Raw genomic sequence first — 72,089 nt, 5'->3', positions numbered from 1 at the left:
GTCGAGCTTGGACATGAATGTTGATTCAAGGGACAGCGTTGTTATCCTCAGGAACTCATCCATGATCTGAAAGACAAAACAATTACCTAAACATACAATACCATTTTATGAACTCCATTCATGCTGATAGCTAAATCATCTGACCGTACTGTCTGGTGTGGTCACATAAGCCTGAGTAGATGATAAAATGACAACCAAAAGATAAAGTGAAATATCCCTTTAACCTTTATCAAATGGCTACAAGAACTGTGTCAAGCCTGGCGCAAAACCAATAAGTTGAAGTGTAAATCTAGGACTCATAATGATGTACCGTATATGTTCAAACCACATATACCACATATTATTTTTTCAACAATAGCCAATTTAACATTATTTTAGATGGGGGTCTGCGGCCCAATGTACATTCATGTGGGGGTCTTTGACAGGAATGGTTTGAGAACCACTGAATTGCATGTACATTATACATACCTATTGATATGATATGATGATATGATTGATATGATTCATTTTTGAGGGGCGCTAGCCTTTAGTTAGTCTTTAGTTCAATGTTTGTTTTGCAAACGCCATTGACAATGAAGGGAAAATTTACATCATAATGTAACTCATTACATCATAATGTCTCTTCATTGATAATGGCATTTAATGTTTGTGTTGGCACCGTTTGTTTTACATCACCAAACCAAATCAACATGAGTTAGACTTTTATATATTAGCGCCCCTCACTTCACACAGGTGTGATTTTTGTTCTGCATTAGGTCGGAAGCCCCATACAGTAGCTCTAATCTAATGCAATGGCAGAAACGGCATTATAGGTCTATGGACCTATGGCTATAGGTAGGCTGCAACTTTAGTCTACAAATTGAAGAAATTAAATGCAGTCACATGTAATTCATAATTACTCACCTGAGTCATGTCCAAGAACAAGAATGTGAGCGGTGGGTGTAATCACAAGCAGAGTCCTGCAAAAATGAAAGTAGATTAGCATATGCCCATTAAAAGGCATCAGCCAGCCTATAATGTTACATGCAGTGTTAGGAAAGTTCACTTTCAAATAAATTAGTTCAGGTCACAGTTTTGCCTACTGTCAGCTGTCCAGATATTAAATTAAATTTCAGAAAGGTAGACCAAAATTATTGCCACAACCCATAGCCATAGAACCACAGAATAAAGTCCAAACCTTAAAGTAAGCCCAAATCACTTTGGGCTTATCCAAATTAATTCCTAATTATTATTATCATCATCATTATTAATTTTATGTTATATTTTTACATTTTGGAAAAAATAGCCAACACTGAGGTGCCCACAACATTTAGGTGCCCTGTGCCCAACCTTCCTGCACCCTTTTGCAATGTGAAATGCCACCGAATGTGTAATAGTTTTTATTTATTTAGTCTTTATATGGGAAAATGAACCCCCAACTTGTGAAAGCTCTCACTCACAGCCTGCATATTTCTGCTTGCTGAAAATAAGTGATCCACAAGCTCACAACGTGTCACGGACGTGACGGGTTGTAAGCTTGTAGATCAGCTCGCATTTTCAGCACGACAAGTTTAACTCAGTGTTTTTGGGTCGGGACACATGTTCTCATTTGTGCTGTATATCTGGCTGTGACTACAGTGACTGTCTGCGTGCATCACAGAGCCTCATCATCCAGTTGTGAGCTGCGAGCTCCCATATAGACTGTATGCGCGCTCCATAGATTGATTACATTAAATTCGTGACGGATTTGGGTTTATTGGTGGGTTTTATAACTTTAAACCAACCAATACACAGTCACATGCACACACTGGATAAATATTATACATGAAGTCACATCAATCATGACAGAGCAGACGGGTGACAGACGACATGTTTCAGTTTCAGCCAGGGCTAAACTAAACTTGCAGACAGTAACACAAAACAATGTTCAGCTGCTACAGCAACTTATAATAAACATCTTACCTTTCTTTGGGGAAAATGGTCCAAGTTTATATAGTTCCAGACGACAGAAAGAAAATACAAGCAGCAGGCCAGCAGCTAGAAGTTCCAACACCTGCACCGTGTTGAACTGATTGGGACAGTGATTAACATCTACATACAACCAATGAGTAAAAACTACTCATTTTCTACATCTATCGTTTTTAGTGACACATATAATTAAATTCTAGTCAGTTATGGAGAGCTGATTTTATTCAGACAACATTGTGTAAATGCAATTCATAAATAACTAAAATTGGTATGAAAACACCTTCTCCCATATGAATAAAACTTACATAATTCCTAAATAAATGCAATGACTCAACAATACAATTAAATTCTACTCAGTGATTCCTACCTGATTTTATGCAAAGAAAGTTGAGTAAAATACAGTGCATTATATCGTTTAATTCAGCTCAATTTCATTGTAAACGGCACACAGTCCTTTTTATAAGCAACATGAATACATATTTATTAATTAAATATTACTTCAGCCCAGTCTCACTTTTTAGGGTGAGGGCGTTCCACATTTTGGTCGCATAGGAGCGAAAAGAATTTAGTCCCTTGTTTGTGCCGAATCTGGGTTGTACATGGTTTGTTGCACTCCCTCTGGTGTTGTGGGTGTGGACTTCGTTTACATTAAGGAAGTATTTAGACAGGTACATGGGTATCTTGGTGGTGTATCTAATCTTGTGGACCAGACCCATTGCAAGATGCTGTACTCTGTCGTCGACCCTAAGCCATCCCAGCCTGTCAAAGTGGGCAGGGGTGAGGTGGGTTCGGGGGGTGAGGCCAAGTAGGAGCCTGACCAGTTTGTTTTGGGAGGTCTGGAGCCTTGTTTTAAGGGCCTTTGAGGTGCTGTGGTACCAGGAGGTGGATGCATAGTCAAAGAAACCTTGTACAAGGGCTCCTGTTAAGGTCTTCAAGGTGTTTTTGTCGACCAGTGAGGAGATCCTGTAGAGGAATCTTGTTCTTTGATTGACTTTTTTGATTACGTTGGTGGCCATCTTATCACCGGAAAGATTGGCCTCCAAGATGGAACCTAGGTAGGTAATTTGATCCTTCCGTGTGATAATATCATCACCAACTCTAACCAAGAAGCCATCTGCCTTTTTGAGATTACTATTTGATCCGAAGAGAATGGATTCAGTTTTTCCCAGGTGTAAGGATAGTTTGTTATCAGCGAGCCAGGTGCAGATTCTACCGAGTTCAGAGCTGAGGGTCTTTTCAACCTGCAGTTTGTTCCTGTCCGAGACCAGCAGTGCTGAGTCGTCTGCGAACAGGAACAAGTTGCAGTCACAAGCTGAAGTCATGTCGTTTACATATATTAGGAACAGTAAAGGCCCTAGTATGCTTCCTTGTGGGACGCCACAGCTCACTGGGAGGGGGGGGGACAGTGTTCCGTTCACTTCCACCATCTGTTCTCTCCCCTCCAGGTAGGATTGCATCCAGCTCACTGATGTGCTATCAAAACCAATAGCTTTAAGCTTGTTAACCAGTATGGAGTGGTTCACGGTGTCAAAAGCCTTTTGGAGGTCCAGCATGACCATGCCGCAGTATTTTCCAGCATCCACCTCGTGTTTGATGTGGTCGCTCAAATAGAGAAGGCATGTGTCAGTGGAGTTCTTAATCTAGAGCATTGGGTTGTTTGTTCTGGTCTTCCCTGATTAAATAAAGGTAAATGGAAATCACACATTATTAGAAAACAACATTCAAATCTAAGCTTTGCCTTTTGAAGCCAGTGTTGAAGGTGAAAATGACTTCCAGCAGGCCTTAAACATGATGTTGTACCCCTTCAGACTATAGAAAGACCAACGACACCCCTGACAGACCCCTGAAGAACGAGGTGATGAAGTCCATGGAGATGCATGATGGAGAGGTAATGTCGAGTGACTTTTGAGGAGGGGTACTTGGTCAGAAAAAACGTCGAAGACCCCTGTTCTATATAAACATTTTCATGTCAAGGACCCCCAAATTGACACTAATTAGCCCCCTGTTAGAAGAGATATGCCAGGGACCTCCATAAGAAGATTTCTACGGCCCTAGCAGAGATCCTCAACCCGTTTAATTTCAAGGACGCCTATGGACTCTCATCTAATGGCATTTCTATCTCTGATACCCCTAATTTATATTGTAAAATCAATGTTAATTTAAGTGCGTGTACAAAATGGAACCAAATGGCATTTGGTTCCATTTGTACACTCTGAGTTACAGACCCATAAGGGTGCATTTGGTTCCAAACTCTCATTTAGCTGGGTACCCCCTGCAACTCCCTCAAGGACCCCTGGGGGTCCCTGCACCCCACTTTGGGAACCACTGCTATACAGTGTAACTGTAAAGTAATGCACCTGTTGGTTCCTCACCAGGTGGTCAAAGAGTCCAGCCGGGAGAAGGAGATGGACCCATGAGACGTCACGAGAAGAGGGAATCACGGATTGCAGGATCACAACATGCTATACATAAAGTAAAAATGCAATAAAGCAGTGGCTTTCAACCCTTTTCATATCAAGGCCTATTATTGATTCAGCATTTGAGCCACGGACCACCATTTGATGAGATTTAGCCTCTCAGACCCAAAACTTATAGGGATATTTCACTTTCAAAAACACTTTTGGTAATTTTATCGTCTACACGGGCTTATGTGTGGACACCACAGACGGTTTTTAAGTTGCTCCATTCAATATTTAGATATTTGATATTAATTTGAGCTGTTGGCTGTAGTTTGAAGTTACAATGGGTTTGTATAGAAAGGGGGTGACCATTTCTATACAAACCCATTGTAACTTCAAACTCCATTTTAACCATGATAGTCTCATCAAACACTTTTTTCTGTTGACTGATATTGTCCTAATACATGAGGGGGCCGTGCTTTTTTTCTTTACTTTATTAATTTATTTATTTTTACAATTATTTTAGATGTTTTGGACAATGTGGAGTCGTGGACAGCAGCCTTTCCAGAAAAGAATATTTAATAGTAAGTAAGTAAAGTAACAGTAGGCTACTGCACTTTGAAAATACTTGTCTCCAGTATAGGACATGTACCTCTGTTTTGTAATAATAATCAAAATCTACAAAGTAACTAGTACTAGTAACTAATGGCTGTCCATACCTGTAGATGGCAGCAGGTTTCATGAAGAGCTGTCTACTATTTGCCCACTAGAGGCCCCCCTACACCCAACCAGACCAGGCGGTTTGAACTGATTGACAGAGTCTAGAGTGCTGCTTTGCTAGGAGGACCACAATGGAAACAAGCCCTTATGGATTTTTTGCGTCACTCTTTTAGCGCCACTGTATAATCGCACCACTTCATTGTTGTTAAAGTATTCAATCAAGCAATTATCTCACCATTGTTGCAGAAAGTTAATAATAATAAATAATAATCACACTCGTGTTAAGTGATGGGTGCCTGGTAATGTTTATTTAAAGTGCTCTAAACAAACATTTAAAAGTCCCGTGCCAAGTGCCATATTATGACAAAAATAAGCCAGACATTGGAGGTCAAAAAAAGGGAGGAGAGACAATTGAGTTCAGTGTTCAGTGGTGAAACTGCGCCATACAGCCTGATCTGCTTGTGAAATAGCAATCTTTACCAGTAAGACGCCATAAAGCGCGAGGTGACGGCAGACTGCTGGGCGAGCTCTGGCGCTTTGGCACGGGGGGTCAGATCAACATGGAATGAATTATGTAGGCTACTGGCCATATAAGGAGCATGTCTTGAGTGTAGGCTACAGTGTATCTGAAATGCGTGGATCTTCGGGGAAGTACCTTGAAGTACCGTGAAGTACCTATTTTAATTTGTGATGTGAATATACAGTAGCCGTACGCCATATCAATGCTTGTTGTGTATACTTGTACTCATTCATCATGTGATGTCCTGATTTGACTTATTTGCATTAGAACTATATTATTATAATAATAATTCAAACTTTAATTTGATTAGATAGCCTATGTTTGTAACTGAATTAAGCTGAATAAACATGATGGGGGATACCTTAGTATTGAACTGTACTTGAACCCTGTGCTTTCCCCCCCTCTGCAAACTGTTCATAATGTATTCAATCAAAACCAACCAGACAGCGAGCACTGCACCAACCAGAAGCAGTAGATGAGTAGCCTCGGTCCCATATCAAATTGCGGGAGTTTTGAAGTCCGAGGGATGTAACTTGTATGTACTTTTAGTAAAATAAAAAAAACTAATGCTATTTATGATCATTATGATCCTGTCTTTACAAATACTATACTTATTTATACAAATTTTATCATTAATTAATACAAAAATGGCTGGATATCACTAAAATGTCAACTAAGTTACTGTCCGAATGTAATAACAACCATCTTCTAATTAGTTAAACAGCAATAAAATGAGCTTAATCAAAAATTGTTTTGATAATTTTATTTTTATACGGCTAAGATAATCATTTCATATATAATGTTTTTGGCAATATATCAACTATTATATGGAAAATAACACATTTTATCCGTGTCCGAGAAGTCACTGTCAACTAAGTTACCCATTACAAAAGCACCTCTCAAGGGGGTGTGTCATTTCTAAATCACATGACCTACTACACATGATGTCATTAACTACTGATGAACAGACTGGCATGGCTCCAATGTATGTTCTTTCTCCTCTTTCTTCAATATTTAACATGAAGTAGTGTGTGAGTCATGTGTGGAATTATCGCATGTCAACAGTGTTACTACAATATTGTTATAAATAACTTTTAATTTCAACTTTTCTCAAACGTGGATCTAATATTTAGAAGAATCTTTCTGTAAAAATGCCATGTGGTGTTTGGTGATAGGCAGCCATGTTGATTTTTAGACCAGAAAACAGCAAATATGTCAACTATGTTACTGTCAACTATGTTACCCTTGTATAGGTAACTTAGTGGACTAAGAGTAACATAGTTGACACTCATGTCATGTTCTTATAGTTTTCAGCAGTTAATTTACTATTCTAACTGTACAGTAAATAAAAACACTGTTTTAAATATTAAATAAATAAATATAATAAAAGACAAACATGTTTTTCGGGAAAATGTCACGATTATCACCTGCAGAGAAGCAGCGTTGGTAATTTGTCCCCGGCGAGATGCCGACCCTGCAAAAAGGGAGGCATACCCAGGATGCAGACATGCCTCTATAGTAGAGTGTGCCCTCAGACCCTCTGGGGGCTATATTCCGCTCTATGGCTCCATAATCCATTTTGAAAGTCTTACCTTTGATATGGGTTTTCCCTTGACCATGCCACAAATAACTTATCACCCTTCCTGAAGGGAGCAGTTCTGTCCGCATACAGTTTAAATGCCCTAACCGGGTAGATTCAGTCTCCTGTCCTCCACCGAGGAGAACAAAGGCGGATGGAACGCCACTAGGTCGACTGGAGCACTCACAGAGGGGAAATTATTAGGCATGAAAACCAGGTTCGGCCTAATAGACACCCTGAGTTCCCACTAAATCTCATGCAGCTCGGGCTGACCAAGAGTGCATGCATGTCACTAGCACGCTTTGCAGTTGTCAGGGCAACCAATAGAGTGGAAGGAACTTCAGGTCCTGCACCTTCTCCAGCGGCTCAAAGGAATGATGTGATAGGGCCAGTACCAGAGTCAGATCCCAGGACGGGACCAGAGATCTGGAAACCGCACAGGCACGCTTGACGCCTCTCTTGAACTGTCGAACCACCATCTTGCTTTATGCCGACGTGGTATGCCGAAATGGCTGCCAAGTTGACCTTCCAGGCCTCTATCCAGGATCTCCTGCAGGAAGGTCAGAATGTGCAACACCGAGGCCTGGAACGGGACCACCCGATGAGGTCTAGCCGAGCACCAACGTTCAAACATGTTCCAAGCGATGCTGTACTGTTGTCTATAGTCGCCAGGGCCCTGGCGCCTAGAATCATTGCGACGACATTCGGGGGCAGGCCCTCTGCGTTCAGGTTTGACCCCTCACAGGCCAGACCCAGAGGCCCAGGTCCTGTGGATGTGGGTGGAAGATCTTGCGCCCTGCCTGCGTGAGCAGGTCCCTCCATAGGAGGAGCCACCAAGGCTGGTCGTAAAGGAGGGGAAATATTTCTTGCCTCCAGGCTGGAGTCCTCACACTGGCCAGAACGGGAGGAATCGGGTCCAATAGTGAATGCGTAGAGCAGACCCTTGGGCCAGTGCCTGTTCCATGGCATCCAGGCCTAGGGTTGGTGATCCTGCCAGGGAGATAAAGGAGTCAACACTTCTTGTTTTTCTCTGAGGCTAACAGGTCCACCTCGGGTGCCCCGAACCTGTCCCATATCTGGGCCGCCACCTCTGCAAAGGACCAGTTGTGGTAACGGAATGCACACCAGTCCCTGTATTCAGGAGTCCCGGACGTGACAGGCCGTGAGTGACAAGAGGTGTTTGTCGCACCACGTCAACAGCCTGTGTGCCAAACATGTGCAGGCGTAGAGACTTCAGTCCCCCTTTCCTGTTGATGTAGCACATGGTCGTAGTGTTCTCGATTCTTACCAGAACATGGCAAACTTGTATGAATGGTTTGAAAAGCTTAGGGAAAGAAAGAAATTCAGGAGTTGATGTGGGCAAGCCTCAGGGCTCCGTCCTACACACCCCTGGTCATCCTGTCACTGTGGGTGGGCCCCCACCCTGTCAGGCTGGTGACTTTCCTGGCTAGGGCCAATCCCAGGGGGACGCCCTCCATGAGGAATCATCTGTCTACAAGTGTGTAGTCTGCAGTCACTGTCCCTCGATGTGAAAGCATAGAATGAAAGTCATCTATAGTGGTAAGCTAAGAGTGTTTTTTTAGTGGTGCAACCACTCCTATAGACAGCTATGTGTGTCTCTGGCTGTGTCCGTCCCTGGCTGGCTGGCTAGCTGTCTGTGTCCGTCTGAGCACGAAAACCTCCGGGGACCCCCCCACGGAGTTGCACCACTCACTTCACACGGCGTTTTCTTTTTGCAGGTTAGGAGCACATTTTACAATGTCTGTAAAATCTGTGTTAATAAACTGGCAAGTGTTCCATGTTAACTATCTGTATTTGTTTGTCAATATATCAAATGGTCTTAATTCAATACACTAAGAGGTGGAATATGCAGTTTGCTAACATACAATAATAATCATGAATTCATTTTATTCATGATTAGGTTATTTGATAAATAAATCATTATACTTTTTCATGTCCAGTCAACTCTGTTACTTTAGTCAACTATGTTACCATGCTGTCAACTAAGTTACCATTAGGTTTTTAAAGAAAACATATATATAGTTGTTCCATAAACTCCAAGTAAATGACTTAGCAACTTAGTAGCAGTGAAATATGTAGCTCAGTATAATTTTTTCAATAAAATTATCATGAATTTCAGGAGTTTTAGGAGAAAACATCTGGACCGGTAACAGCATTCTGTGAAATTAGGAGGTTTAATGCAAAAAAAACACATTTCCGTTAATAATTGGAGATTATAATTGAAAATGAAGGTAAGCGGACGCATATTCTTCCAAGAACAATGATTTGTTTAAAAATCTGACATTTATCCATATACAGACAATTACAGTTTTTGTCCGTAACATAGTTGACCAAAAATGAGTTACCATCTCTGTTTTTTGATTAAATATCTAAAATCAGAACATGCCTGAGCTTGGCAATTACTGAAAACATAATCTCTAAGGAATACTCTGTAAGATAAAATAATAATATATTAGAAAATAATAACTTTTTTTCCAGAAAGTTTTAAACTCAAAAAGTCCCGCAATTTGATATTGACCATCTGCGAAAATAAAATGTTCTAAATTCTAATTAGTTCTATCTAGTTCTAAAATCTATTATTTGAAAAATGGTCTCAAGTGATGTAAAATACACACGATGTGAACATGCCATGTGGTGACGTGACGGTACATCATTATCAGACTTAATTTGATCCTTCAACTTCTTGTTTATGCCACAAAATGACTGGATAAAGCACCCGCTAAGCCTACATGTTACTATAAAATGACTGGATATAGGCCATAGCAGCTTTTCCATAGCTGCTCCCCACTGTAATACACTGTACCATTGCTCCCTCTAGTGACTGTTTATATTTAGTGCACCGTACGCTCCAGCAGCGCTAGTGCGCATGTGCACAATGATATGTGTGTTTTCCGGCGGCTCGCGCTCGGTATTAGTTTCGTCAGCTGCTGCTAAAATCTACAAACGGAACAACAATAAGAAGTTTGTTAAAACACCATTATGGCGTCTGACTGTTGACAGTTTAATATGCATAGCAAAGTGCAAACTAAAAGGCGGTTTGAAAACAGTGTGGTCGTTAAGCAGCAGGAGCACGTTTGTTTGTTAGCAGCTCAACTACTGAAAGAAACACAGCTACCCAGCTAGCAAGTTATGGCGCGCCGCCTGCGGGAGGCGGTCGCCGCGCGCCGCCGATCGTGTCCTCCGCCGGGCGCGTCGCACGATGTGGCCGCGTCGTTCTTGATCAGCGTGTGCCGTGCGCGCCGACGCGCGTGTAGCCGGCGCCCCGCTTCTCTGCCGCGACTCGAACGTCAGCTACGACGGCAGCAGCAGGACAGCGTGGAGCTGTCTTATGACACCCCCCCCCCCCCCCCCATATATCCTCGATCCTCCCCCATGCTCACCTCCCTCCCACATATTTATAGAAACATAATAAAGCAGCAAATGTATACTTAATTTTGTTTCTTTATTAGGAAAAAAAAAGGTTACAATGAAATCATTTAGGCACATAGAAAAAATATGTAAACAACCAAGTTTAGAATACAAGTGGTTGATTTTTATGTCATTTTGCTGAGAATGCACTTTAAGACCACTCTGAGAACCACTGGCTTCTAAAATCTATAAAACACCAACTTTCCTGAAACCACCAGAACATGTTGGATAAGATTGTGTCCACATTTCCACAGTTTTCTGAAAAACCTATGTTTCTATATTAGTGGTTCTCAAATTATGTTATGTCAAGGACCCCAGAAATATTATGAAATTGGCCGCAGACACCTACAGTATCTGAAAATATGTTGTTCCAGGGACTACCCAGAAGCAAAGATGAGTTTAAAAACGTTTGCTCTGAAACAATATATATTCAAAGATTTGCACATTTTCAGGATAAAACTAAATAGCAGACCTACAAGCTCGTAGCGCGGTCCCTGGAACAACATATTTTCAGATTGGAGTAAATCGTTTGAACACCAATGATACAGAAACATCTAGGCTTTTCAGAAAACAGTCATACCATTCAAACACTTTAACCATAATTTTAAAAGCTGTTAGATTGTTGGCAGATTTACAAGCTCACAAGCTTGTAGATTTGCTAATACTAAAATGTGGCCCAAACACAGTGAACGTTTTAACTAAAATCTGCGAGGATTTAGAAGACATTTTGTGGAATCAGTTCAAGTTTAATTTCTATAAAACACCAAGTCTATTCTGTGTGGAGTTAGTTATGTAGGCCCAGTAATGTTGCAATAACAGTTACACAGCAATAAACAGAACACACAATCGAGATTCACCTTTTGAGCAAGAAATCGTGCAGCATACATTCAAGAAATTCAATGAAACCCCTATAGCGGTGGGTTTGAACCCTTTTCATGCCAAAGTTATTCAGCATTTGAGCCACGGACCACCATTTGATGAGCTGCCTGCCGTGCCTGTCCGTTTCCTTCCTTTATGAAGCCTGACTGGTGGTGGCCGCCAGCAGAAGTTCCAAAATGCACCCTGTCCAACGTCTCCGGCTCTCAGACCCCAGGTCCCTGTCACTGAAGTCCAAGATCCCCTGGTTTTAGCCACTTTAACCATTATTTAAAAAGCTGTAAGCTGTTGAAAACGAGTTTGTAGATTTGCTAATTTTGAAACATCGTGAAAATGTGGCACAAATCTGTAAATATATATTATTTTGCAGCAAATGTTTTAACTAAAATCTGTGAGGATTTAGAAGACATCAGTTCTCAAGTGTAAGTGCTTAAGTCTTTAAAACACCAATTCTCTTCTGAGTGGAGTCAGGAGTTTCTGAGCGTAGCAATGTATGTATGTCCCCATGTCTGTATGTCCGAGCACGGAAAGCTGGGTGCGTTCCTTGAGGTCTGGATGTTGCGTATAGTAGAGGGTCAGGGAAACCCGACTGGTGGTAGCCTTTCCAGCAGAGGTTGCATTTGAAGTCGATAGGTCTTCCTCCAGCGAAAGTTCGTCTGAAATCACAGAATTAATTAAATAAATTATTTTCACCTTAATCATAGGCCTACCTACCATCACTTTTAAAAAGCTGTTATCTGTTGAAAAATAGCAGATCTACAAGCTCATAGTGTGGCACAGAGTGCCACAGTACTCATCATAATACACCTCAGTCATTTAAAATCTTATGATGGTAACAATGGTACACAGTTACACATTGTTGGGTGCCAATTTTCTGTCCTTGGTAAAATGAACAATTACCTTAAATTAAAGAACGATGTCTCAGCTCTGTACAGCATGTCACCTTGTCTGTAAAATGAAATCAAATTCAAGTCAAATTTCTTTCAAATGTAACAGCAAACTTGAGGCAAGAGAGCTTGTAGCATGCAACCTTAATTCAGTGGTAGAAATGTTCTTACCGTTTGTACGCCCAACAGATCCAAGTCCTGTGTCTGAAATCACAGTAACAACAAAATGGTAAACATTGTATGTACATAAAAATCAATTTGATGAAAACAGAAGATCTACAAGCACACAATGTGCTGCGAGCTTGTAGACCAGCTATATTCAGCATGCAACCAAGTGTAAAAATCAGGCTTAGAATAAAACAACAAAATGACAAAAATTAAATCAAAATGTGTTGTAATTAGACAAATCTTTATTTGCAATTGTGGCCTAGCAAAGTTCCTTTAGAGGAGACAACAGAGAGAAGAGTAAAAGAAATGGCTCAGAAGAACGTACCTGCATGGCAATGCTCATTTTGGTCACTGCATCTGCACCTATAATAGAATAACAAAAAAAGTCTGTTTTAAACATTAGCCTACTATGTGATATTTTTTACATTTGCAAGACAGACATTTGACGAAGATTTAGCCTTGCAGACCCCACATACACACAGACCCCATGCTGTATTGATGTGGTACCATAGGAGAAGTTCTAAAACAAAGAATGACAAAAAATGTGATTTACAGCTAAATGCTGTTTATGTAGTCTACACAAGCAACGTATCAAATCTTATCTAATTCGAATAATTGTGTTTAAGGACTTATCAACACAATAAGAAGTTACCTGTTAAAATAGCATGAGTTATACGTTTGCTAATGCTAACCTTATCCCCTCGTCCAAACAATAGATTGCCCAGGTAGCTAGGCTAGCTAGCTAGAGGGAAACATACACAGATAAAGATCGAAACGATTTTAACACGTGCAATTACACTACACACGGTAGATATCGGATATAAAAATACACTGACCTTTCAACTGAATTTCTCCGGAGAAAAACTGTGTAAGAACTAATATAAGCATTTGTTGGAGAGTCTTGTCTTCTGCGACTGCCTCCACCCCCGTACGTCGATTCAACAAAAACAACAACACTGCAATGCATGCCGGGTAAAGCCTCGGCTCCAGGCTAGGTAATAACAACAACAATAATAATAATAATAAATATAACCGCAAGAAGAAGAAGTAGAAGAAGAATCCACTTAATTATATTCAATAGTTAAAAAATTATGTATTTTATACATATAATGCACATCCTTGTCTGAGAGAGAGAGAGAGAGACGGGCGGGGGAGGCAAGCCTTACGTCAGCGTGAGGAGGGACTGTAAATCGCTGTAAATTCACGATCGCATTAAAAAGTAACTGATCGCGATCGTTTGACGCGCGGACAGCGGGGGGAAGGCCAAGCCAGCCCGGGCGTGCTACGCTGTGAAGGCGACAGCGGGAGGCGGTAGCTAGCGGGGAAATGTTAGCTGGGTACAGGTAAAAAGATGAAGAACTCACCACGTTGTGTTTTTACTACATTTATCTTTTAACTTATTGACTCATCTTTTAACATGGAACACGAGTCGAATGTCTCTTTGCTTGTTTGTTAAAATGTGATCATAATAAACAACCAGTGTAGTAGCAGCAGCAGCAGCAGCAGCAGCAGCAATAAATAATACAGTCTATACTAGGCCTAGGTACACTGTTTCAGGGAGTCAGGTACTCTGAAGAAACACCTTTGTGTCCATACTGGAGAAAAACCTTTCCAATGTAAACATTGTGACAAGTGTTTCAGTAGCTCATGTCACCTGAAGGCACACCAGCGTATACAAAGAACTTAAACGTGCATGTAGTTTCAAAACAGTGTTGTCGTTAAGTAGCAGGAGGAAATTTGTTAGCAGCTCAACCACTGAAACACAGCAGGTAAGATTAACTGATTCACGCTGTGTTTCATCTGTTTAGTCTTATATTTGACTCATCTTTTAAGACCATTTTGAAAAATAAAAAATAAATAAAAAAATAGACAATGTAAAATACCTTAATAGACCCAAATAGTAGCATAATGTAGAGGAATGAATAGACATGACACCGACAAATGAAGGAAAGATCATTTTATTTTTTGTGATTTTCAGTCAAATAAAATGTAAAGTAAAGAGTTACATATCCTATTGGCCAGTCAAGGGATGATGTGCTCATGACATCATGATGGTGCAACCAGAGTAGACTATACAGTAGACTATATGTGACTCCTTTTGATACAGAGACACAGTTAGTAGATCCTAGTGTGAGATGTAATTTATTGGGGTCTAGTAGGAAGGACTTTAGCAAATAATACAAAAAATATATAACTAACATTTTGTAAAAAGAAAAAAACATATTAACTGCCATGCTCGAATGCCCCAGCCCCATGTCAAAAACAGCTAGAATCCGTAAAACGAAAGAAAGCAGCAAATGAAAAAAGGAAATAACGCTCATCTTTAACTTTCTCTAATAACAACCTAAAACATGAACCTTGGTTGAAAAAAACTAAAGTTGTCCTTTAACAGGTTCCGTCCATCCGACGTGTCCACACGTCCTAGGGAATACAATCGATGTATGCAATGGACGTGTGTACACGTCCTACCGCATCCTCAATGATATCAGGCGAGACAATAATATTCTGAATTCTTTCCTTTTTTATTTTTGACTGAGACTCTAAACTGAACAACCAATATGTCAATTGGAAGCTGTGGTTCCCTGCTTTCACATGACATGACAATCTTTGGACAGATCAAATATGGTGTGGCCCGTTGTCGTGACTAGGACAAACGTGCAATGCTAATCTAAATCACATTGACCGAATGCACCATGACACCACAGTCTCATTGGCCGAATGCACCATGACGCCACAGTCTCATTGGCCGAATGCAGATCATGACCCTACGCGTGTCACTCACGACCACCACACCCCTGAATCCCTCCAAACAATTTATATGGGACGGCGTCTTCGCCTCTCTTCCTTTTTTTCATTCTACCAAGCCTGTTCTCCAATTCAAACACTTTCATCTTCTCCATGAAATCGCTCGCTTTCAACGCTACGTCCTTATGCTTTGACAGACGGGCTCCAGAGACACGGCCGACAGTTTTACCGTCACAACAGTAAGCCGTCCAGAAATAACTGGGCACGTTCAGTCCTTCTGCCACTGTCTGTGTTCCCCTTTTTATCGGCAGCCAGGTCGCTGATGGAACCACCCCAGTAACCATGTACGCTTTCCCTTTGCATTTGCTTTTTATCTCCAATTGCAGTGGCTCCTCAACCTGCGTTGCCCATTCTCCGTTATGACTGTTGAGCTGTGGTGCTGCGTTTGTGAGAGTGCAGGTGGACTCTTTGCCATCTTTGCCTCCTCCATAACTACACGGGTACAGGTGGCCTCTGGTGTAATCCTCTTTACCATGGCTGCCGATCTTAGTATGTGCTCTATAGTCTCGATCCAGAGCCTGGTGATCATTATCCATCTGAAAAATGGCGTAATCCGTTTGTCAACCAATTGAACATTGTATATTGTTTACATAGCCTAACTTTATACACTGTCAAATATCACATGCCAGTCCAAAACCATTAGGAAATGAAAACAAAACAATTAAAATAGCAGCTGTTCAATATTTATGAAACCCACAGACACTACTCTAGTCTCTAGACCACCTGGTAAACCTATTTTGTACAGTACATTTACTACTTTTTTACATGCGAGACTCACCTGAAGTTCAGTCTTCCATTCTCTGATCACCTTTCCTTCACTCTTAATATTGGGGTCAAAGGCGTATGCCGAGTACACAGGAATCCTGCGTCTCTTGTCATAGAGAGTGGCAAACCAGGGCGTGCCGCGAAACACCTGGCAGATGGTTGCGTAGTTGGTCGTATCCACGCCGAAGAGGACGCTGGGGATGATGCGTTGGTTCTGGTGCGCCGGGTTGGGGAAGAAGAATTGAGGACAGCCTTGATTGTTGTCGGTAAAGCTGTTGGCGACCCCTCCCTCAGCCGGCGTCCACAGCATCAGCAGGAGGACAGCCAACAGAGGCAGAGTCTTCATGATGATGAAGAGGAGGATGAAGAGTTTTCTGTGAGGAGGACACGGAGGAGACTTACTGGAGGAACTCACTGCAGCACATTGACCCATTTAGGCCTGTGGACGAATGTCTTCTAAATCGTCTTCTAAATGTTTCTGTGTCAGTGCCAAGTGCAGCGCTATGAGCTTTTAGATCTGCTATTTTTTCAATAGCTAAAGTGTAACGTATAATGCTTAAAACCCCAAAAGGGGTTCCCGCCCAGAATGGGTTAAATACTGCACACCTGACGAATACCTGCACAGAAGAACGCCTACCCAGTACCCACACCTGACCTGATATTATGGACTTGGACATGACAGGCCTGCGTGCGTGCCTGCATGCCAGTGCAGCAAATTTAGATGGTAGTTTTAGTCATAGTCTCTTGAATAGTTTTCATTTAGTTTTAGTCACATTTTAGTCACCTGGAATGTTTTATTTTAGTTTACTCTAGTTTTAGTCGACTAAATATCATAAGATTTTTGTCGACCAAATCTACAGTTGATTTAGTCGAACAAAATGTATTTTGGCGGGCCTTGATGGCGTTGTATAATGACAGTTTTTTCACTTGCTGAAAGTAGCTGCATGGGGGTGCATACTTAGTTTAGACTAGTCATTGGTTAGACATAAGGGTTGGGAGAGGTTTAGGTGTGCTGCCCCGTGGGAGGTGAGGGTTTGAGAGGTTGTAGTTGTAGGAGTAATGACTGGTCTAACCAATGACTAGTCTAAACTAGTCTAAAAGTGCTGATCTACAAGCACACACTGCGACGCGTTGTGAGCTTGTAGATCTGCTATTTTCAACATGCAACTAATTGTAAAATGACGTATACTGGATCTCTTGTCCACTAGTCCCTTCCTAACATTTTAGTCTAGTTTTAGTCGTCATAGCTTAAGTTTTCATTTAGTTTTTATTCCGGTTTCGCCAGTGGAAAAAGGTAGTTGACGAACATTTTTTGTCATAGTATTAGTCGACGAAAACAACACTGGTGCGTCAGATATGTATCTGATGGAACCGAGTCAAACTACATGTAATGCCTCAACTCTTATACAATTCAAAGTCCTTGACATAGTGGGAAGGGAGGTCCCTGCAGTTCACTGTATATTGGGAGGTTGCGTCCTGAAAAGGTTGAAATCTGTCAGATAAATAAATACAGTACAGTAGCTCGGTTCGTCTGAGACGCATGCGTGGCAAATTTGAAGTCGGGCGGTCGAGCAGTTCTGGAGATACGTGGATTTTACATACAGTACGTATACAGAGATGCATTTACTGTAAGATACGACATTTAGTTAGTAGCCCCCTCCCCTCCCCTCCCCCACACAACACAAGAGAGAGGCAGAATGTCAAATGTTTTCTGAAGAGGAACCAACAACCACAACAGCTCTGCAAGTCACAGCATCGCTGACCTCACACACACACACACACACACACACACACACAAACGGATCATCAGCTCGTCTAATGTGTATGCTAGTAGTGTCGAGATAAGGCCCAGGGGACACGTACACCCAGAATGCAACAGCACACAGGAAGTTTTGAAGCTGAACCCAACTTTACTTCAGTAAACACAGAGCCATCTAACAGAAGAGTTACGACATTGAGGGGGCAGAAACCGAGCGCTCGAGCGCTGTTCATGCAGCCTGGACTGAGACAAGCTGGAGTTGGAAATACGCCGCAAACAAGAGCTATTTTAAGCATGTGTGCAACATGACAACTGTTTTAAAGTATTGTACAGTAACGACTATCTCTTTAATGTTTATGTTGTACTATTACTACAAAACAATCTAAAATAAAGGGATTTAAGATCATTAAGGCTGGGCTGTTGCCCTGAGTCCAATGCATTTCTGCCTACTTCCGGTCCAAGACTTGGCCCAGTTGGTTGTCCCCACGCTCAATGAGTCTATGTAGGAGAGCCTCCATTGGACTGGTCCAATGAAGTGAACAGAGTTTGCGTAACTCTGTCTATATCTAAGGCTTTGAGTAAACCAGGGGGGGTGAGCACTGAGCACATGGACATTGAAAGGTAGACAGACGCCTCTTCTGGCTCTCAAGTCAGGGCAAGCTTCCGCGTTGGTGTCAAGGAACGTACTGTATCTCTCCTCAATTTGAATTCAGTCTTGATAAATATATTTGGAAATGAAAACGATTAAGGGAAATTATCAAATTAAATACATATTGGTATGTACAGCACCATACGAGTGAACACGAACACAAAAAGTGAAAACAAGGACAGGAAAAAACTATATACAATTTAAATTGTCTTTCCATATTATTTTATTGCTTTATAACAGATAATACAATGCATTGAGAAGGACCACATTGCAGTATTTCATGTTATGATTGGAAGCTTTCATTTGTGTTTCAAAAGTATAGCTTTACAAAATAAGACAAAGTTAGAAATGATTTACTTTTAGAATTTAAAATACCAACAAAAATGTGAACAGTTCATGGTTCTGGTTCATATGTTGAAGGTTTAAAATGCCTGTTTAGAATAGAGCTGATCTACAAGCTCTTGGATCAGCTATTTATCTAATTTCTTTATTCCAAGTGTTTAAATGGTTAATTTGAAATGTTTAATTAAAATGGTTCTTAAAATTACTTTGCTAAATTAGTTTAAAAGTTCTTTAAATAAGGCATTGGATTGCTTAAAATACATTCATTGTTTAAAATACTTTATTTCTTAAAAACAAGACTGGTTAAAAATAACTTATTGATTGGAAAAGTGTTTAAAAAGAATTATCATTTGTTGATTGGCATTGTTGTTAATCTTTGTCTCTCTGTTTTTCAAAGGTTTTCAACCTAACCGATAAGAAACCAACCAAATCAACTAATTAAGCCAACTGTGCACAGCATGAAAAAGTTGGAAAATAAAAGTTGAATGAGTTGGAAATCGTGGAGTTGTTTCCTTAATGTCCTTTGGAGTGGAAATAGAGTTTGACTTGACAGGTTCTGGTGCGCCGGGTTGGGGAAGAAGAATTGAGGACAGCCTTGATTGTTGTCGGTAAAGCTGTTGGCGAATTGAGGACAGCCTTGATTGTTGTCGGTAAAGCTGTTGGCGACCCCTCCCTCAGCCGGCGTCCACAGCATCAGCAGGAGGACAGCCAACAGAGGCAGAGTCTTCATGATGAAGAGGAGGATGAAGAGTTTTCTGTGAGGAGGACACGGAGGAGACTGACTGGAGGAACTCACTGCAGCACATTGACCCATTTAGACCTGTGGTACGTTATTCCAACCAGTTCCTTTCCCCTCCATCAGGCGCCCCGGCTGGCCAGGGGGAGGCAGTTTAGAGATGCAGGATTACTACCCTATGTTTCTGTGTCAGTCGCTCTCACATGTTTTCATGTCAAGGACCCGCACAAATATATGTAATTGGCCGCCGACCCCCATCTGACAATATGTTGTTCCAGGGACCCCCCAGAAACAAAGATTTTAGTTAAAAACGCTCACTCTGAAAGAATATATATTCAAATATTTGTGCCACATTTTCACGATTAAAAACAAATAGCAGACCTGTGCCACGCTATGAGTTTGTAGATCTGCTACTTTTCAATAGCTAAAGTGTAACGTAATGCTTAAAACCCCAAAAGTGTGTTGTTTTTGGCAGAAAATTTTGATTTTAGTTTTAATCATAGTCTCTTGAATAGTTTTCATTTAGTTTTAGTCACATTTTAGTCACCTGGAATGTTTTAGTGTTTACTCAAGTTTTAGTCGTCCAAATCTACTGATTTAGTCGAACAAAATGTATTTTGGTGGGCCTTGATGGCGTCGTATAATCTTTCACTTGCTGTAAGTAGCTGATCTACAAGCACACAACGTGACGCGTTGTGAGCTTGTAGATCGTCTATTTTCAACATTCAACACTAATTGTAAAATTAAATAGTTTTTGATAGCATAGCTTAGTTTTCATTTAGTTTTATTCCATTTTCGCCAGTGGAAAAAGGTAGTTGAGGAACATTTTTTGTCATAGTATTAGTCGACGAAAACAACACTGCGTGCACTGCGTACCTGCGATGGCTGATACTTCTGGATTGGTCTCAGGAGGAAGTGGTTCTCCAGTCCGCTGTGGATGGAAGCCGTGCAGGTGGGCACTGACTCGAGACTGGCACTTCTTTCTCTGCTGCCCTCCAGCTCAGGGGTGCATAGTATATATACACTGTGAAAAAGCTGAATTACACAATTTACACTGCTTCCTTGTTCCTTGTTAACGGCATGAGTCAACCTGCACTTCTGCAGAGTACGTGCGTATGGGTACACAACTGCACGTATGGGTGATTCTTGAGAAGTCATTGTGGCTTGCCGATTTTGCAACAGCGACCAATTCGAGCGCATTGGAGACTTCTCAAGAATCACCCATACGTGCACAGTTACGTACACACACATTTTAACCATTTGTTTATGTCCACACAAAGGACATGCATACAAGGATACATATTATAGGTGCATTAGAGTTACATCTGCAAAATCATGGCATGGTTTTCAGGCATGTCACTCAGTACTCTGTATGCAGCGTCTCCGCCATATATGAAGGCTGCCAATTATAGCAGAGACACCACAATAAACACCATAAAGACAAATAGTCTGCACCTATTATATAGTCCAGCTCTGAGATGTTATGTAGAAGTGGTTGTTATTTTATGACCGTGGTCATGAAGGCTTCCTCTAGGCTGTGGTCACAGTTCCAGGCTATCTCTAATACAGACACTTCTCTGGACTCAGACTCAGACTCAACCACAACAATATCTGGTGTATTAGCTGGGTTATCACAGAGTTGGAGCATGGATTGGCATGGATGGACACGTCTGACATGATGAACATGTCTGATTACGCTTCCAACTTCATAGTCGGGGGCAGTGGACACCTGTCAATCAGGTCCGGCCGGGATGTAAAATCAGACAAGCTGTTGTTGACCTGCTCCTTCCATTCTCCTGCGATGAAGCAGTGTCTTCATGCCATGTCAAAAGCAGAAACACAAAAAAAAAAAAGCAGATTGACACTTGATGCATTTGGAGATAAGGACACGCTTCCTTGTTAACTGTGTCACCCTGCACTTCTGCAGACACCTTCAGCCCAAACCACACCAAACGGTCGGTTCGAGACAAAACGTGTTTTTTAAGGTAAATAACACCAATGCAAGTGTGTGTGTGTGTGTGTGTGTGTGTGTGTGTGTGTGTGTGTGTGTGCGCGCGATTCGTGAGAAGTCAATGTGGCTTTTGCAACAGCGACCAACGCGCACGCACACACACACACATGACTTTGCTCACGTTCAGACATTATCAACATGGGCATACTGGAGGGGGTCAACTTCCTTCCCATCTCTGTCAGAGGTCAAAGGTCCCGATGTTGCATACAGGAAATCCAAAACCACAAAGTGCACCTCAGCAGTCATTTCAACCAGTTAACCCATTTAGACTGAGGTCGATTTTAAAAAAAGGCTTCTAAATACTAAATGTTTTCTGAAAAACATGTTGTAGTGAGTAATGAGTATATGAGCATATATGAGCTTTTCTTATATATGTATTTTCTTTTCTTCTTGAAACTTGCATATGATGCAAGTTTCACAAGAAGAAAAGAAAATACAACTTTGTTTTTATGTTTTCTTTTAATTTACATATGAATTGTCAAAGCAAACAAAAAGGTAGGCGCACACCAAAAGTGGGGATGGTACTGGCCACGGGAGACAAACTTTAAAATAGAAAGAAGAGGTCGCACAGCTCGTAGTCACAATGCCAAAAATACTTTTTTATTGTTACCAACGTTTCGGCAAACAAGTCACCTTCTTCAGGGTGTGACTATTAATTATCACACATAATTGTGTTTAAGATGTAACGCAGAAACCTGTGGCCTGTAAAAGGTAGAATGTGGCCTAGTCCTTAAAGGACCACTTCACCACTTAACCTATCTTCATATATGGTAATAGGTCCTCACTAATAATCATGATAAAATGGCACGATTTTTGTGTCTCATGGGAGGGCTGTGGGCAGTTTAGAAACCGTCCTCCAGTGACATAATCATTAGGCAGTTTTTTTTTAAAACAAGTTATTTTTACAAAAATGTTTAGATTTTCATTATTGTGAGAACGATGGGTTCCATTTTCGCATTGCAACTTCTCAGGACTAGAAAGCCTGCGGTTTCTATTAGCTTGTATTCCCCATCGATGATGTAACTGGAGGACGGTTTCTGAACTGCCCACAGCCCTCCTATGAGACACAGACTGTTTTCATGATTATTAGTGTGGACTTATTATAATATGAAGATAGGTTGAAAAGTGGTGAAATTGTCCTTTAATGGATTAAGGATGTCTGTATCTGTTATAGATTATTGCTCAAATAAACCGTACATTATCTATCAAACTGATCCATTTAAAGACTACATGCATGTGTACATAATAATTACATTAAAATAACCCCAAAACAAAATTGTTCAAATGACAATGACATACAGTACATAGCATGCTGAATATTGATGCATTGCTGCCACCTGCTGGACATTTTATATTAGAGCTATTACTTGTCAACTGTTTTAAAACATTGCAAAAATGAATGCAGTACTGTGATCCTGAATTGATTGTTGGAAGCCAAGACATCGATGGGCATATATATATATATATATATTTTTTAACTGGCCGATCTGTCATTGGCCCGTTGTGAGCTTGTAGATTTGCCATTTGAAATATTTAAACGTTTTATAAAAATAGTAATGGCAAATAAGTATATAGGGTATAGGCGTGTGATATCATCATCAAACCAGGAAGTTATGCAGGAACGCCTATACTGAGTGGCAAAAACTACTTTCTGGCCTTGACAGCCCATGCATTCAAAAAGAAAAGTCCTATCTGAATGGATTAAATGACGTTAAACAATGTTAAACTCACTTTGCCTGTCGCTTTGACACTCGTTTTGCCATTCACTTTATGCATGCGCATACCGTCTATAGGGATAAGGCCGGGCGGGGTATAAGGCAGCTCACAAAATAGGGCCCTATGATAGACTGCCATTAATAAAACGGTCGCAGTATACTATGAAAACCTGTCAGTCTGTCACGTCTCGTGTCGCACTCCATACATGGCCAATACAGAATAAATTCCATATGTTGATCTGACCTCATCAAACGCTGTACACTCAGGGCACTTAACCCCGCTGCCACCCTTAGATCTCCATGTATGGAGCTATGTTGATCTGACCTCATCAAACCCTGTACACTCAAGACACGTTCCATAATGGCTGGCCAGTACATAATTAATTCCATTTTGTTGATCTGTCCTCATCAAACCCTGTACACTCAGAGCACTTAACCCCCTGCTGCCACCCTTAGATCTCCAAATTATTTTTGTTTTATATTCAGCAGCACTTTATTTTACTTTATTAGTCTGCTTTGTTAATGTTTACGGAGAGAAATGTTATGTACTTGCTTTCTATTTAGCAGCACCTTGATTGATTCTGAAATGATCTCATATCAGATTCTGGGCATTTCACTTTTTTCTTGGAGCGCATTACCAGTGACAGTTAGCTATAGCCTATTGTATATCGTTCATGGGATGTTCTTTATATATGTGTTTACTTCAATCATGTTAGAATTTTTCCCAGTGAAATTAAATACAACTGTTGGAGTTATCAGTGCTCTGGTTGGCCAGAGATGGTGAAACAGGGACTTGAGACTTTTGACTGCCTGCCTCCTATGCATTGTTTTAATGTTGTTCCCCTACCCCTCTTATTCATTTGTAGCTGCTCATGCCAGAACAACCCTTTGGTGAATGGTTTGAAAGGTTCTTATTGCACTTTAAGTGCATTACCAGTGACTGACAGTTAGCTATATCGTTCATATGTTCTTATATATTTGTTTACTTCAATACATTTTCCCAGTGAAATGAAATCCAACTGTTGGAGTTATCAGTGCTCTGGTTGTTCTCCCCGACTCCCCTGGCCCCTCTTATTGTAGCTGCTCATGACCCCTGACCCCTCTTATTGTAGCTGCTCATGGTTTCAATGTTCTTATATTGCACTTTAAGAAACCAGAGGTTCAGCATCAAAACAGGTTTCAGGTTTGTTATGTAAGAAACGGGAACATTGTTGTGCAGCTTTAATAAACATCTTTTTGAAGGAAGTATTCATTTTCATTGTTTATATTGTATTGTTAGAACATGCCTATAAAGTTCACAGTACATTTTAAAGGTATTTGCAAAAAGGTGCCATTATCCGTGATTGGATGAAATGTGGTGACCCACCTGAGAGTGTAGTTGTTTAGTAGAGAGACCTTCTGAACAAGCACCCTTTAGCAATGATTACTATCACAATATTAACATTTGAACAAAACATTGATTGATTGATTGATTGCCTACTTTATTAACAGTTTGCAATTTGTACAAGCCCTTAATTGGGGCTTGTTTCCATTGTGACCCTGAACAATATACAAACTAATGAACAATGAACAAAAAAACACCTGTTGTACTACCTTTAATTTAACATGCAAAGTGTGTAACCTATTGTGGAGAATGTGGACTGACAAGTCTGACAGTGACTCCACCCAGTAGGCCGCCTATACCATCATCATCATCATCTGAAAATGATTTACTCCTCGCGATCAACGCGAGACTGGAATTAATCTATATCAAAGAGAGGGGAGGGGGGAGTTGTCTAATCGGATTAGGCAGCCAGCTAGGTCTCTCTCCCTCTCTCTCTCTCTCTCTCTCTCTCTCTCTCTCTCTCTCATTGGGACGGTGTGGCGTGTGTTTACGCACCGCACGTTATCACTTCCTATACCCGAACAGATCAGCAGCTCCACCCCCCCCCCCCTTTAGCTGGTCTTTTCAATCAAATGAAAACGCAAATGTTTGTGAGAGCGGATTTTAAGGATTATCGCCTTTTTTCTTCAGAAGTGAATACCTTTTTGCTTTTCGTCCGGCCGGGGGAAACAAGAAGAACGTAGGCGCTAGTATACACCGCGACGTTCATAAAAGTTTCGGGTTTGTATGAATGACTGACTGACAACACAACAACTCGCTCGTACCCCGCCGGTGCCGGCGGTAGGTTCGATGATGTTGGACCCGGTTTCACTCTGCCGAAAAGGCGGCTGCACTTCCAAGTTCTCTCGCCGCTACGGTTCTGGTTAAAGTTGGGAAGGAGAGAGAGAGAGAGATAGAGAGACGTAGGCTACAGACCACCACCAGAGGATGATGTCCCACTCTTATCTTCTGCGGCCCCGAGGTGGACGGCGGTGACCCCCGGCCCCCTATAGGGGGTTCGGACCGGACCGGGGGCGGGCTGGGTGCTTTAGGTTAGAATGATAAATTACGTTTAGATGTTATTTTTTATTTATTTTTTAGTTAAATGGTTCTAATCACGGACGACAGGCGCAGAAGTGGGGGGAGCAACGCTCAGGTCCACCCGGCCAGGACCTCTGAAAAGGACCATCAGGTAGGCTAGTCTATATTATATGGGCTTTTTTTCCCATGTCTATATAGGAGTAGTATAGGACCCCCATCTGAAGAAAGTAGTAAAAGTAGTAGTAAAAGTAGGCTACATTGTACAAACTTTCCCTTTATTTACTTTCCTGTTTTTATAGAAGTGTATGTGTAGCCTACGCCTCTAAATGTTCTAACTTCTGATGAATTGAAAATGCTGCACCCGCACCATGTTGTAAACAAGTGTGAGTGCTTCATCATGGTGTGTCCATGAAGTTGACCTGTGCTTTCGTTTGAAATGCACCCATTCTAAATACTGTGAAATGACAATGTCAATCAATCAAGTAAGCTCATTATTCAGAATGTCACCATTTCACAAGTTTTCAATACGCATCTTTAGAAAATGGCAGATGTACAAGCTCACAATGCATGTTTCAAGGCACTGTGAGCGTGTAGTGTAGATGGCCTATTTTCAAATGTCCGAAATGTATAGGCTATTAGGGCTGAAGTGAGTGTGTGAAAATAGTGTGTTTTATATAATATAAATAATAATAATAATAACATTAATACAAATCTACAAAGTATCTAACATTTTCAAATAATAACCTGAAAGCAGGTTAAACCGCCTCAAAGACCCCTGGGGGTCCCCGGACCCCACTTTGAGAACCACCTGCTCTAGTCTAGCTAACCAGTTGACCACGTGAGAAGGCTGGACACATTGATTTGTCATTGTCTCCACCAGGCCGAAGGCCTAGGGGGAGAGTATGTTTTGCACTCCGTCCGTGTGTCCTTCTGTGTGTGTCCTTCCGTCCGTGTGTGTGTGTGTGTGTGTGTCCTTCCGTCCGTCCGGTGCCCTCGCAGATATAGATATGCGACGCTCAATAGCTGACTCTAAAATAATTGCTCCAAAACCGGTCCGCTTTTTAAAGGTTTCATGACATTGATTTTCATTTATCTTTATCTTTTTTCCTTTTATGTTTCATGACTTCAACGTCACAATCCCATTTTAAGGACGAGGAGGACGACGACGAAGAAGATGAAGAGGGCGAGGAGCTGGAGGAGGTGGACTTCGATGGCGACTACGACATGCACAGCGTCATGTCGGACGACTCCTTCTACCCGCCAGACGACGTGCCCGACGACGTTTTGTCCAGTGACTTCGTCTACGACTACGGCTCCCGGCGGCGGTCCTCGTACTGCGTGGTCCCCACCGGGCCCGTGACCTTCTACCAGGCGTGCAGCCGCAACCACCCCGCCATGCTGCGCACCATGCTGCGAGAGGGAGTGGGCCAGGACGAGGTCATGGAGACCGACAGGAATGACAGGGTACGTGTTTAAAAGCTCATTTAAAGCAATTTATTGTTATAGTTACTGTACTGTACTGTGTGCTCTGTATTGTACTGTACTTCGATATTTGGAAAATACACTTGACAGAGTTACCGTGTGGGGGTCCCCGGAACATCCAGAGTACCCCCAGGACCGTGCCCAGGGGGCCGGCCCGGTTCCGGTGAGCCTTCCCGCGTCCGAAACGGTTTGAGAAATGACAGCGTTATCGTGTTGCGTCTTTCCGTGTTCTGACTGACACCTAGGGACACGCATACATACATACAGTCATACATACATACATACATACACTTAGGTATGCGGTCTAGTCTAACTTGGACTCAGGGGGGTGGACGCCTCTGCCTTGCATAGTCCCCAGTGAATAGGCAGTTTGCCCTTCACTGGTAACCCCATTTTTGAATTATCTTTTAAATATATGAAGGTATTGCGGGCAGGGATTTTTACAAAAAAGCCCCCCTTTTAAAATACATACACACATACATACCTACATACATACATTTCAGAAGTTTTAGCAGTTTTTAAGGACCCACTTTTAGGCCAGTGCACCAGAGCAAGCTCTTGCCTTTTTTTAAACCCTACCCATTTTAACCAAATACATAGGGACACACATAGCTGCATAATGGGGCGGAGGCACCGCTCAAAAAACACAACCGTAATAATGTGAAGTGGTGCCTTTTGGAGTCAATCCAATCCAACTTTATTTATAAAGCACATTTAAAAACAACAGAGATGACCAAAGTGCTGTACAGTAGGCATAGCAATGCGCGTGCGCGCTGACCCCCCTATCAGCATCAGTTGCCGGGGGCAATAGGTCGTACTCGGACATAGGGACATGCATACAGACAGACGCACTCCGGCACTTAAAGAAGCGCTCGGCACCGCTCAAAAACACTGATTGGTGCAGGCAGTGACACCTTAGATTACCCAGCGTTTTTCCGTGCTCAAGCGAACACTCATATACTGTACACGGAGACATACGGACAGACATTGCTGTTCATTTTAGGCAGTTAGGCAGTGCTAAAATATATATCTTGTTGTCGGGCAGAAACCTCCATATTGTAACTTTTTGTAGTTTGTTCGTACTGTACTACAGCGTCACACACAAGCATCAAAAGTAGCATATTTTTTTTATTTCAATCCTTGAAAACGTAACAACATATGAGGTTTCCCACCCAACGACATATTTGTTATTTTTCCTCCCAATGTGTTGGTCCTTATGCCAATTGATTCCGACCTCACACACATTTCTACTTCATGTTCTGATGAAGGCTCATAGCCGGAATGCGTAAGCGTTCCTTTTTGGTGTGTGCCAAGAAATGGAAATATAAGTACAGTATAGGCCTACTTTGTCCACCATCTATACATTTCTTGGATGTGCTACCTTTTTTTTATTTTGTAAATTCCTTTTTTTTCAATGTACTGAAAACCACATGGCTGATGTGCAACCTCCTTTTTCTCATTTACATTTCTGCATGCTGTGATGCTGTTGTATCCGTACTTCTTCACGTGTTCCGTATCCACCCGTATTACGGTACCGGGCCATTCGGAAACCCCACACTCAAGGACACTTTGAAGGCCGACTCACTGGTGTAGCACTGTGTTTCCAGCGAGCCGACATGCACAAAAAGCAGCACCCTGACTCTGTCTGACCGGAATGGAACAGAGCTTTAATTAGTATCATCGGTAGCACCTGTGAAGGAAGGAAGTAGGGAAGGGGCCCGGAAGTATAGGAAGAGTTCTTCTGTGTGTATACCCTTTTGTGTTCCTGTAGATGTACGCTTGACAAAGCCGGATGCAGCATGGTGGATTCAAACCCCTATAGGGCCCCCGGCTATCATGCACATCGCCTTACCCCTTATCAGAGTTATCCCTGAACACGTTCACGAACCCGTTTTGGGTGAACTTTCACTGAACGTATACTGTATTTCTGCGTTATTGTGAACGAGTTAATTCCTGGCGTGTGTCTGTGTGAACCTCATAGTTCACTTCGTTCAGGAGTGAGAGTCTTTCCAGGGCGAAAAGCCAGCTAAAACACACCCCTAAAACACCCACCAATACGCCCAAATCCGACACCAAATTAACGAATCTTTCTCAGCCCTGCAATTTCTCTGGAGCGCAGCAGACAGCATACACAGTCAGAACATGTCCCGACGCAAACACGGAGGTAAACTTGTTGCTGTTTGATTAAACATAAAATAGCTTCCAATAGCTTGTTGTTTTTGCGATCTACAAGATCACAATGCGCCTTGTCCGTGACACGTTGTAAGCTTGTAAATCAGCTATTTTCAGTACGCGAAGATATGCAGGCTGTGACTGAGAACGTTTAGAAACGTTTTGCCTTCACAATAAAAGCATACAGTTTCACAAGTTGGGGTTTTATTGTCACATGGCCCATGAATACAGAAGCCGTGTTGCTTTCGTCGACTAAAACTAAGACGAAACATGTTCGTCGACTACCTTTTTCCACTGACAAAAACTAAATGAAAACCAAGCTATGATGACTAAAACTAAGACTAAATATACTGTCGATTTAGTCAACAAATAAAAACGAAACTAAAAAGTCATTTTAGACTTGGTTGCATGCTGAAAAGGGCAGATCTACAAGCTCACAACTCAAAATGGGTTAATGGGTTAAATGCTATTGAACATACGGGTCCTTGGAAAAATAGCTTATACAGCTTATAGAACTGAAGTCAAGTTAAACCTCTTAAGAGTATCTCTCTCATTCAGAGAGAGTACCACAGACACCTATGCCATCATACAGTACATATAGGGGGTTGCATGTGACTAGTGTATTTAATTAAATTAAATTAAATTCAAAGGGCCAATAAAGCCTTTTTAATTGAATTGAATTGAATTGAATTGACTAGTCTTTGTTTGATGATCTCTGACTGGGAGTGGACCAGAAGGAAAACAACTAGCTTAAAGGCGCAGTGAAATGAAAAAGACGTTTTTCACACTTTTAGACCATATCCGTGGTCATCATATGGGCATACTGATTCCGATCTTTTGAAAATCATGTGATCGGAGCCGATTTCCGATCACCACGATCTGATCCGAACCCTAATTAAGACGGCATCGAGGCCTGCCAAAATACATTGTGTTCGACTAAATCAACTGTAGATTTAGTCGTCTAAAATCTTACGACATTTAGTCGACTAAAACTAGACTAACACTAAAACATTCTAGGTGACTGAAATGTGACTAAAACTAAATTAAAACTATTAAAACAAAAAATTTAAATGTACTGCCCAAAAACAACTTACTTCAAAAGGGGCGGTTTAATTGGCAGCCCCTCGATACGCGCCTTGGATAAAGGCGCTATATAAATGCACCATGTACCATTTACACCGCACCCAACAATATCTGCAGGGCTATTTTTCCAAGGATCCGTTTGTTCAATAGCATTTAAATGATGCCATTTACCCATCGTGTCCTGATCTGCACTGAATCGTGTTCAGCCCTTGTTCCCATGCTTCACTTTATGAGTCCAGCGAGGGCTCTTAAATGCTTGTAAAAAAAAAACATGATGTCTCTCCCAGTTATCAGAATGCACGCGCGCACGCGCACGCGCACGCACACACACACGCACCGCCACGCACACGAACAGACACACACACACACACACACACACACACACACACACACACACACACACACACACACACACACACACACACACACACACACACACACACACAGGCACACACACAGAAAAGCATAATTGTGTGGCACATTATTCAGCCTCTCCACCTTTTATCCTCTATTCCTCCAATCCTGTCTGTCTGTCTGTCTGTCTGTCTCTCTGTCTGTCTGTCTGTCTGTGAGTTATAGTTTTGGTTATTGTGTTCAGTACTATCTCTGTCTCTGTCTCTGTCTCTGTCTCTGTCTCTCTCTCTCTCTATCTCTCATCCTCGCTCACTTTTTGCCACTCTTTTCTTCCCCCTCACTTGTTCCTGCTCCACCCTGTGTGTGTGTGTGTGTGTGTGTGTGTGTGTCTATGCACATGTGTGTAATCAGTGAGGTCATATGGGCTCGAGGGAAGCAAGAGTAGAAATTGCATCATTAGAATGGCATGATTGTCTGTCTGTCTGTCTGTCTGTCTGTCTGTCTGTCTGTCTGTCTCCGCCTCTCTCTCTCTCTCTCTCTCTCTCTCTCTCTCTCTCTCTCTCCTCTCTCTCTATGTGTGTATGCACATGAACATTCCTGGGAAGACTAAATGCAGGGCATAAAGATCTGTGAGTGATTTACAGTAATTGTAATGTAGATGTCACTGCTCTCTCTCACACACACACACACACACACACACACACACACACACACACACACACACACACACAAATGGAACGGACCGGTGCACACGTGTGCACGCTAGAGCGCGTCCCCCTAGACTCAAGAGAAGACTAACCTCGGGTCACGAGACTTTCCAAGACGCAGCAAATGCCTTGCAGTGGTCTTGTGGCGCACGCACGCACGCACGCATGCACGCACACACTCACTCAGATGGGTGGGCCACATGCAATGAGAGATGGAGAGAGAGGGTCGTTGTGTGCATGCTTTTTACAATCAGCACCTTATACCAAGCAAGAGAACTCTGTGTGTGTGTGTGTGTGTGTGTGTGTGTGTGTGTGTGTGTGTGTGTGTCACGGGAAGTAACTCATGGCTACAAACATGGAAGCCAAGGGAAGTCACTTTTGAGACAATTAAATAATGCTGGACTCTTGGAAAAAAACAAACAAAAAAACATTGTTTTCTGGGGGATTGACATAGCGTCTGTTTTTTCAGTGCAGAACACATTGCTAGAAACAACTCGTGACCTTCCCTCCGAACGGGAACACAAACTCACAACGTTTGTTTTGTAAACCATATTTTTAGTCCATACTTCTTATCAAAATAAGCTTCCCTGTGACTCTGAATAGAGTCACATTCTGCGAAGCCCTCTCAATCAAGTAGTTGTTGGCTGTATAGTCACACAGCAGATTACATTTTAGCCATTAGAAGGTATAGCGTAGGCCACCACCCGAGTGTTATAATTTAGACCTGAGGCTTCTAAACAGTTTTCTGAAAAACCTCATGTTTTCTATGCCAGTGGGTGCTCAACTTTCTTCATGTCAAGGACCCCCAGAATTTTCCGTATTTGGCTGTGGACCTCCATCTGAAAATATGTAGTTCCAGCCTGGACTCTTCCCCCAGAAGCAAAGATTTTAGTTAAAAAAATGTTCGCTCTGAAAGAATATAATTTTCAAAGATTTGTACCACATTCCTCACGATTTTTCAAAAATGGCAGCGGCAGATCTGCTATTTTTCAGTTTTTAATGTATAATGTAATGCTTAAAACACCAAAATGGGTTCCCGCCTTGAATTGGTTAAAACAAAATGTTGTGATGTGTCTTTCTTACAGGGCTCCGGGCTATCTTAGTGACTTGCTATTCTAAATGACCTCTTCGCTCAGGCTTCTCTGCATATTGTGAACTCCTATAGGCCGAAGTGTTCTGTGTACAATTATGAGACATGTTGAGAGGCATAAGCTATCAAAATATACATCAGTTGTTTGTAAAGAAGTTAAAGCACTATATTCTGGTGGTGATCATTGTTTGTTCAGCAACAGGAGTCTCCCTGTCTCTCTAGCTCTAAACAGAACATTCGTTTTCTGGTGCGTTGCCAATTCAATTTTACGCCAATCTGGAGACAGTACCCATTTATCCCCATTTCTAGTGTCCCAGCTCAGCTTTTTATTTTTCTCGTCTCCTGCTCAATCTTTTGTGTAATCACTTCCAATTTCACTTGTTTACCCCTGTGTCCTGTGTGAGTTCTCTCTGCTGATTGGATGAAGTTGGTATCCTGACCTTCATTGTCCTATCGTGGAACTATTGTAATGGCTGTGCCTGGGGAGCGCCCACATATTTCAATTGTAATATAAACTCCTCACCATGGGGTCATTGCCATGCAGGCTTGTTTGTGGTGGGCATTTTTGTTAAAAAACATATTTTCTTTTGCCACAGACATACAAAATGAGTGGACAATAATATCCATAATACGAGAATAAGAGTTGGCCTACATAGGACCATGACGGGTCAGTAACTCTGAGAGTGTACAAATGGTTGTTGTTCCATTTTATACACTCAGAGTTAAACCATTCTGTAAGGGAACCCCTTTTGGTGTTTTAAGCATTATGTTATACTTTAGCTATTGAAAAATAGCAGATGAGTGCCGCGCCACGAGCTTGTACATCTGCTATTTTTGAAAAATCGTAAAAAAAATGTGCCGCAAATCTTTCAATATATATTCTTCATTCTGAGCGAACGTTTTACCTCAAATCTTTGCTTCTGGGGCCGGGGGTCCCTGGAACTACATATTTTCTACTACATATGGGGGGTCTGCAGCCAAATACATATAATTCTGGGGGTCCTTGACATGAAAAAGGTTGAGCACCACTGACATAGAAGACATTTGTGGAATCGTCCTCGGGTCTAACAAAAACAAAATAACTTGTCATTCATGAAAAGGAACCTGTGCAGTCCATTACAATTGGTGGACAAATAGTGGAGGTAGTAGACACTTTTAAATACTTAGGCACATATATTGACAGCAAACTCAATTTCAGTGAAAATACTGACCAGATTTTTAAAACTTGTAACCAACGCCTCCACCTACTACGCAAGCTCAACTCCTTTAGAGTGAGCAAGCATATTATGGAAACAGTCTATAAAAACCTGATAGAGGGAATCTTGACTTTTAACATGGCAATGTGGTTTGGCAATCTAAATGTTAAAGGAAGAAGCAAGCTGCAGCGAATAGTAAACCTAGCCTCAAAAATAATTGGGAAGAGACGGCAACAATTAGGCTGTATCTACAAGGAGGTACTTCGTAAAAAAGCTATCAAGATAGCAAACGACCCCTCTCATCCACTCTGCAGGGAGTTTGAACTACTTCCCTCTGGTAGACGGTACAAAGTACCAAGAGCTAACCGTAACCTTTTTAAAAATTATTTCATACCAAATGCCATTAAGGCACTAAATGATACCATGTCTCGCTAGATTTGTTTGTTTTCCAATGTATCTGCCACTGTTGTCCTGCACTTTTTTGCCATGAGAAAATAATTGTGTTAAGTGTTGTTGCCGTTGTTGTAACCGTTTGTTTTTTACTGTTTGAGACCGAAGACGAATTTCCACACGTGGACAATAAATTAAACTAACTAACTAACTAAATGGGTTAAGGGGTCCTTGCAAAGTTGCAAGTAAGACACTAGTAATATTTGGACTCTCAATATGCAATAGTTTCATAGTAAATAAGTGTCATATACATATTGTGAAGAAAACCTGGAGACTGACATTCAGTATATGGGTCACTTATTTTAAACGTATTGGTCACCTATTGCCCACCTCTAATAGTACCAATTGGTATTTTATTTTATATTTTATCGATCACTAGATCCCTTTACAATGGAGATTGGAGACTGTTGTAAAGACAGTCTTGTAGGATGAAGTAGGACAGTCAGAAATAAAGAAAGTCTTTTAGTACCTTTTGGTTGTGGACACGGTCATTCATTTACACAAGAATAAAACATTTTAAACATGGATATGTTGCCTGACACCTGATTGGTGATCTAATGGAAATATTATTTTATTTGACCATATAATATAATATAATATCTACATTGGATTAATTTCTGAACTTCTGTCCGACAAACGCCGGTATTGTGTGTGTGTGTGTGTGTGTGTCCTTCACTTGCTCCACTCGATAAACTGCCTGTCATTTTCACACAAACTCAATAACATATAGCGCACGCTACACACACACACACACACACACACACACAGTTACATCAGCTGAAAATAGGCCATACCATCCCTGTTACTGTCTCTCTCTATCTCTCTCTCTCTCTCTCTCTCTCTCTCCCCTCTCCAGCAAATACCCAATGATTAGTTGTCCTGATAATCTGATTTCTCCTTAATCAGAACATCAGCTTAAGGTACACAACACACAACCCATTTGCTGACAGACTGAGTCTGTTATACAAAGCTATACACTGCAACGCAGACCTGTGCAGTTGAATACACTATAGGCATTAGCCTCGCATTATACAACACACAATATACACAGCAAGCTAGACATGAGAGACTTAGGGCAGATTCATACTGAATCCGTTTGATTAAAACTCTTCCCCAATATGATTGCCTGGTCCACACTGGCCATGATTCACAGTGACCTTGATTCTTCCGCACCCAAGGACACTTCATTCGACTGTACTCAACGCTTTCACGTTGCAACAATCCGTATCCGAGTGCACTTCATTCGACTGTACTCAACGCTTTCACGTTGCAACGATCCGTATATCCGAGTACGGATCAATCAATCGGTCCTGAGACTTCCTCCATGTGGTCCCGCGGGGGAAAGGTTTGGTGATCCACTCCCGGGAACGGTATACGCAGCATTCATTCATACCATCTGCCCCGTGGTCCCGAGTGCGCACCCGGGATCACGGTGTTTGAATCTGCCCTAAATTAGCCTGGCCCGCAGCCTGTCAAGGTCAACTTTATTGTCCACAAGGGACATTTGTCTTGGACTTTCACTCCAGCTATATACAGCCACACATTTCAGAGCCTCGTTCAACATCTTAGCTGAAACTCTTTGTATAATTCTCCCAGAAGGCACAAACTTGCCGTTTTTAAAACATGGGTAACATCACTGACATCACTTTTATTTGAGCCTGTTTTTAGTGTAGCCTGCTCACAAATAGACCGCAGAGAGAGGGGAGTTGTCTTATCCCTAATGGTCCTGTCACTGTGTGGGTTCTGGTCTAGAGGGGGCAGCGGGTGCCGGTCGAATAAACTGACGGTGGATCCTATAGGTTCACCGATCTGAGCACCTGCGCCCCGTTGGATTGACGGTGTACTTCATGGGGTTTAGTTTGTACATCAAGCTGCCTCACGCTACAGAATCGGGAGATAGGCTCCCGCCCCCCCTATAGGCCTCATGGCTCGGCAAGGCTTACTTGCGTACGTACTTACCGGGGATAGACCGTATAAGTACACGGAGGCGTATCGGCGGATGAACGAATAGCACAGCAACAACACTCAGATTCTCCTACCTACGCTATAGAAGAACAGACAGACAGACAGTTGGACGGACAGACCAACAGTCAGGAGACCGACGGGCGGGCGGGCAGACAGACGGACAGACCAACAGTCAGGAGACCGACGGGCAGACAGACAGACAGTTGGACGGACAGACCAACAGTCAGGAGACCCATTGGCAGAGAGACAGTGTAGGTTTAGACGAATAACAGATGCCACATAGATAGAACTTCATTGAAGTTCAGAATATGTATTGATTGATGCCAGCAAACACATGAAATCAATGGAAGCTTCTCAGTAATGCATTAAATTGGATGACTGACTGACAGAGAGAGAGGGAGAGAGAGTCAAACAGACAGGCTATTGACAGGAACAGAAATATTCTGTTTGCATGTTTGCTTGCTTGCTGCTACAGCGTGTGTTTCTACTAACTTGTACTTGGCCTGGTTCCCAGCCTGGTTAAAACCCATTTAGACCTCAAGACGATTCTACAAATTAGTCTAGTAGCCAGAATGTGAACCCGGGCATGTTGAGTACTTTTATGTTAGAAATGTTGAGTATGGGTCCCCAGCATGTAGAAACTGCCGGATGCTAACTTGCATATGTTGAGCAATTTTCATAATTGGCATAATACCTGACCATACCATTAACAACCTATAAGGAAATCATGGTTTATGTAGCATGTGACATGTCAACCTAGCGGGTTTTCATGATGCTGAATCCATTCCAAGCATTAGTTTTGCACAAAATACACTACTTAGGCTAAAACGGCCATAGCTGTAATCACAAATGTGATGATGTCAGTAAGTAGCCCAAGGAGTGTTTTTTTTTGCTAAACTAATGCTTGGAATGGATTCAGCATCATGAAAACCTCCTAGTTTGACACATCAGATGCTACATGAAGCATGATGAAATTTGGACATTTTTGCCTTCTATAGGTAGTTAATGGTAAAGTCACATTATGAAAATTGCTCATTATGTAAGTTAGCATCCGGCAGTTTCTACATGCTGGGGACACATGCTGGGGACCCATACTAAACATTTCTAACATCAAACTTTGGTGTACTCAACATGTCCGGGTTCACAATGGGGCAACTAGACTAAATGTCTTCTAAATCATGTCAGTTTTCTGAAAACCCTATGTTTCTATGTCAGTGGTTCTCAAACATTTTGATGTCAAGGAGCCCCACAAATATATGTGATTTCCGCCGACCCCCATCTGAAAATATGTTGTCCCAGGGACCCCCCAAAAGCAAATATTTGAGTTGAAAACGTTCGCTCTGAAAGAATATATATATTCAAAGATTTGTGCCACATTTTCACGTTTCTTTTCCAAAAAACCTACAAGTGCCGCGCTATGAGCTTGTATATCTGCTATTTTTCAACAGCTAAAGCATAACATAATGAAACTTTAAACATTTCTCGCCCATGATGTGTTAACTATGCTCCATGGATTTGTTTTGGGTCATTTCGAAAATCCATGAAACGTGTAGTGAATCAGGCTGGAAAATCATGAAGGCTAACTTTTATTTGCAGTAAAGAAATCACACCCGTGTGAACTGAGTGGTGCAACTCCCCCCCCACCTCTCTCTCATTAGCAGGCAACAGTGCAGCACTATCCCTCTCTCTGTTTCTGGCGGCCCAACTGGTACTCGGTCATATACTGGTGCTCATTAACGTCACATGGACACATAGGTGAACGCGGACATTGCTGTTCCTTGGAGTGGTTGCACCACTCAAAAAAACAAGAAATGACTCTAGTCATTATATATATATATCGGCTTGCATTCCATATTTCTCTTGCATATTGCGCCTTAGTGGGGCTTTCTGTAGCAGTCTCTATAGTCATGGTGCGGCGGGGGAGAGGAGAGCAGGCTTACTGTCCCATTGGCCGTGGGGGCTTAGTGACCCATTGGCCGTGGGGGGCTTAGTGTCCCATTGGCCGTGGGGCTTAGTGTCCCATTGGCTGTATAGGGCTAGTCGTCTCCCATTGGCTTAGCATACTGGCTTGTTTTGTTTGTTTAGAGGAGTGTGCGCGCTCGCAGGAGCTAACCCATTAGAACCAAGAAGCCTAATCAAGGCAATCAGATGGTTTCTTCACTTAGAGGAGTGACTAGGACTGATTGATCTGAGCATTGGAGACGGTGTCACCATGACTTTGGGCGTATATGTTCTTCTCTGCTGTATTCTGTAAAGTGACTTGTAAATATTGGTAGTTGCATTTTTGTTGTTTTTCATAGACCGGACCACGACCCCATAATGGGGTTTGGACACAACCTTGGAGAGAGAGAGAGAGAGAGAGAGAGAGAGAGAGAGAGAGATCAATACCTCTCTCTTTCTTTCATTCATTCATTCAGCCATAGGTGACTGATAAGGCTAAGCCTTTCTATTCCTGGCCCTAGATATTGCCCCATGGCTTACTGTGTGTGTGTGTGTGTGTGTGTGTGTGTGTGTGTGTGTGTGTGTGTGTGTGTGTGTGTGTGTGTGTGTGTGTGTGTGTGTGTGTGTGTGTGTGTGTGTGTGTGTGTGTGTGTGTGTGTGTGTGTGTGTGTGTGTGTGTGTGTGTGTGTGTGTGTGTGTGTGTGTGTGTGTGTGTGTGTGTGTGTGTGTGTGTGTGTTCAATCCAAGCATTTATCCAATCGAACAACAACAACCACCGCTGTCGTTCCGCCATTAACCGCCAAAGTTGTCTCCATTTCTCCAGCAATAATTAGGCGGTTGGCTTTATTGGTTCTTGTCGTGGAAACGAGCAGTGTTGATTTTGACAGCAGATTTAGATAAAAAAAAATATATATATAGTCATAGTCTCTTGAATAGTTTTCATTTAGTTTTAGTCACCTGGAATGTTTTAGGGTTAGTCTAGTTCGACTAAATAATCATAAGATTTTAGTCGACTAAATCTACAGTTGATTTAGTCGACTAAAATGTATTTCGGCGTGCCTTGATGTCGTCGTAATGGCCGATTTCTTACGCTCGCAAATAGCCGATCTACAAGGCGTCACGTTGCGACGCGTTTTGAGCTTGTAGATCGGCTATTTTACGTGCGGCCCATGGAAATGGGTCCTCCGGAGTCGCTTGGGGTCAGGAAAGGACAGGACACTGGTGTACGCTGTCTTGGTTTGTTTCTCTCTGCCTCTACACACACACACACACACACACACACACACACACACACAGAGTACTACACCCACCTCTGGAAGTGCCTCTCCTGTTGATTGTGCTGTCAGGAAAGAGGTGTTATTTTTAGCCTGGAGTACAGTTGACGGGTGGGCTATATTGTACTGTTAGCCATGCATAGTGTGTGCTTCTGCACGTACTATACTGTACTGTACTCTACTGTACTCTACTGTGTGTGAACGTGTGACATTTCAACCTTTATGCAGAGATTAAATGCCTACACAGAGCCACCGACAGTGCCAGAGGTTAAGGATGAAAATGGAAAAAAAAGACCATTACGGCATCACAAGTAATCGTTGTTTGTGAGCGTGCAGATGTCTCTGTCTCGGTCTATACTGTACTGTTAGCCATGCATCGTGTGTGCTTCTGCACGTACTCTACTGTACTCTACTGTGTGTGAACGTGTGACATTTCAACCTTTATGCAGAGATTAAATGCCTACACAGAGCCACCGACAGTGCCAGAGGTTAAGGATGAAAATGAAAAACAAAAAAGACCATTACGGCATCACAAGTAATCGTTGTTTGTGAGCGTGCAGATCGGCTATTTTCCACAATATTTATCTGTGGAATGGAGCCAAACAAAATGTAATGTCTAGAGTAGAGACCGACCGATATGGAATTTTGTGACCGATACGATAGAGGGGTAACAATCACCGATAACCGTTATGCAACCGATAGTGATTTTTTTTTTAATGGAATAAAAACACGCCTTTTCTGTGAGGATTGTGCAAAGACTTTGCACCGATATGATTATGCAAAAGGTACAAAGTGACAGTAGTACAGACAGCCCTGCTTTCTTAAACCAATGACTTTTCAAGGCTTATAATTTGTTTTTACTTCTCACTCAAAGAGTAAATAAATACTGTAGCAGCTAAATAAGAGGGGCCTATAGCATATACAACACAGTTTACACACTAGTAGCCTGTAGTATGCATTAGGCCACAGACCCCCATTTGATACCATTCTCTGGGAGTACACTATCATCAGTGTTAATTTAACTCTGAAAATCAGGGTCTATTTGGTTCCATTTGTATGCTCTTGGAGTATAATTATATATAATATATTGCCAAGTCTGATCATTATAATCATTATATGGACTTGTTTATCTGTAAAGTTGCTTTAAAACATTGGCCAACACAGTTTGACAGTCAGCCCTAGTATAGTTGGTTATTCTAGACTAATTTTCTGATTTTAGTGGGGCCTTTGATCTGGCCTATTAACATTTTTATAGACCTGGTTGCTTGTTTCTCACATTCAAGAAATGTGGCAACCCTGGTCAACAGTTTGTTTTGGTTAGCATTTGGATATCTAGTTAGCTTGCAGTTAGCTTGCTAGTTGGCTAGCATGCAGAGGCTGCAGCTGCTACCGTCATGAATAACAGTATTTAGTGCAATTTTCTATCCCAGAACTTATCATGGATATGCGTGGCTGCTCCTCCTTCTTTTCTAGTAAGTACAACAAACGAAGTACTTTTAACGTGTTGTGACTGTGACTATTTTCTGTCAGCACGGAGTAAAGCGCAGTGCTCTCTCTCTCTCTCTCTCTTCCACAGTCCACACACACACACACACACACACACACACACACACACACACACACACACACACACACACAATTCTATTCTATTCTATTCAAAGGGCTTTATTGGCATGAGAAAACATACGTTTACATTGCCAAAGCAGAAAGAACAATACAACAATACAGCAATACAATCAAAACAAAAATGATGTACTTTGAAGGTCAGAATCTTCAATAGATCAACGTCTATGTACCAAGATCAGTCGATGTAGGTATAGTGCAGGAATATACACAATGATTAGTCTTTAGGGCGGTTGTGTTCCTTTTGATATCCTTCTCCTATCACAGCAACTAACACATCTTGCTGCTGTGTTTGCACATTGTTGTACTTCGCCCAGCAGATATGGGAGTTTTTTGTCATTGGTCATGTTTTCAAAATCTCCGTGTGTGGTTGTAATCTGTGGGAAGTATACATGTGTCTCTGAGGTCTTGGTACAATGGACAGATGGTTAGGAAGTGTAGCTCGGTTTCCACTTCATTTTGTGTGCAGTGTCTGTCTTCTCTCGGGATACAGGTCTGCCTATGACGGCCTTTCTCGATCGCGAGACTGTGCTCACTGAGTCTGTACCTAGTTAAGATTTGTCTTTGTTTTGGGTCGGTCACGGTGCTCAGGTATTCTGCCACTGTTTATTCTCTGTTTAGGGCCAGATAGCAATCTAGTTTACTCTGCTTTTGTGCTTTTGTGTTGCTTCTTTCCAATGTGTCAGATAGGCTCAATGTACATGATCTGGAGGAACCAATCTTTTTATACCATTTAACCCATTCTGGACGGGAACCCCTTTTGGTGTTTTAACTAAGCATTATGTTATACTTTAGCTATTGAAAAACAGCAGATCTAGCTTGTAGGTCTGCTATTTTAGAAAAGTCGTGAAAATGCTTTCGTGGAAATCTTTGAATATAATATAATCTTTCAGAAGACTTTGTGTCAAGGGGTATGAAAGTCAATCAGATATACTGTATACTGGTATAATATTATTTTGCATCTTTGCGGGGGGGGGGGCTAAATGTCTCCAGGATTGTATTAGAATGTGAGACACAGACATTGTGAGGACAATGTGTGGCGTGCATTTGGCTGGGTACAGTGCAGGCTTCTGAAAGCCACGACAAGGCCCCTGTGCGTGCGTGAACTAATCAGGCATGCCGTTCTTAGAAAACTTATCCTATTATATTCCGCTGTGTGTCTGTGTGCTTCACACCTTTCTCTCTCTCTCTCTCTCTCTCTCTCTCTCTCTCTCTGTCTCTCTCTCTGTCTCTCTCTGTCTCTCTTGCTCTGTCTGTCTGTCTGTCTGTCTGTCTGTCTGTCTGTGTCTCTGTTTCTGTCTCTCTCTCTTTCTCTGGCTGCATGTCTCTGTATATCATGCTACGTGTGCAGTAGCGGTTAGAATGTCCCGCGAGATTGACAACCCGGGCCTCCATTACTACTACTTTTTACCTAATTTAACTGCAACGTATACTGTACATACTCTGAAGTAAAAGTCTAGAATTCTAAATTTACTTCAGTGGACGTACACAAAACCAACAAACAAACAAAAGTACAAAAGTATTAACTCTTATTAAGGTGGTTGCACACTGGACGCGTTTTTCGGAAAACCGATGGAGAAACGCAGCTAGAAATCTGAAAATCGCGCCCGGTGTGTGGGGACCTTTAGACCACTATAGCATTAATTGATAAAGTATGATATAATTCATGCCAGCGTTTGTCCCTGTTGAGCTCTTTTTTTGAAGAGCCAAAAATCTAGACCGGATGTTGTGAACTTATGTTGGGGGTGTGTGCCAATGCAACACCGTTCCATGTTTGCCACGGGTGCTGCTTTAACATGATGCAGAAGGATCACATCGCCGGCTCTGGGCCGTGGAATAAACCTGGTTTTGACCAAAAATGCCATCTGGGACAAGGAATAGGAGATATGGACGAAATCGTGAAAATGTGGCATAAATCTTTGAATTATATATTCTTTCAGAGCGAACGTTTTTTTTTATTTCAACGTCGGGGCCCATTAAAAGCCTTGGTTCCCCCCCCTGTCAGGTGTAAAAGAGCAACTTGGACACTCAGGCATGAAGGAGTTCAAGTCCGTTGCTCTCCCCGTGTCCCCCATATAATGGGGACTAGGTTGGCGGAGGGTGTGTAAAGCCCAGGATCACATTAGATAATTGACACAGGGGTGAAAAATGGGTTACAAAATCGTGGGATAAAAACCATATAAAAAAGAAAAGCCTTGGTTCCATATTGCCATTTGCAGCAAAAGGCTGCCTCATCCCAGCTGCATGCGCTATAGCGTAGTGAAGTGAAGTTTTCCGCTGACCATGGGTAAGCTGTGCAGAGTGCACGGTGCAGCATCACAGGTCACACTACAGTGTTGTCACGGCAGAACGGATTTGTACAAGTTGTGACTGAGCTCATTAAAGAGAGACTCTCCCTCGCCGTGCTTCTCTCACTCTGCTTCTGTCTGCTTCTGTCCCAACCCTCAGTGTGTGTGTGCGTGCGTATGTACGTGTGCGCGTGGGTGCGTGCGTGCGTGTGTGTGTTGGTGGAAGGTGGGGGGGCTGGGATTTCCTGTTGATTTTACTTATCCGGACCTGCGGATCCAGATTCCAGTCCTTCCTTCTTCTTCCGCTTGACTAAATCAACATGATTTATCAACGGCGTCCGCAGTGAAGACGTCGTTATGTCAAGTGTTGATTTTGACACCAAACTTAGATTTTAGTCTTAGTCAGTCTCTTGAATCGTTTTATTGGTATTTTTTTAGTCTACGGACATTTTTCGGGAAAAACGGACTTAGAATATATATACATGTTTAACGATGTTCTACTAGTTATCCCTTACCACCATTTAATAATACTAAAATTAATATTATTATGAAAGCACACCCCTTTGGAAATAACGCCAGTATGTCACGTTGGTGCCAAGCAGAGAGGCACTGGGTCCCGTTTTTATCGTCTTTGATTAGTTTGATATGGTCTGGCCGGGGAACCGAACCCTGACCTCCCAAATGTCCGCGCGGACACTCTCACCCAGTTGTTTTCAACGACTTAAAACTAAGACAAAAAATGTTCGTCGACTACCTTTTTTCCACTGACGAAAACTAAATGGTAACGAAATGAAAACGTAAGCTATGATGACTAAAACTAAGACTAAATATAGTCAACAAATAAAAACAACTAGACTAAAATGTTAGGAAGGGAGTAAGGGACTAGTGGACAAGAGATCCATGCATGTTGACTTCCACAAAGTGAGTGAATTAACGGTAGTTTTGGGGCTGATTTTGTTACTTTTCATGGACTTTGAGGATTGAGATGGTCACAGGGCTGTGTGTGTGTGTGTGTGTGTGTGTGTGCGTGCGTGCGCTTGTGTGTGTGTGTGTGTGTGTGTGTGTTTTGGCTGATGGAGGCTTCGTCTTCCGGGAAAACACCCAACTTTTAGGACTTTCCAGACCCTGTGTACACATCACAGCCCATATATGAATGCCCACCTAGGCACCTACACACACGCACACGCACACACACACACACACGCACGCACGCGCGCGCGCGCACGCACGCACGCACGCACGCACGCACGCGCGTGCACACACGCACAAGCACACACATAAAAGAGCAACTATGCTGCCATGAATGAACACAGGTCGACACAGAAATGCTCCCATAAAAAAAAAACACTAGTCGGCATGGGGAGGGGTGAGGGGGTTCTGAATACTTCCAACGGGGTCAGGACAGTTCACTAAGCTCCTTGAAGACAGAACACATGTCTTATTGTTGCTGTCGGGGGCAGAAACCTCCTATCTCCATATGCCATTGTTTATTCCCCCACATGGTGGCATTATGGTGCATGTGTATAGCCGATCTACAAGCTCACGAGGCACCACTTTGCGGCGCGCCGTGAGCTTGTAGCTCGGCTGCTTTAGCTATTTTTCCTTTTTTTTTTTTTAATGTTGGGAAGTTTTTTACCCATTTTGGATTGAGACCAGATTCTACAAATGTCGTCAAGTGTTTCTATATCAGTCGGTTTCAAACTATTTCATGTCAAGGACCCCAACAATTATAATTATGTAATTGGCCGCCGGCCCCCCATCTGAAAATATGTTGTTCCAGGGACTTCCCCAGAAGCAAAGATATGAGTTAAAAACCTTTTTTTTGCACCACATTTTCATTTTAAAAAATTGCAGATCTTCAAGCTCGTTGCGCGGCACTCTGTGCAGCTAAAGAATAACATAATGCTTAAAACACCATTCCCGTCCTGTATGGGTTAGGTATGGTATGCCTGTGTTTTTTTTAATAAATATTCAACCAATGAAAAGTATTGACAAGAGCATGTGACTAAATAAGGGTCTGCATTGGATCTATTTGGACAAGTTTCACATCCCCACGGTCCTGAAATGTGACATTATTGCATGCTTTCCATATTGTTCAGTGTTGTTTTTGTCGACTAAAACTGTCGACTACCTTTTTGCACTGACGAACACTAAATCAGATCTACAAGCACATTACGCTGCAACGCATTGTGAGCTTGTATATCTGCTATTGTCACCAAGTGTAAAATAAGTCATTACGACGGCATCAACGCCCACCAAAATACATTTTTAGCCGACTAAATCAAATGTAGATTTAGTCGACATTTAGAAGACCAACAATACAACATTCTGGGTGACTAAAAATGTGATTAAAACTAAATGAAAACTATTCAAGAGACTATGACTAAAGCTATGCCAAAAACAACACTGTGTTCCACTGATCTCCTGGAAGGCACATAGACGACATGCATGGTTGTGACACTGGACTGATTATGATACATGTGTTTATGCATGCCTCGCCATCTGGTGACACTGCTTTCATCTCACCAGGATTCATGTGGTTGAGACTCCCGGTATTCAGATTTACATGTAGAAGTTACTGTATTCAGAATTGTACTGAAGCAGTGTTGATTAAAACCTAGATCAGTATAGGCCAGTAAGGAGGGAGTTACAATAGTAGTACTACTAAAAGTACTGAGTAAACCATCACGGCCCTGTGTGAAGTGAGGGGCGCTAATATATTAAAGTCTAACTCATGTTGATTAGGTGATGTCATGGTGATGTAAAACAAACGGTGCAAATTTATCTTTATTGTTAATGGCCCGGTTTCCCGAAGGACAAACTCTTACACCGTGGTGTAAGAAGTGGTGTTGCAGTCCTCTAGTCCGCACACAGAATATTTAATTCCAAATGTTCCAAATATTGTTAAATACATTTTCGGAATGTCTGTGTCCACAGGCTTCTGTGTGTGGCCTAGAGGAGCAACTGAGCATATGCAACACCTTTTGGGGAAACCGGGCCAATGGCATCTAATGTTTGTGTTGGCGACGAGATGAAATGTTCCCTTCATTGTCGATGGCATTTTTTAAAACAAACATTGAACTAAAAACAAACATTAAACCTGTATATTATATATAGGCCCCCTCAGTCACCTTGTGGTTGATTCCTCTGTTTTTCATGCTACACTAAAACCTATTCTTACTTTTCTCCCCCCCCCCCCGTCTGTCTGTCTGTCTGTCTGTCTGTCTGTCTGTCTGTCTGTCTGTCTGTCTGTCTGTCTGTCTGTCTGTCTGTCCGTCCCTCAGACAGGGCTGATGGTGGCGTGCTACCTGGGCTACGTTGACGTGGTCATGCTGCTGTCTCAGTGTCCACACCTGGACGTCAACTGGCAGGACCTCGAGGGCAACACGGCTCTCATCACCGCTTCACAGGCAGGTGAGCTATGTGCACACACACACACGCACGCACAAACACACACACGCACGGCTCTCGTCACTGCTGCACAGCTGGCAGGTGAGCTATATGCACACGCACGTACAAACACATGCACGCACGCACGCACTGTTTTTCCTTGTTATTTAGAGCAGTGAGGTCCGGGAACCTCCCGTGGCCGTTGAGAGGGCGGTTCCAAGGGGACCCCACATTGGGAACCACCTTTCCTTAACCCATTCTGACCTGAGATCAGATTCATACGAGGTTTTCACTGGACACACACTGGTCTGATTAACCCATTCTGACCTGAGATCAGATTCTAAAAATGTCAGTCGTTCTTCGATTTAAAAAAAATAGCAGACCTACAAGCTCGTAGCGCGCCACTCGGTGGCGCGCTATGAGCTTGTAGATCTGCTATTTTTCAATAGCTAAAGCATAACATGATGCTAACACCAAAACGGGTTCCACTTCCCGGTCAGAATGGGTTAAACCAATTAAGACCTTAAGACCTTACGCACCTTAGCTTTTAAATAACCACTGTAACCAACTTATTCTACTTTTGTGTCGCTTTTGTGTGTTCTACTGTGTCCTCCTGCGTCGGACTAAATCTGAGACGAAAACCGCCACGAAAGTCCCATTTTTACCGCTTTCCTTGCAACAACAAAGCTACTGGTCTCCCAAATCTGGCTGTGACAGGCCGTCTGCCACCACACTGAATACTAGCGCCATTTTATTTCACTGTGTCAACTAAATCCTCATTAAATGCAAACTAGATTCAACATACTCAACCCTGCACACATTCTAAATATGCCCCCGGAATATTGTACTGAGCAAATGGAAAATTGAAACCACCTTCAATAATAATGATAATAATAGTCTTTATAGAGGGTATCATCATCAAACCCGGAAGTTATGCAGGAATGCCTGCTGAGTGGCAAAAAACTACTTTCTGGCCTTGACAGCCCATACATCCACACAGAAAGGTACTATCTGATTGCATTAAATAACATTAAACAATGTTAAACTCACTTTGCATGTTGCTTTGCCACTCGATGTGCCATTCACTTTAAGCATGCGCATACCCTCTATTGTCTCCACATCATATATTTTTCTTTGTCATGGACACAAGTTTGTACTGTACAGAACATTAATAATTCTACTCGAGTTGGAAGCATTAACCTCAATGGCTTCCTTTCTGAAAAATAACGTCATTGTAAACAGATAGCATATTTTCAAATGGGGGTCCGCGGCCAATTACATATATGTGGGGCTCTTTGACATGAAATAGTTTGAGCACCACTGACATAGAAACATGGGTTTTTATTTCCAGAAAACTGTCTGATTTACTTTTACTTTACTTCTGATTTAGAAGGCATTTCGTAGAATCATCCTCGGGTCTAAATGGGAGGTGTGAGAGGGAGGATGACTAATTTAAGCAGTCACACCTGGCCTGAGTCAAACTAGAACTGGACTCAGAGCTGGGTGTGGCTGCGCACCTGTTGTGCATCATGGACTTGATCAAGGCACAACAGGTGCGCAGCCACACCCAGCTCTGAGTCCAGTTCTAGTTTGACTCAGGCCAGGTGTGACTGCTTAAATCAGTCATCCTCCCTCTCACAGGGGGTAATGGGAACACGTACGTACAGTAATGTAAAAAAACGTTGTGGTTAATAATTGCCTCCACCATGCAGGCCACGTGCTGATCACCAACTATCTGCTGAACTACTTCACGGGTCTGGACCTGGAGAAGAAGAACGTCCATGGCTTCACGGCCCTGATGAAGGCCGCCATGCAGGGGCGCGTCGAGTGTGTGCGCTCGCTCATGACCGCAGGTAGGCTGGGATAGAGCCACCCTTTTGGTGTTTTTAAAGCATTATGTTATACTTTAGCTATTGAAAAATAGCTTTTTTTTTTTAAGCGTGAAAATGTGGCGCAAATCTCTGAATATATTCTTTCAGAGCGAACGTTTTTTAACTCAAATCTTTGCTTCTGGAGGGGTCCCTGGAACAACATATTTTTTTAGATGGGGGTTCAGCGGCCAATTACAGATAATTCATTCATTGACATGAAAAGGGTTGAGCACCTGCACCGACGTAGAAACACAGGTTTTTCAGAAAACGGTCAGGATTTAGAAGACATTTTGTAGAATCGAGCGCAGGTCTAAATGGGTTAATATATTAGCGCCCCTCGCTTCACACGGGAGTGATTTATTTTATTTAAGACCCCCTGGGTCCCCTGGAAAAACATATTTTCAGTTGGCAGCCAATTTTTGGGGATGACATGAAACACTTTGAGAAACCACTGACATACAGTAGAAACATGTTTTTTTTTCTGAAAAGTGTACTGACAAGGACCCCCAAATTGACACAAATTATCCCCGCGGACCCCCATTAGAAAATATATGCCAAAGACCCCCAATAAGAGCATTTGTACGGCTCTTAGCAGTGATTCTCAACCTGTTTAATTTCAAGGAACGGGAGGTTTGACATACAGACCCCCATTTAATGGCATTTCTATCTCTGAGACCCCAATTATATTGTAAAATGTTAATTTAACTGAGTGTACAAATGTGTATTTGTACACTCTCAGAGTTACAGACCCAAAAGAGTCCATTTGGTTCCAAACTATCATCTAGCTAGGGAACTCCCTCAAAGAGCCCTGAGGGGTCCCCGCCGGAGCCCACTTTGGGAACCACTGGGTCGATCCGTTCCAGTGGTGAAGAACCAACATACCAAACGAACCACTGACCATGTGTCTGTTGTTATGCCCCACCAGGGAGCGACCTGGACGCCAGGGACCACGGACGCAAGCTGACGGCCCGGGAGTGGGCGTGGTTCACGGGCCGCTACGAGGTGCAATGGGTGATGGCTCGCCTGGCGTGTCGGCCCTGCCCCCGGCAGATGTCTGACGCCTTCAGGTATACTATATAACCACATGGCCTGTGGTCACCAATACTCTTGTGGTCAAAAACACCATCTCCTGTGTCTTCTTAACATTAAGAATAAGGTGGTTGTCGTCACACCACTTTACAAAGTTCTGGACCTCTGAAAAGTATAGTCAGCTAAATCCCTATCCTTATCCAGAAGGGCTAAGATGGCAGTATCATCCGAGAATTTCATGATGTAATTGTTCGGGTTGCCACTTCTACACTCATTTGTGTACAGAGTAAAAAGGACAGGTGAGCTAAGGACATGTGTGTCGAATTAGAAGTCGTGGGGCAAACGGTTCCCGAGTTACATGCAGTACAATCGTACACACACACACACACACACACACACACACACACACACACACACACACACACACACACACACACACACACACACACACAGAGATACATGGCACATTTATAGTAAGATGTGGCGTGTCAAACTAGGGGTTTTTTTTATGATTCTGAATCTGAACCCATTCCAAGCGTTAGTTTTACAATTGTCTCACGTTGCCAGACTGTTGCCTCTCACAATTACCAAATGCTTCCATCATACTACTATACAGTCTGGACCAATGGAAGGGCTAGCTGTCACGAGTCAAATATAAAGCAGAAGTGGAGCCTCCTCCCTCCCCACTTCCGTTTCGTCTTTACAGTCGCACAAATGTACCCTGATATACAGTAAATAGAAAACATCTAAGCATCTATAGCTTGTTGCTTAGCAGAAAAGGAAATGAAATAATAAAATGTAAAGATATTTTACTCTATATAGCATTCAGAGATTGTGGAATAGTTGTCTGGCTATGCGAGACTAATGAAAACTACTTTTAATATGTTATTTGGATGACCCTAAGGGTCATAAAAGAACCTTGAACGATTACTATTGCAATTTATTTTGGTTCAAACCTTAGATTGACTGGCGTAAAAGTGTCCTTTTTTAGGATCCCACCCATTAGCACTATATAGGGCTGCTAATGGGCACGCACACACACACACACACACACACACACACACACAAACCTGCCTGCCGTTACACGTGTGGTTCTAATTTAGTACCTCGTTAATTAAATGAGCACCCACTGAGCACAAAACTTGGCTAAATGTGCTTGTCAGCGACTAACTTCTCAGCGAGCCATCTGTCTCGCTGCCTAGTAAAAGCCCTCGTTATGCTAGCTCCTTGGTTTTTAAACAGGCCTCGTTATGCTAGCTCCTACATTTTCGTTCTACTACAACCTGTATTCGACATACACATCGAGTGCGGTCGGTTGAAACTCAAGACACATACGTGGCTGGTTAAGACACTATGTGGCCGGTTAAGACATACGTGAGACACATACGTGGCTGGTTAAGATACATACGTGGCTGGTTAAGACACACACGTGGCTGTTTAAGATGTTAAAATGTGAACATTTTGGAATAAGTGTGAAACATTTTATCAACACACTAAACACATTTTCAGATAGATAGATACTTTATTTGTCCTTTCGGAAATTTGTCTTGTGCACAGCAATCATCAGGATACAGAAAACATACAGCCTACAAACAAACAGATCACACACAGTAGGCCTACATTGGCAATAAAGAAGCAATGCCAACAGAAGGCCAACAGTCATAGTTCCAAGAGGCATCACGTCACACTTTATGCACAGAACTGAGATGGAGGTCGTTCCGCGGCCAAACACAATGTTAATAATAATAACCTCTGTTGTCCCGAAGGAAATTTGTCTTCACAGTCTGTTCAAACAAACTCCCACATCAAAAACAACACAGAGCACATAACACCAAGACAATACAAAAACATGAGGTCCCCACTGTGTACAGAACCATCCTATCGGCGGGGCAGTTTGTTTAATGCCGCGATGGCTGAGCGGACAAAAACTGACCTTTTTTCGATGGCAAGGTTCTGTATGTCCAGATGCAGATGGCATGAGGTTAACCCTGTAAGACCCAGCGATGCTATTTAGCAACAATTATATTTTATAAAGAAAAGAGTTTAAATAATACATTTTTCTGTTATTTTTTTTTACCTCTAAATGCCTCATTGGGTCCTATTGTTTAGTCTTATTGGCCTATAAATAAATACCCCCCCACAGAGCCAGGAATCATCACAACTTGAAAAAATCTCTGTTGGAACAACATCTCTTTTTTTCTCTGGAAGATATTCCTCTCAACAATGAAAGCGATACACAGGATGATCAGTGTCATTTGATGTTGAAAGTGCTAGCCGTGTGATGGCCTTATTGTTCATTTCAGACAGTGTGGGTGTGGGAAGTCCGACGATCATTGTGCTTGACGTGAGAATGTATGAGAACCCAACGTGATGAGAGGTGCTCTATGTAGAATTTTAATTGTCTTCTCGTCTGGGCGTTTGAAAAAGCATTTCTTTGTTTAAAAAAAAAATGAAAGACAGTCTTGGCACAGGTTCCTTTTTTATGGCGGAAGAAGTTAATTTGTGGAGATTAAACCATTCTGGGCGGGAACTCCTTGGTGTTTTAAGCATTATGTTATACTTTAGCTGTTGGCAAAATAGCAAGCTTGGTGCCGCGCTACGAGCTTGTAGATCAGCTATTTTTTTTTTATCGTGAAAATTTATCTTTGAATATATATTCTTTCAAAGCCAACGTTTTTAACTCAAATCTTTGCTTCGGGGGGGGGGGGGGTCCCTGTATCATCATATTTTCGGATGGGGGTCGGGGGTTTTTCAGAAAACTGTCAGGATTTAGAAAACATTAATTTAGTAGAATCGTTCCCAGGTCTAAATGGGTTCGTAGCCTGCCAGACAGACTGCTTCACACGTCTATGTGGTGCATAAAGGATAGTCTAGTATAGGCAGCCTGCCTGCAGCAACACATCAACAAGGCTTAAACATAACCTGTCAGATCATAATAATATGCATGCGTGGAAATGATAAAAACCCTTCATAAATGCTGTCAGTAAAAAATGGAGAAGACATAATATCTTTGCTGTCTGAAGCCCATCACACACCGTCTGCGACGCGTTGCCGCGTGGCGCCGCCTGGAAAATAGAACTGTGTTCTATCGGCGCGCCAGGCGACGCGGCACGACGCGGCGGACGGAGCCGGTGTGCGATAGCTTCATTGAAAATAATGGAGGTGGCTGTGTCCGCCGCGCGGCGGACGCAGCCGGTGTGTGGTGGGCTTGACCGAAACCTTGTATCAATAGTCAACTATTTTTGGTACCTCACCTGGTATGGTACCTCACATGGTACCTTACCTGGTACCTCACCTGGTACCTCACCTGTTAATACTCTCACATGGTACCTCACCTGGTACTGTACCTCACATGGTACCTTACCTGGTACCTCACCTGGTACCTCACCTGTTAATACTCTCACATGGTACCTCACCTGGTACGGTACCTCACATGGTACCTTACCTGGTACCTCACCTGGTACCTCACCTGTTAATACTCTCACATGGTACCTCACCTAGTAATACTCCCACCTGGTAATACTCTCACCTGGTAATACTCTCACCTGGTAATACTCCCACCTGGTAATACTCCCACCTGGTAATAATCTCACCTGGTACCTCACCTGTTAATACTCCCACCTGGTACCTCACCTGGTAATACTCCCACTCCATTGGATCAATTGAACCACATGTTATGGGCCTATTTTCATATTCGTTTCATACAGAGTAACCGTTTTTAGGACCAGTGTTGATTTTGTAAGTATGTATCAGCCATTACACATTTTAGTCGACTAAATCAACTGTATAGTCGACTAAAATCGTATGATATTTAGTTGACTTGGAATAGACTAACACCAAAACATTACAGGCGACTAAAATTGAAAACTATTCAAGAGACTATAACTAAAACTGAAATCAAAAGCCGTCAAAATCAACGCTGCTTAGGACACCACAAGGTTTCCATCTGACGGCGACAATGCACTAATCACACTGCCGTATGCAGCAGACTCTGTGTGTTTCCATGCACACTAATGCACCAATGAGTCAATAGACTGGGAATAATCCTTAACCCATTTTGACTTGACATCGAAATTAAAAAAATCTGAAAAACCTCATGTTTCTATTTCAGTCGTTCTCAAACATTTTCATGCCAAGGACCCCCAAGATTATGTGTAATTGGCCGACCCCCATCTGAAAATATGTTGTTCCAGGGACCCCCCCCCCTGAAGCAAAGATTTGAGTTAAAAACGTTCGTTCTGAAAAGATATATATTTTTCTAAAATAGCAGACCTACAAGCTTGTACATCTGCTTTTTTTTCAATAGCTAAAGCATAACATGATGCTTTAAAACACCAAAAGGGGTTCCCGTCCAAAATGAGTTAATCGACACCCTTTGGGTGCTCGGGTGGCACAGTGGTTAAAGTGCCTGCCCATCACCGGCGTGGAGGTTGTGGGTTCGAATCCACTGCACGGTGCAACACAATGAGGGCCTTTCTCGGGTCCACACCCTTCTCCCATTGTTCACTGTGACGCGTTGTGAGCTTGTCTGCTATTTTCACCATGCAAGCAAGTGTAAAATGACTTATACTGGATCTCTTATTTTAGTCTAGTCTAGTTTTTATTTGTTGACGAAATTGTCAATATATTTAGTCTTGGTTTTAGTCACCATAGCTTAGTTTTAATTTAGTTTCCATTTAGTTTTCGTCAGTGAAAAAAGGTAGTCGACAAATATTTCCTTTCTTAGTCAACACGGCTGTAAATTGTAAATTGAACACCGCTCAAAAAATGATAAACGACACTCTCTTTTTGCAGTCTGGAGTGGCCTCAGCTGCGCTCCCTGGTGGACAAGGCCCAGGAGCGCCAGGGCCTCATCAAGCGCGCCATGGACCATGTGAAGAGCGCCTTCAGCTTCGCCAACGTCACCAACCCCGTGGACCACGGCGCCATCGACCACCTGGTGGTCGCCACCACCTCCCTCAGGAGCCCCTTCATCGCCATGGCCTGCCGCACGGTAAGGACGGAGTTCACAGACCTACAAGTTCATGAACTTGTAGGTCTGCCATTTTTGAAAAACCGTGAAAATGTGCCTCAAATCTTTGAATATATATTCTTTCAGAGTTTCAGTTTTAAACTCAAATCTTTGCTTCTGGAGGGTCCCTGGAACAACATATTTTCAGATGGGGGGTCATATTACATATAGTTCTTGGGGTCCTTGACATGAAATATTGAGAACCACTGATATAGAAACATGAGGTTTTTCAGGAAAAAATGTGTTTAATTTCGACGTCAGGCCTAAATGGGTTAAGTTTGACCTTTAAAACGGTTTTGTCCCAGGGAGTCCATACCAGCGTTGCGCTGTGACGCGTTGTGAGCTTGTAGATCGGCTATTTTCAGCATGCAGCAAATTGTAAAATGACTTCTGCTGGATCTATTGTCCACTAGTAGTCACCTTCCTGACATTTTAGTCGATTTTATATTTGTTGACGAAATTGTCAGTATCATTTAGTCTTAGTTTTAGTCATCATAGCTTAGTGTTCATTTAGTTTCCATTTAGTTTTCGTCAGTGGAAAACTAGTAGTCTACGGACATTTTTCGTCTTCGTTTTAGCAGGCTATTATTTCATATTTATAGTCCGAGGCTTACAGTAAGTCTGTGTTCTAGGATGATATGGGCCCAGACAAAAGGCCCAATGAAATGGTTTTCATATCGCTTTGCAGCCAAGAAGAGCTCACGGCTCAAGAAGCGGCCTACAGCGATAACTCCCTCCCTCTGGGGAGAGTCTCTATCTCTCATAGAACAAATGTCAGGGAAAGCCAAAGGGTTTTTGTGTACTGAGCCCCGCGTGGAATTGATATTGGCTCCTAGACGGTGCTTCTATTACACACTGTTGATCCAAATATCTCCAACATAACCTGCTCTGGAGAAGAAGGTTAGGTTTGCACATCGTATAACGTTACTATGGCAATGCTGCACGTTCCCCGGGAAGCAGTGTTTGTTTTTGTCGACAAAAAACTAAGACGAAAAATGTTCGTCGACTACCTTTTTTTCACTGACGGAAACTAAATGAAAACTAAGCTATGGGGGGGCGCAGCCCAGCACTCATTAGCCAGTGGAGATGCGGTGTAACGACATGAATTTCTGAACAAATGTGTTCAACACAGAATACTGTGTTCAAGTTCAGGAGACTTTGGAGGGGGGAAAAAAGCAATTCTCCTGAACGCTGCCTTCCGGCGTTTTGCATTTGTTTCACCTTAGTGAATGCTGCACTCGTGGTCTGGAGAGGGCAGTCTCTCGGTTGTTTTACAGACGAGTAAAAGGGCAAGGGCTGAAGCCCCCTTTGATGTCTATGTGTGCACGTCCCTGCCACTCACGCACTCACACACTCACTCACTCACGCACTCACTCACTCACTCACTCACTCACTCACTCACGCACGCACGCACTCACTCACTCACGCACTCACGCACTCACGCACTCACGCACTCACGCACTCACTCACTCACTCACGCACGCACGCACTCACTCACGCACTCACTCAAGGGTGGGCAACTTTGACGATGGAGAGGGCCACTATATTTCCACACTCAACTCCAGAGGACCACAAAAATAGCCGTTCTACAAGTTCAAAAAGATATTAACGCGCGGCCGGTGCTGCATTAAGTGACGGTGGAGGCCGCATGTGGCCCACGGGCCGACAGTTGCCCATTGTATGAGCTTGCTGACTGACTGACTGACTGACTGAACAGCTCCACCAACGGTCGGGGGGGACTTCTTTCATTTGCGTCCATCCGTCGACAGGTGTGCCCGGAGACTCCGCCGTGCGTGGGCGTCCGGCGCTACGCCGTGCCGGAGATCGTGCGCCTGCAGCGCGCCAAGGAGCTGCAGGCGCTGGACCCGCAGCGGAGCAGCAGCCACCAGCGGCTGTTCGAGAACTCCCGCATCGTCTCGCTCGTGGGCAACAACCGGGTCTCCTCCGCCTGCGGCAGCTCGGAGCGCAGGACCAGCCTGCAGCACAGGCAGAGCCCCTTGAAGCAGCCGAGCCCCCAGGGGCACTCCCCCGAGGCCTCCACCTCGTCCAGGAGGCCCAGCCTCATGCCGCTCCACACGGTGCGACGCAGCAGCGTGCGGCCCGAGTGGACCGTGCCCACGGTGACGGTGACCAGGGCCCCCAAGCCCACCTACGTGCCGGAGAAGGCGCAGAAGCGCCGGAAGAGCGCTATGGGCAAAATAGGTAAGCTGGGCCCCCGGGAAACCCCTTTGCTGGTGTTTTTTTAACAGTTTGACTGATTTAAAACGCGTAACCCGCATTTTAATGAAATACCCCTATACGCTGCCGAGATTGTTGTATTACCTTTAGAGCCATACGCTGAATTATTTGGGCTTTTGATCCGTGAAAGTCCGGCGAAAAAAGGTTCCTCGGTTTTGTTATGAACCGATCGCACCATCCACCATCTCGCAGCACAAGACCCGCCTCCACGAGGCGTTGTACCCCATTCATTTGCATTGGCCTCAATTTCCCAGAAGCCCTAGCAGCCCCCACAGCATGTGTTGATTTCCGGTTTCGTCATCAAAACGAAACCATCTAGTCTCTAGCTCCGCGGCAAAGACAGTTTCTTTTTATTTATTACAATACGGCGGATTAAACGCGTAAAACAAGAGGCGGGAATGTCGTAAAAAGCAGCGCGAGTAACCTGGATTAAACAATTCCCGGCAGGCAAACTGTTTTAAAGCTATTGAAAAATAGCAGATCTACAAGCTCATAGCGCTACGGGCTTGTAGGTCTGCTATTTTTTGGGAAATCGGGAATGTGTCGCAAATTTCGAATATATATATTCTTTCAGAGCGAATATTTTTAACTCAAATCTTTGCTTCTGGGGGGTCCCTGGAACAACATATTTTCAGATGGGGGTCGGCAGCCAATTACATATAATTTTCGGGGTCCTTGACATGAAATAGTTTGAGAACCACTGACATAGAAACATGGGACTTTCTGAAAACTGTCAGGATTTTAGAAGACATTTTGTAGAATCGAACTTAGGCCTACAGTACATGGGTTAAAATGCTGTGTTGCTGTGTGTCTTTTCAAAGACCCAGAGAGTGCCCACCTGCTGGCCGTCCCCAAATGGAGATACAAGGAGGTGAAGGAGGAGCGCAAGAAAGCAGAGAACATGGTGAAAAGGAGGCTGAGCCTGGAGGGGACCAAGAAATGACAGCGGTGACATCTCCTGTTCTCTTCTCTTCTCTTCTCGGCTTTCAGGAGGCGTATGTTATAGTTACAGACTCTTATGTAGAGAGATGGTGAAATTATTCTCTGGCTTGAAAGAGACTATTTATTTTTTGTTGCCGGGACCCCACTTTGAGAACCAGGGGTTTTGGTGGGAGCCAGGATCGCAACGTCGAGTCTGAGGTTGTCCTACTCGGAATAGATTACCAACGTTCCACCTGAGCGCACAGGACTGAGTTCTCCGCTCAATTAGTAACGCCCAGCACTCAGGACGGAGATTGATAAAAAAAGGAGATTATTGATATCAAAACTGATCGCATCGCTCCACAGGCTGGAAGCGTCTGTCGCGCAATACTCAATGTCATTTTCCCGGTGGGACATCATCGAAAATGCCCCGAATAGCCGACAAGATAGAAAATCTTAAACCGTTAATATCTCTTGATCTTACTGTAAATCATTCCGTTCCAATTCTAAGAAAAGATTGTGTCAGGCGGCCCACCGCGGTCCCGTCGCCCCCCGTTGTTGTCGATTGGCCCCCGGGGAGTGTTTTGGCTACATCTAGCTACTTCAGCCACATCCGGGATAGCGTCCGGTCCGTCGCTAAATGTGCTCCACTGCTATCCATCGCTGGGCACTCTGATTTAATGGATTAAATAACCCCGGGCGTTCGGGGTCTTTCAGGGGTCCACCAGTACACTCTCAGAGAGTTCACTTAACACTAGGGGATCTAATGGGTGCGTCCTCGCGGGTCAATGTCACCGAGGACTCGAGGAGGAATGAAAACTGTAGGTTTCTAGCATTTTGGAACCTTTTCGCTGAATTTAAAGAGGTCATTTCACATTAAAACACCTCAGTGGGGTCAATTTTTACATCTGCATTTACACATTTAGGACAATATCAGTTGCCAGAACACTTAGGAAACCAGGGCGGGTGTTTCTAAAATAATCAATGGGATTTTGAAGTACTGTATGGAGTTATATGAGAACATGAAATGTCAAATGTTAAAATTAATATCAAATATATAAAGATTGAATCAAGCAATTTAACAGCTGTCTGGGTTGCACACAGATGCGCGAGTAGATGTTAAAATGACCCCAGAAGAGTTCTAAAGTGAAACTCCCCTTTAAGTAGATGTTGCCATGCCGTTGTGTAGCAATACTGGAACTGTTGGGAGTTTCCATAGTAACCATGGAGAGGAGATTTGATACTTGAAATGTTTATGTAACTTATGTTGTTTTCATATTTATTGGTTTTGAACTGAATCTGAATATGATCGGGTGTCTGTTTTTTACAGTTTGGATGCTTAATTGCAGCAGCATTTTTGTAGTATGTATGTTGAGACTGTCTATAGTGGAGCTGTCAAGACTTTGTTTTGGGGTTTTTTGAGTGGTGCAGTCACTCCAAGGATCAACAATGTGTGTCCCTTTTGTACGTATGTATTTCTGTCTGTATGTTTAGAGTACCCACCAGGTGACACAGTGGCGCTGTTGAGCACAACCTCATGCACAGGTGCATGATGGGAATTTGAGTTTTGAGCGTAACACCAGTTGTTTTCAGTGTAACACCAGCACAGAGCACAGTGCAGTACAGACTACGGTGTAGCACATGCACAGGTGCATGGAGAGAGGCAGTACAGTACAGTACAATACAGTACAGTACAGTACAGTACAGTACAGTGATGCACGATTAATCGGTAGCATAATTGGAATAGGCCATATCGGCCATTAAAATGCCATATTGGTATCGGACCGGTCTCAAAATAATACAGATTATTTAATCGGTCTTCACCAGCAAAAATGTTTCAAATGACAAATGTAAACAATCATCAATGAGTTCAATATAAATCAAAACTGTCCTAGTAGCCTACCTCTAGTCTAGAACAAAAGCCAAATCAAATATGATAAACTTTACATTATACTACATTTAATTTGTGTACTCATTCATTCAGTAGTCATTCAGTTGTGAAAACAGACACTTAGAAAAGAGCATAGGCTATTTATTGATTGATGTCATACTTTATTAACAGGCTTGGCTTGTTTCCATTGTGGTCCTCTGTATAATATCGGAATTGGTCAGAATCGGTATCGGCAGATATGACCCTGCAAATAATCGGAGATCGGATATCGGTCATAATTTCATAATCGTGCAACACTAGTACAGACTACATAGTACGACAGTCATAGTCCGACAATCAATAGTCCGACAACCAACAGTCCCACTACTCCAATAGTCCGACAATCAACAGTCCCACTACTCCAATAGTCCGACAATCAACAGTCCCACTACTCCAATAGTCCGACAATCAACAGTCCCACTACTCCAATAGTCCGACAATCAATAGTCCGACAATCAACGGTCCCACTACTCCAATAGTTCGACAATCAATAGTCCGACAATCAACAGTCCCACTACTCCAATAGTCTGACACCCCAACAGCACCACTCGGTTCAGACTAGACTACAATGTTAGGAAGGGACTAGTGGGCAAGAGATCCACTATAAGTCATTTTACAATTGGGTGCATATGCTGAAAGTAGCCGATCTACAAGCTCACAACGTGTCACGCTAGATTGGCTATTTTCAGCAAGTGAAATAGCCAATCTAGTGAACGACGAGCAAGTGAACGACGGCATCAAGGCCCGCCAACATTTTTTTGTTCGACTAAATCAACTGTAAGATTTAGTCGACTAAAGCTAGACTAACACTAAAACATTCCAGGTGACTAAAATGTGACTAAAACAAAATAAAAAACTATTCAAGAGACTGACTAAAACTAAAATCTAAATGTGCTGCCAAAAACAACACGGAGTCCAACATTATTCCAAATGTGTGATCATTTATAGTATGAGACAGGGTTAAAGTGAATGCTGTTGAGAAGCCAATGTCATACTGACTGAGAAATGAATATCTATCTATCTATCTATCTGACAGAGCAACAATATTTTTGATGAATGTATTTTCCTATAGATTCTGCCTTGCCAAAGGTATTGTTTTGATAAATAGAGATCCGGATGCTTTGAATGTCAGGCATTTAATGTTTCATTTCAGACAAGGACTTTTTGACACTTTTGACTTTTGGCACCCCATCAACACAATTCTGCAAATGTTTTCCAGTGTCAAGAACAAGTTACAGTCACTGGAAGAGTGAGCACCTAAGCAAGAAAGAGGTCAGTCCGTTGCTCTCCCCATGTTGGCAGAGGGTTACACTAGATCAGGGGTTCTCAACGTTTTGGCCGGGGACACCCGTAAATGCTTTGGCAATGTCTCGGGACCCGGGTCGGGAGGGGGCAATAACCTTAATAGATAATAATATACAGAGACAATACACCGTTAATAAATATATTTTTTTATATAATTTGGTGACCCCCCAAAATAATTTGGCGACCCCCCCCCCCCCCCCGAGGGTTGAGAACCCCTGCACTATATAATTGACACTGGGTGAAAAAAATGGGTGACTAAATCGTAGGATAAAGATTTAGGAAAAAAAAACAAAGAAGTTGAAGAATAAATCTGCGTCTGATAATCATCTATAACGTGCATGTTCACATCATCTATGCTTTACATTATTTCAGACCATTTTCCAGAGCATTTATTTATTCTGTATTTTGAAAAAAAAATGTTTTATGTAAGACTAAAACACTAAATTATCAAACACTGCTGTGATGTACAGTATTAACACTTTGAAATGCTCCCCACGTGGGAAGAAAGCGCTTATTGTCCTTACTGTTTACAAGTTCATCTTTTTGGGGTTTTTTTTTTTTTTTTAACACTGGCCATGGAATAAATAACTAGTGGGCATCTTTAAATGAATGTGATTATGTGGCACACCATTAGATTGATGAGTTTGTGTATGTATTGTTGTTGTCGGGCAGGAAACCTTGTTTCTCCATATTTCAAACGGTAATGCTTTTTATTATTATTTAATAATAATAGAGTGTGCATGTGCACATCTTGTTACCGGGGCGGACCGGGTTTTTTTTCTCCAAATCACCTAAATCACTGAATGCTCCTTTAAATGAATGCTCTACTTTGTCATACTACATGTGTCACACAAAAGTATAGGACAAATTGCCGATCTGCAAGCTCACTTATAACGTTCTGACTAGGTTGATCTTTAGATCTTTAAACCCGTCTAGGGCTGACATTGAAATGAAAAAGAAAAAAAGAAAGTCAAGGACCCCAAAAATTATATCTGAAAATATGTTGTTCTAGGGGACCCCCCCCCCCCACCCCAGAAGCAAAAAATGTAGTTATAAACTTACACTCTGAAAGAATATATATTAAAAAATGTATGCCACATTTTCACTTTAAAAAAAAATAGCAGACCTACAATCCCACTATGAGCTTGTAGATCAGCTAACACCAAAAGGGGTTCCCGCCCAGAATGGGTTAAGTAACAGTTTTGGACACAAGGTTTCCTCCCTGACAGCGACGATGTGTGTGTGTGTGTGTGTGTGTGTGTGTGTGTGTGTAATCAGAGTATGTAATTTAACAAGTCTGTCAATGAATTAAAAACAAAGATGTATATGTTTTTAACCAAGTTGAAATCCTCATTCATCTCTTCGGAGAGAGAGAGACATTAATTAAGTACCATGAGGGTGTTGGTGAGTTGATGTTCAGCATTTTGTAACAACTGTCCATCCATCCATCTTCAACCGCTTATCCGTAGTCGGGGCGTGGGGGCAACAGCTCCACCAGAGTGCTGCAGACTTCCCCTCTCCAGAGCAACATTAGTGACTTCCTCCTGGGGGGGATCCCGAGACGTTCCAAGGCCAGTTAGTCGATGCGTTTCCTCCAACTGCGCCCTTGGTCTGCCCCGGGGGTCTCCTCCCAGTGGGACGTGCCTTGAGGACCTCCCTATAGGGAGTCGCCCGAGAGGCATCCTAACCAGATGCCCCGAACCACCTGAGCTGGCTTCTTTCCAGGAGCAACTGTGTCTTAGAAAATGTTGTAGTATGAGCTGTCAGACAGTTATCCGTGAGGACATCATCAGTACCGTGTTAGTTTCATGGTTGGTGTCAGTTGTATGGCTGTTACAACTTGTCTTTAGCCTGAAAACCAGACAAATCGGTCACGAAAGAATCCCCATGGAGATTGGTCTGGCACTGACTCCTCAGTTTTGAATAAAATGTCGCTCACCCCAGATTTGTGGGTGACCTGCACTATTCAATTTTTTTCTTATTTTTCTGCTGTAACGGAATGTGTTTGTATAACCACCCCATGGAAATAAGTCTTCCACACCAAAGATCCAGACTAACGTCATATACGCAGTGATACTAGTCTGGCCATGCTATTATAGGCCATAGAGCACCGAAGTCTGACATCAATATCGGTAGAGGGCGCAAATCCACGGGTTCATGTTCTTTTCATTCGCATTGTAATCCCCATAGGGGGATTTTAGATCTCATATAAAATAATCCCGGCCGTTATGCACTCATATGGATATGAAATTTCCGTTAGAAACGTGTATGAGTGACTGACTGTCGCAAACGATACAGAGACACCTCCCTGGCAATAACGCCGAGACGGGCTTGTTTATTTTTGGACCACAATGCTTATATGAAACGATTTTTTTTCAACCTGTTGTGGATCAGTCAACTTACCCTGTCTAAAACATGGAAGCACCAAGCATCAAGTGCTGAAATTAAGTTTTACCACTTGTCAACCAGTAATGTAACCTCCACTCTGCCAGATTGTGGCAGTATTGAGTTCACATAAGTTCCCTCCTCCTACCTTGATCTGGTCTCTTTCAAGCAGAAACGATGAACCCGGAAGAATCCATCCAGCCATCCATCTTCAACCGCTTATCCATAGTCGGGTCGTAAGGGGCAACAGCTCCACCAGAGAGCTCCAGACTTCCCCTCTCCAGTGCAACATTTGTGACTTCCTCCTGGGGGGATCCCGAGACGTTCCAAGGCCAGTGAGTCGATGTAATAGCCCGGTGTCTCTGATGTCATGGACACTGGGCTCACTTCCTTCCTGGACTACATGTTGTCTCAGTAAGACAGATCTCCCCCTATCCACAAGGAGGAGCAGAGCACCAAAGAATAATGGGAATTGTAGTCCAGGAAGGTAGTGAGACCAGTGTCCATGACATCAGAGACACTGTGCTCACTGTTACAATCTAAAATATCTAAAACCACATATTACACACATAAAGACCCCCAGGAAAGTGTTCTAAAGCTTCTAAACATCATTAACATATATATTTTTGAAAAAAGGGTGAAGTGTCCCTTTAAGACAGAGGTTCACTTCAAAGTAAATTTCAAGTTCTTTATTGTTAATCTTTGAAGGCTACAGGTATTGTCCGGCTTCCTTAAAAGTAAAGCAGCAGCATAGGTGATAAGTAAAGGACGGGAGCTTTATTAAATCGAATAAATGTTTTACATTTGGGGTCCGCGGTGCAATACATCTCCGTACACGGTGTTTTACCGGATTGAACCGCGGTAATAAAAAATCCCATACCGCCCCAGCCCTGCCACCAGCTGGCGGAGTCAGGTTACCACACTAAATGTCTCAATAGAAGAGCAGTGGGAGACCAAATACAACCAACCACCACAGTTATATATATTGCATTAAAAAAATATCTAATTTTATTCACACAATAAGTATAGTGTAACTTTTTTAAACGTGGTGATTGCTGGACATTTCTGTGTGTGTCGCTGGACATGATGTCCTTTAAAAACAACAATGAGGTTACCATTGTTTGTTCCCCCAAATGAAGTTATGTGAAGCCAAACCCCATAGCCCGAGAAACTGCTCTGCAGAAGAAGGGTGCCAGTATAATCCCAGACATATGGAGCACGCTGATACGGAAAAGACACGCAATTAAAGAGGGAGAGGTCAGCTCCCTTTTGCACATTAGACCATGCAGGGACAAAATATAATCGGTTGAGAGAAATTGCTGCGAGGTTAAAAGCACTGCATATATATACAGTAGAGTCATGTGAGACAATTTCACTTTTTTTCTTCAGTTTAACCCATTTTGACTTGAGGACGATTCTAAATCATGACAGCTTTCTGAAAAACCCATGTTTCTGTGTCAGTGCTGCTTTTCATGTCAAGAACCCCCAGAATTATCTGTATTTGGCAGCGAACCCTCATCTGAATAATAATAATAATAATGAATTTTATTTATATTGCACTTTTCATTCACAAGGAATCCCAGAGTGCTACATGGTTAAAAACATATCTATCGTAAAAGGTTAAAAACAGGGTTATCAAAAAAAACTGTGCAAAGCGACAACAGTTCCAACGCGAAAAAGCCTTCCGAAACAGGAAGGTTTTCATCTGAAAATATGTTGTTCCAGGGGACCCCCCCCCCCCCCCCCTAGAAGCAAAGATTTGAGTTAAAAACGTTCGCTCTGAAATAATATATATTCAAAGATTATTCTTTTTAAATAGCAGACCTACAAGCTCGTAGCGAGGCACTCGGTGCCGTGCTATGAGCTTGTAGATCTGCTATTTTTCAATAGCTAAAGTATATAACATAATGCTAAAAACACCAAAAGGGGTTCCCGTTCAGAATGGTTTAAGTGTTAAGAGTCCATGTCTAATATGCATAGTGATTCTGTTGGCTGTCGGCCAGAAACCTTGCATCTCATCTTATTTTTTTTTTCTTTTTCTTTTTACTGTACACAATTTTACAAAAAAATAGCAGATCTACAAGCTCGCAACGCCACTTCACATTGTGAACTTGTATGGATCTGCTATTTAAAACAGTGTAAAGTGGATTTTATAAATGTTAAAACGATTAAGATAATAGCCAGAGCCTGAGACTAAATCATATTGAATCTATTGTGAACTCCTTCCTTCCCTTCCCCTCCCTTCCTTTCCTTCCTTCCTTCCTCTTCCTTCCTTCCTTCCTTCCTTCCTCCCTTCCTCCCTTCCTTTCCTTCCTTTCCTTCCCTTCCTTTCCTTCCTTCCTTCCTCCCTCCCTCCCTCCCTTCCTCCCTTCCTTCTCCAAACTGTAACGCTGTTGGACATACCAGGTTTTCCCCACACAAATTGACCGTGTCAATTTGCCATGGCACCGCTGCGGGCCCTGCAGGAGCATCCATCCCATAATGTCTCCTTCAAACACACTCCATGGCATTCATTCATTCCTGCTGAGCCTCTCGCAGCGTCTCGGCACTCGAGGTAAATTGAGTGAACGCAGAACGAACCGCACGTTATTATTACCTCCACTCGAGTCCCGTGGTCTCTCTCTCGAGACCCAGACATGTCTGCTCGGCCTAAAGTTTTTGTTTAGCTTTAGTCACATGTTTTAGCGACCGAATATCATTATGATTTTAGTCGACTGAATCTACAGCTGATTTAGTCGTCAAAAACACATTCTGGCAGTGCTGTGATGGCGTTGTAATAATGGCTTATTTTACACTCTGTTTGCGTGCTGAAAAATAGGCAGATCTACAAGCTCGGCAAGGCGGAGATCGAGACTCCGCGGCTGGATGCCGCTGCCGGGAAATGCACTCGCTCTCCCTCACTTTGTCGTCACCACGCGATGACGTCGCGCACCGCACGGGGTCAGAGAGGGTAAGAGAAGGGACGTGCACACATAGACATCAAAGGGGGCTTCAGCCACTGCCCTTTTTACCCGTATGTATAGAACAACTTCCCTCTCCAGACCACGAATGCAGCGTTTACTGATGGTGAAAGAAATACATATGCCCTTCCTCTCCTTTCCATGCCATACCGGAATAAGGCAGCATTCAGGAGAATTGTTTTTTATTCTCCGAAGTCTCCTGAACTAATTTGTTTTGAAATCCATGTCGTACACACCGCATCTCCAGTAGATAAAGAGTGCAGGGTTTGCCCGCCCCCAAAATAGCTGATCTACAAGCTCTCAACGCGTCGCAGCACGACGCGTTGTGAGCTTGTAGATCTGCTATGTTGGGCCAAAAGTGTCCTCTTATGGGATTTCAGCCCCTGCCTCTCTAACACTCATGCACGTGCCTGGTAAGAGAGCCTGAAGGTCCCCATAGACTCGATCCCCAATAGACTCGATCCCCAGACTCTGTCCCCTGCATGGACTGGATCCCTGCACCCCGGCAATGTGTGGGAGATGTCCCTGAGCGAGACGCTCAGTGGTTCCGATAATAATAATACATTATTGTTATTGTTGTTGTTGTTGTTATTAAGCTCACAGCGCAGATAGAGATGGTGAGGGAGAGGGGGTGGGAAGGGCATACAGATAGAGAGAGAGAGGGAGAGGGGGGAGAGAGAGAGAGAGAGGCAGAGCTGCTGTATTAGCGCTGCATGCATCAGATAATATTTAGGTCATCATGTTAGCTGTAACAGCTGCTGGCTTAGATTGTAACTTGAGATTATAAAGCGTCATAGGGCTTGCTCAGCGATTCCAAACCCACAGCCCAGGGACGGATCACTTTGCGTTTCGGCGAAATGGACCCCCTGCTACTGGCTGGGTCAGCTGTTATGGCACGCTGCCGTCATGTGCTTCGGATGTATATACACTGTATATGGAACTGACATGCAGTGCTGACGTTCCATGTGTTTATCTGACCTCATCAAACCCTGTAGCGTACACTCAAGACACGCTCCATATATGGCCAGTACAGAATTCAATTAATTCCATTATGTTTATCTGCCCCCGCCCCCATGACAAAGCGCTGTCACCAGCAGGCGGATGTGTGCTTCTCACCCTCAGGCGTCTTTCTTGGCGGCCCGTCAACAGGGGGCGCTGGTGCGCTGCACCACCACCCACTGACTCTGAATCGAAATGAGAAATGCACTCGGCATGCAGCCTCATCAGACTATAATCTATTTGAAATGAGCAAGCCACCAACGTAAATATTATATAATGGTACCACTAACTATAGAGCAACAATAGGCTAATATAGTCAAATGTTGATTACAAATGTTCTACGATGTGTAACTTTTTTTTCCAAAATTTCAAAAAACATGGGCTATAACCCATCGTTTTGGTCATTTTGTCATTTTTTTCAAATCTTCAAAAATGATGAAAAACTTCGCGCTATAGTATGCCGTACGATATGGGCTATAGCCCACGGTCCAAAATGATGAGAAACGAGGCTAACTTTTTTTTTCAAAATTTCAAAAAACATGGGCTATAACCCATCGTTTTTGTCATTTTGTCATTTTTTTCAAATCTTCAAAAATGATGAAAAACTGCGCGCTATAGTATGCCGTACGATATGGGCTATAGCCCACGGTCCAAAATGATGCGAAACGAGGCTAACTTTTTTTTTCAAAATTTAAAAAAACATGGGCTATAACGCATCGTTTTTGTCATTTTGTCATTTTTTTTAAAATCTTCAAAAATGATGAAAAACTGCGCGCTATAGTATGCCGTACGATATGGGCTATAGCCGACGGTCCAAAATGATGAGAAACGAGGCTAACTTTTTTTTTCAAAATTTAAAAAAACATGGGCTATAACCCATCGTTTTTGTCATTTTGTCATTTTTTTCAAATCTTCAAAAATGATGAAAAACTGCGCGCTATAGTATGCCGTACGATATGGGCTATAGCCCACGGTCCAAAATGATGAGAAACGAGGCTAACTTTTTTTTTCAAAATTTCAAAAAACATGGGCTATAACCCATCGTTTTTGTCATTTTGTCATTTTTTTCAAATCTTCAAAAATGATGAAAAACTGCGTGCTATAGTATGCCGTACGATATGGGCTATAGCCCACGGTCCAAAATGATGAGAAACGAGGCTAACTTTTTTTTTCAAAATTAAAAAAAACATGGGCTATAACCCATCGTTTTTGTCATTTTGTCATTTTTTTCAAATCTTCAAAAATGATGAAAAACTGCGCGCTATAGTATGCCGTACGATATGGGCTATAGCCCACGGTCCAAAATGATGAGAAACGAGGCTAACTTTTTTTTTCAAAATTTCAAAAAACATGGGCTATAACCCATCGTTTTTGTCATTTTGTCATTTTTTTCAAATCTTCAAAAATGATGAAAAACTGCGCGCTATAGTATGCCGTACGATATGGGCTATAGCCCACGGTCCAAAATGATGAGAAACGAGGCTAACTTTTTTTTTCAAAATTTCAAAAAACATGGGCTATAACCCATCGTTTTTGTCATTTTGTCATTTTTTTCAAATCTTCAAAAATGATGAAAAACTGCGCGCTATAGTATGCCGTACGATATGGGCTATAGCCCACGGTCCAAAATGATGAGAAACGAGGCTAACCTTTTTTTTCAAAATTTCAAAAAACATGGGCTATAACCCATCGTTTTTGTCATTTTGTCATTTTTTTCAAATCTTCAAAAATGATGAAAAACTGCGCGCTATAGTATGCCGTACGATATGGGCTATAGCCCACGGTCCAAAATGATGAGAAACGAGGCTAACTTTTTTTTTCAAAATTTAAAAAAACATGGGCTATAACCCATCGTTTTTGTCATTTTGTCATTTTTTTTAAATCTTCAAAAATGATGAAAAACTGCGCGCTATAGTATGCCGTACGATATGGGCTATAGCCCACGGTCCAAAATGATGAGAAACGAGGCTAACTTTTTTTTTCAAAATTTAAAAAAACATGGGCTATAACCCATCGTTTTTGTCATTTTGTCATTTTTTTCAAATCTTCAAAAATGATGAAAAACTGCGCGCTATAGTATGCCGTACGATATGGGCTATAGCCCACGGTCCAAAATGATGAGAAACGAGGCTAACTTTTTTTTTCAAAATAAAAAAAAACATGGGCTATAACCCATCGTTTTTGTCATTTTGTCATTTTTTTCAAATCTTCAAAAATGATGAAAAACTGCATGCTATAGTATGCCGTACGATATGGGCTATAGCCCACGGTCCAAAATGATGAGAAACGAGGCTAACCTTTTTTTTCAAAATTTCAAAAAACATGGGCTATAACCCATCGTTTTTGTCATTTTGTCATTTTTTTCAAATCTTCAAAAATGATGAAAAACTGCGCGCTATAGTATGCCGTACGATATGGGCTATAGCCCACGGTCCAAAATGATGAGAAACGAGGCTAACTTTTTTTTTCAAAATTTCAAAAAACATGGGCTATAACCCATCGTTTTTGTCATTTTGTCATTTTTTTTAAATCTTCAAAAATGATGAAAAACTGCGCGCTATAGTATGCCGTACGATATGGGCTATAGCCCACGGTCCAAAATGATGAGAAACGAGGCTAACTTTTTTTTTCAAAATTTAAAAAAACATGGGCTATAACCCATCGTTTTTGTCATTTTGTCATTTTTTTCAAATCTTCAAAAATGATGAAAAACTGCGCGCTATAGTATGCCGTACGATATGGGCTATAGCCCACGGTCCAAAATGATGAGAAACGAGGCTAACTTTTTTTTTCAAAATTTAAAAAAACATGGGCTATAACCCATCGTTTTTGTCATTTTGTCATTTTTTTCAAATCTTCAAAAATGATGAAAAACTGCGCGCTATAGTATGCCGTACGATATGGGCTATAGCCCACGGTCCAAAATGATGAGAAACGAGGCTAACTTTTTTTTTCAAAATTTCAAAAAACATGGGCTATAACCCATCGTTTTTGTCATTTTGTCATTTTTTTCAAATCTTAAAAAATGATGAAAAACTGCGCGCTATAGTATGCCGTACGATATGGGCTATAGCCCACGGTCCAAAATGATGAGAAACGAGGCTAACTTTTTTTTTCAAAATTTCAAAAAACATGGGCTATAACCCATCGTTTTTGTCATTTTGTCATTTTTTTCAAATCTTCAAAAATGATGAAAAACTGCGCGCTATAGTATGCCGTACGATATGGGCTGTAGCCCACGGTCCAAAATGATGAGAAACGAGGCTAACTTTTTTTTTCAAAATTTCAAAAAACATGGGCTATAACCCATCGTTTTTGTCATTTTGTCATTTTTTTTCAAATCTTCAAAAATGATGAAAAACTGCGCGCTATAGTATGCCGTACGATATGGGATATAGCCCACGGTCCAAAATGATGAGAAACGAGGCTAACTTTTTTTTTCAAAATTTCAAAGAACATGGCCTATAACCCATCGTTTTTGTCATTTTGTCATTTTTTTCAAATCTTCAAAAATGATGAAAAACTGCGCGCTATAGTATGCCGTACGATATGGGCTATAGCCCACGGTCCAAAATGATGAGAAACGAGGCTAACTTTTTTTTTCAAAATTTCAAAAAACATGGGCTATAACCCATCGTTTTTGTCATTTTGTCATTTTTTTCAAATCTTCAAAAATGATGAAAAACTGCGCGCTATAGTATGCCGTACAATATGGGCTATAGCCCACGGTCCAAAATGATGAGAAACGAGGCTAACTTTTTTTTTCAAAATTTCAAAAAACATGGGCTATAACCCATCGTTTTTGTCATTTTGTCATTTTTTTCAAATCTTCAAAAATGATGAAAAACTGCGCGCTATAGTATGCCGTACGATATGGGCTATAGCCCACGGTCCAAAATGATGAGAAACGAGGCTAACTTTTTTTTTCAAAATTTAAAAAAACATGGGCTATAACCCATCGTTTTTGTCGTTTTTGTCATTTTTTTCAAATCTTCAAAAATGATGAAAAACTGCGCGCTATAGTATGCCGTACGATATGGGCTATAGCCCACGGTCCAAAATGATGAGAAACGAGGCTAACTTTTTTTTTCAAAATTTCAAAAAACATGGGCTATAACCCATCGTTTTTGTCATTTTGTAATTTTTTTCAAATCTTCAAAAATGATGAAAAACTGCGCGCTATAGTATGCCGTACGATATGGGCTATAGCCCACGGTCCAAAATGATGAGAAACGAGGCTAACTTTTTTTTTCAAAATTAAAAAAAACATGGGCTATAACCCATCGTTTTTGTCATTTTGTCATTTTTTTCAAATCTTCAAAAATGATGAAAAACTGCGCGCTATAGTATGCCGTACGATATGGGCTATAGCCCACGGTCCAAAATGATGAGAAACGAGGCTAACTTTTTTTTTCAAAATAAAAAAAAACATGGGCTATAACCCATCGTTTTTGTCATTTTGTCATTTTTTTCAAATCTTCAAAAATGATGAAAAACTGCGCGCTATAGTATGCCGTACGATATGGGCTATAGCCCACGGTCCAAAATGATGAGAAACGAGGCTAACTTTTTTTTTCAAAATTTAAAAAAACATGGGCTATAACCCATCGTTTTTGTCATTTTGTCATTTTTTTCAAATCTTCAAAAATGATGAAAAACTGCGCGCTATAGTATGCCGTACGATATGGGCTATAGCCCACGGTCCAAAATGATG

General features: G+C 42.3%; 2 protein-coding genes and 1 long non-coding RNA gene across 4 annotated transcripts; 1 reads left to right on the top strand and 2 right to left on the bottom strand.

Moving 5' to 3' along the window:
- Positions 1 to 10,734: 10,734 nt before the first annotated feature.
- LOC308336186 lies at positions 10,735 to 12,888 on the bottom strand. The gene is made up of 4 exons (XR_013966128.1): positions 12,851 to 12,888; positions 12,529 to 12,561; positions 12,371 to 12,418; positions 10,735 to 12,126 (listed from the first exon to the last, which is right to left on the bottom strand). It is a non-coding gene; the product is annotated as an uncharacterized lncRNA (long non-coding RNA).
- Positions 12,889 to 14,990: 2,102 nt separating this feature from the next.
- LOC308336286 (endonuclease domain-containing 1 protein-like) lies at positions 14,991 to 16,463 on the bottom strand. The gene is made up of 2 exons (XM_080793605.1): positions 16,109 to 16,463; positions 14,991 to 15,866 (listed from the first exon to the last, which is right to left on the bottom strand). Exons 1-2 carry the CDS (start codon positions 16,439 to 16,441, stop codon positions 15,300 to 15,302), a joined length of 900 nt encoding a protein of 299 aa, XP_080649731.1. The 5' UTR covers positions 16,442 to 16,463; the 3' UTR covers positions 14,991 to 15,299.
- An 8,851-nt stretch (positions 16,464 to 25,314) lies between these two features.
- LOC308335958 (ankyrin repeat domain-containing protein 33B-like) lies at positions 25,315 to 59,498 on the top strand. Of its 2 annotated transcripts, none has more exons than XM_080793186.1 (8): positions 25,315 to 25,862; positions 26,867 to 27,175; positions 46,621 to 46,750; positions 48,439 to 48,579; positions 49,523 to 49,664; positions 54,421 to 54,619; positions 56,407 to 56,839; positions 57,697 to 59,498. In XM_080793186.1, the coding sequence occupies exons 1-8, from the start codon at positions 25,776 to 25,778 to the stop codon at positions 57,816 to 57,818; spliced, it is 1,563 nt and encodes a 520-aa protein (XP_080649312.1). In that variant the 5' UTR covers positions 25,315 to 25,775; the 3' UTR covers positions 57,819 to 59,498. The 2 variants fall into 2 exon arrangements, with proteins under 2 accessions (XP_080649312.1, XP_080649311.1); XM_080793185.1 differs by having other exon boundaries at positions 26,861 to 27,175.
- The last annotated feature ends 12,591 nt before the right edge of the window (positions 59,499 to 72,089 follow it).

The sequence above is a fragment of the Protomyctophum bolini genome (genome assembly GCF_963924005.1).
Source record: "Protomyctophum bolini genome assembly, chromosome: 21".
Lineage (NCBI taxonomy): Eukaryota > Metazoa > Chordata > Actinopteri > Myctophiformes > Myctophidae > Protomyctophum > Protomyctophum bolini.
The sequence above is the reverse complement of the archived record's forward strand: the minus strand, read 5'-3'. Positions and strand labels throughout refer to the sequence as shown.

What these genes read in the sequence shown, in the direction of transcription:
- LOC308336286 (XM_080793605.1), bottom strand. Translation starts at nt 16,441, where the DNA reads ATGAAGACTCTGCCTCTGTTGGCTGTCCTCCTGCTGATGCTGTGGACG. An exon ending in AATGGAAGACTGAACTTCAG is followed by an intron (nt 15,867 to 16,108) that starts GTGAGTCTCGCA and finishes GCCATTTTTCAG; the next exon opens with ATGGATAATGATCACCAGGC.
- LOC308335958 (XM_080793185.1), top strand. Translation starts at nt 25,776, where the DNA reads ATGGTTCTAATCACGGACGACAGGCGCAGAAGTGGGGGGAGCAACGCT. An exon ending in CCTCTGAAAAGGACCATCAG is followed by an intron (nt 25,863 to 26,860) that starts GTAGGCTAGTCT and finishes TCCCATTTTAAG; the next exon opens with GACGAGGAGGACGACGACGA. An exon ending in CAGATGTCTGACGCCTTCAG is followed by an intron (nt 49,665 to 54,420) that starts GTATACTATATA and finishes CTCTTTTTGCAG; the next exon opens with TCTGGAGTGGCCTCAGCTGC.